At 43.0% G+C, this 72,089-nt stretch overlaps 2 long non-coding RNA genes across 3 annotated transcripts in view; both read left to right on the top strand.

Annotated features, from left to right (window-relative positions):
- LOC144304903 (uncharacterized) overlaps positions 1-13,311 on the top strand; it is a 14,977-nt gene extending 1,666 nt beyond the window's left edge. The window contains exons 2-6 of one of the 2 annotated variants that reach the window (XR_013371941.1): positions 35-721; positions 7,859-8,682; positions 10,021-10,131; positions 10,956-11,080; positions 13,031-13,311. This is a non-coding gene — a long non-coding RNA (uncharacterized LOC144304903). Of the gene's footprint in view, positions 1-34; positions 722-7,858; positions 8,683-10,020; positions 10,132-10,849; positions 11,081-13,030 lie in introns of both variants that reach the window. The other variant, XR_013371906.1, reaches the window with a different exon arrangement.
- A 5,548-nt stretch (positions 13,312-18,859) lies between these two features.
- On the top strand, positions 18,860-41,059 carry LOC144323782 (uncharacterized). Its single transcript, XR_013389135.1, has 6 exons — positions 18,860-22,273; positions 32,472-32,653; positions 32,959-33,080; positions 37,784-37,911; positions 39,325-39,393; positions 39,835-41,059. It is a non-coding gene; the product is annotated as an uncharacterized LOC144323782 (long non-coding RNA).
- Positions 41,060-72,089: the final 31,030 nt, after the last annotated feature.

Below are 72,089 nucleotides of genomic sequence, written 5' to 3'. Positions count from 1 at the left end.
GCCAGCAGTGACATTTTTCCTCATTCGCTTTTAGAGGAGTACAGCAACATTTCTTCTGGGGAACAAAGTGGCGGTGGCCGCCGTGGAAGCAGAAGGCAAGGGCTTACTGCATTATCAGAGGAACCTCTTTGCAGATATGCTCTGAGCTGTTTGGAGGCATCAGAGGGGACAACTGCGGTGAGTGATAAGGGGGATCACCTCCATAAACTGGTGGAGACTGTATATGCTGTTGTCCCATATTGAGGACAACACTTATGTTACTTGTGTTACAAAGTCTTCGAGAAGCTCTATCTCAGAGCTGTTGACTATGTACGTAGAGCCTGAACAGCTGGTTCCCTTCCACTAAGGATGCCCTTCCTGATTCACATTTCTGCATCACCTAAGAGACTGTGAAGCCCTCAAGTGTGATCATGTAGGCCTCTTCTTTTGGCATCTATGCACTTCCTAGAGGAGGGTTCAAAACATGGCAGGTGCTCAGCAAATGCTGGTTGAGTATGTCATTCATGGATCTACTGAAGTGTTCCTAGGTTTGGATGGAATGGTCGAGAAATTAACTTCTTAGTACTTAAAGCTACTAGAAACATGGATTCAGAAATGGTTTCACAGGTAAAAGATCCAATAATGGATGAGTGTTTTTGATTTATATGAGAAAAGGATTCAGATGTGGACCAAGTACTGAGAAATGGGACGGATTTTCTAAGGGAAAGCCACTTCTCATGGGGTAAGTACATATTTTATGGACTTTTGGTAACATTGCAACTGAATGATCTATGTACTGAGATAATGAAAATATATAATCCCATTTTCATTTAAAGACTGTTACTTAGGTTAATAATAACCTCAATTTAGGAGCCAGGACTAAGGCTATGGATTCGATATTGAGTAAATGTGATTAAGAAGAGTTGATGGTAGGTAGGAATAATCATGGGGATTATTCCATGAGGAATAATCATGAGATCAAATCATGATAAAGCCACTGTTAATTCTAATTCGAACAATCGATATATTAAGTCATCTTAATAAGTTTTCAACACTCATACAAATAGGGGCTGAATTCACAGATTTAGACCATTTCCTGAATTCTAATTTGGAGTTTCACATACATGCTTGTGGCCTGAGATAGGCAGATTGAGGAAATATTTTACCATCTTTAGAGCCTTTATCTTGTCTGAAAGCCAAAGTGGAACTCTCTTGCCTTTGGCCATTTAGTTCCTGAATTATAAGAGAAGCTGCTAATTTTCACTGCTGCTTTTTGTTTTTTTAACTTTTTTTTTTTAACTGACAGATGAAATACTCAACATGATGCACTTACTTAATTCTGGAAATACTGTGAGGAAGTCAACACTGTTCTCTGATTTTCAGATGAGGAAGTGCAAGTGCAGGAGCCTGGTCACACTGCTACCACCCGGCAGCCAGGGCACCCCAGGCAGGCTGACTCCATGTCTGCACTTGACCCCTGAGCTCTGCAGCCTGCAAGGCACCTTGGGTCCCTGGTTAGAGTTCACATCTGGCCTATCCAAATTCTGAAAACCAGTGTTAGACGACATTCAAATATTGATAGGATATCAGCCATGAACACAAAATTGGGGCATGCTGTGTTTACTGCATTCTTTGAATGGTCAAAATGCAGGGTGACTTCCAAAACAAAACCCCTAAAACCAGAGGAACAGGATTCATCACAGCTCAGGACAAACAAACCTTGGTGATACGGAGGGTTGGGGACCCAGACTTGTCCTCGATCCCTGGCTGCAGCCAGATTTTCTCCCTCCCCTGACTTACAGTAGAATACTTGCCTCTAGTTGGGATATAACCATTTCTGGGTCTTTTGGTATTTGTTCAAATTCATCCAGGCATTATTGACATTTTCCTGGAAATCACACAATATTCTTTCATTTGTTTTAACATTGAGATGTGTTTCATATGAGGAGACACACTGTGTTTTGTTTTTTGATTTTTGTTTTTTTACATTTCTCTATCTGCCTCCGCCCTACCCTCCAATTTTGGATAAGTAAATGTGAAGAGAAAGAGGTACAAAAATATAAAATCTACAAAAATGACATGGATGTGTTCGCCATGCCTGAATGAACTAATGAAGCATCTTGAAGATTCTTTCTTTGTGTCAGTTACACTGGTCAGTGTCATATTTGTGCAGTGTAGCTCCCTGCATAGGAATTGTTTAGTTTTCTGAAATGTATGTAAGAACGGTAAACAAGGGGATCCCTGGGTGGCTCAGCAGTTTGGCTCCTGCCTTTGGCCCAGGGTGTGATCCTGGAGTCCCCGGATCAAGTCCCATGTCAGGCTCCCTGTATGGAGCCTGCTTCTCCCTCTGCCTGTGTCTCTGCCTCTCTCTGTGTGTTTCTCATGAATAAATAAATAAAATCTTAAAAAAAAGAATAGTAAACAAAGGACACTAAATATTAATGATTAATATAAGAAAGCATAAGAACAGCTCCTAAAATAAGGTTTGGTTATAACATGCTGGATGAGAGTTGCAGCAAATCTAGACATCAGGCAGCAGGAATTCTCTACAGTTTAGAAATACAGCCCTAACTGCTCATTGTACCAACACACTAGTGAAAGACCTAAGGAGGCAAAGTTCACATGAAGAAGGAGGAAGAGTCATCTTGAGAGGGTTTGCATTCAGCGTTGATTGGCTTGGAGCCCAGGCACTCGGCACCCATCTTGCCACTTGGTGTTAAATGACTCACTGCATCAGTGACAGAGGGCCTGGGAATTGTGTCGTACCCGGAGAGGACAAGTGGAGCTTTCTTGGATGCAGCAATGCAGGAGCAATGCGGGCGCTTTAATAACATCATAAGTCTAGGGATTTCAGTAAAAACGAAGGTACCTCCCACAAAGTCTCATTGTCAAAGTTGCTGACATGATTACAGACTTAACAAGAGTTCACCATTGATTGGCACGCACTGCACAAATGAAGAACCTGGGGTGGCCAACATAAGTCTGAAAACATATTCAATCTCAATAGAATCCAAAAAAAAAAAAACAGATAAAAGTGGAAAGTAATTTTCCATTTGGCAGAGATTGAAAAGGAATGCTAATGGTCAGTGTCTGTGAGGGCATTGGGAAAGAGCAGCTCACACCCGCGTGGTGGAAGCGTAAACTGATAAGAAACTCAACCACTGCCTTCTCAGAAATACTAATGTATAAATATATATAGCAGTCTTATTTAAAACTATAACTTCTATTTTTTTATTGTCCAGGAACTGCGAACAATAGCAACTTATATATCTTCATTGTAGGAAAATGATACAATGGTTTGTGGTATATCCATACAATAAAACGCGCCATAGGGATTACAAATGATGGAACAGAGGAATATTTAAGGCCCACGAGGATACTCAGAATGTATATGCAGTGGGAAGAATAATGTTTCTCCCCAAAAGCATCCATTTCTGTTCCTGGAACCTGTGCATCTGTTCTGTCGTGTGGTAAAGGGCAGTTAAGGTTTCAGATAGAACTAAGGCTGCTCATTAGTTGAACAGGAGTTGGGAAGATTATTCTGAATTATCTGAGTGGGGCCCCTGTAATACAAGAGTCTTTATAAGGGAAAGAGGGAGGCAGGAAAGTCCAAATCAGAGTGAGGCAGTGTGAGAGAGGCTCCGGTGACGGTCGCTGGCTTGGAAGACGGAAGGGAACACAAGCTGAGGACCATGGCAGCTTAGAGAAGCTGGAAAATGCAAGAAAGTAGATTTTCTCCTAGAGCCTCCAGAAGGGAACACGGACGGCTCTGCTGACACCTTGATTTCAGGCCAGCAGATCCATTTCTGACTTTTGACCTCCAGAACTGTTAGCATAATAAATTTGTGTTGTGTCATCAGGTCTATGGTAATTTGTTACAGCCACTATAGGACATTAATGCTACATTGTTAAGTGAATAACCTCTAGTTTTGTAACATGTGCCCTGGAGGATGAGTTAAAAATACACACACACACACACACACACACACACACAGAGCAGACCAGACTGACATGTTATACAAAATAGCTAAATTAATTGTGGTTCTATCCAGCATGTGGTAATGTTATAATTGACTTATTATTTTTGTATATTTCATTGTCTGTGTTTTCTAGGTATAGAGGTTATTACCTTGTTACAAGAAAAAAATGTTATTTTAAAATGTTGTAGAGATCATTCAGTTCACGTGGCTGCAAGCTCTATTGTAAATTTGCAGTAGGAATCCTTTAGAGAGAGGCTTCTGTTTGTCATTCATTTGAGATGGTGGTGCTTGGGGGCTCTTCTTTCCCAAATTATAGACAACTAGTTATTGCTGGTCACATAGAAGCCCAAATAAATATCTTTCACTAAAAGGGTAAGCACTTTAGATTTTTCAGTACATTATAGGGAAATCCTTTGTTTTTTTTTAAGATTTTATTTATTTATTTGAGAAAGAGAGAGCGAGCGAGCATGAGTCGGGGAAGGGGCCGAGGGAGAGAGGGGAGCAGACTCCCCCCTCCAGCAGGGAGCCCGACGGTGGGACTCGATCCCAGGACCCGGGGATCATTACCAGAGCAGAAGGCAGCCGCTTAACCGACTGAGCCACCCAGGCGCCCCGAGGAGAATACCTTTGACTATTTCAAGTGTATTTATTTGGCTAATGTTCCAACTCAGTCTTTCAATGTTTACTGGATTCTTCTTGTGTACTGAGCAGAGTCTGCTTGTTAAAGTATTGCACAGCCACATGACAGTGGTCATTAAAACAACTTTGTAGCAGGACTGAAAACAATGATTATCCTTTGGTCCATGAAAAAGCAGACCAGAAAAATCCACCTCTAATTACAGCTTTATAAAAAGAAACATCACAACATTCTTTTTATTTTGACTACACCTGTCAATATAATTTCCAATGTAGTGCCGGCCACAGCATAGGGACCATGGTTTTCTCTGGAAGGCCAATAAAAACAATAAATATGCATAAGAACAATACCGGTGGTTGATGTTGAGGGTCTAACAGTAATATCAGCTAAGATACATGGAATGATTCGTTATTACTTTTAAGAGCTATATTAAATTCATGGTAGGTGGGGATCCCTGGGTGGCTCAGCAGTTTGGCGCCTGCCTTCAGCCCGGGTTGTGATCCTGGAGCCCTGGGATTGAGTCCCACATCAGGCTCCTTGCATGGAGCCTGCTTTTCCTTCTGCCTGTCTCTCTCTCTCTCTCTGTCTCTCATGAATAAATAAATAAATAATCTTTGGGAAAAAATAAATAAGTTCATGGTAGATGCCATTATTATTCCAATATTTTAAACTGAGGCCTATGGAAGTAACTTGTTCAACGTCACCCAGTTGATGACTGAAGAAGCAAATTAAACCAAATTAAAGTCATCTGATTCTAAAGCCTATACTATTAATCATGATTTTTCTCAAAGATGATTTTTATTTATATATTTTTTTAAGATTTTATTGATTTATTCATGAGAGACACACAGAGAGAGGCAGAGACATAGGCAGTCCTGCGGGACTCGATCCCAGGACCCCCAGATCATGACCTGAGCCAACGGCAGATGCCCAACCACTGAGCCACCCAGGTGCCCCAACCTTTATTTTTTTTAAAGATTACATTATTTCTATAATTGGACCATATAAGTAAGTCTACAACTCTCTGCATGGAGAATTTATGGCAAAATGATTTCAGGCACCTACTAAACTGGGGTTCTCCTGCTACCTATATAACGTGGTGCATGACTTTTAAAAACTTGCTAGTTACTCATTCATAATTTTAGCAACTTAATAAGTGAGCACTGTACCCAGAAACAATGGTAGACAGTGCTCACAAGCATGGAGAGAGGGAAGTGAAATGGAGATGTCAACCCAACCAGATAGCTTCCCCGGAAACTGTGCAGTCTGTAGCTTGACCAATGCACTGAAGGCTGGCAAGTCCCAGCTCCTTGCTTCTGTCTACACTTAACAGACTGGCACCCTGAAGAAATATTGAATTTGAAAAAGTCCTCCCAGTACTATCTTATACTCTTTACCTTAAATGGGTGAGTCTACCTTATTAAAAAAAAAAAAAAATCAGAAAGCACTTTGTGGAGAAAAGAAGGCTTACTAACCACTGTGTCCAGGGCAGAAGCTGTTTCCTGCCTCAGGGTGTGAATTATCTGTTCCAGCTCTCCGGCTTGCTGCAGTGCCCTTTGGGCAGACTCAGACTCCTGAGAAGCTGTTTCCTCTGTTCATGGGAACCTAATTTGGCTGTTTTGCCAAGTCACAGTGTAGGACCGTACAGCCACCGGCTTTCCCCTCTGTCTAGATTGCATTTTCATTTTGTTGTTGTAAGGATTTTGTTTTTTAAGTAATCTCCACACCTAACATGGGGCTTGAACCCACGACCCGCAGATCAAGAGTCACACGCTCCACTGACTGAGCCATCCAGGTGCCCCTGGACCGTGCTTTTCAAATTTGCTCTCAAAGTCCTATCTGTCCTGCAGCCTGTGCTCCAGTGGAAGACTCCCTGCCCTCCACCAACTCACTGTCTCCCTCCCTGTTGCTCCACATGATCTGTTCCCACCGCTTACTTTCCGGGAGGCCAGCACAGCTTTGGAGGCAGGTTCAGGTTACGGCTCTGTGTCTCACTGAGTGGAGGCCCTGGGCAGGTTTATTTTATGAGCCTCAATTTCCTCATCTATGAAACAGGAAACATAAAGCCAGTCTCACCATGTGTGTAAAAATTAAATGAGGTATGTATAAAAATCATTTGATATGGCATCCACCAAACAGTAGGAACTCAATAATCTGTTGTCTCTCTCCTTCCCCCACCCCTTTTTTTAGCACTATTCAAACTTAGCTGCTGTCATTTTGATTCACAGGGGTGTTGAGACTGTATTCTATTTAACCTTGTATCTCCCTGCCCCAAAGATGGTGCCTTGGGTGTACCAGGCATCAGGAAGGTGTTGTCACGATCAATTACATTTGTCAAAGGAGACACAGAGAAGAAATAGAAGGCACATAATCAACATTCTCTGTGTCTGTTTCTTACTCTGCAATTGAGTATGCTGATCCAGGGACACCCGGGTGGCTCAGTCGGTTAAGCATCCAACTCTTGATTTTGGTTCAGGTCATGATCTCAGAGACCTGAGATCAGGTTCTGTACTGGGCGTGGAGCCTGCTTGAGATTCTCTCCTGCCTCCTCTGTCACTTTGCACCAAACCCTGTTCTCTCTGTCTCTCTCTCTCTGTCAAAAAAAAAAAAAAAAAAAAAAAAAGAATGTTGATTCAGCAGGGGGTCCAAGGCCTAAATACCAAGAGATGTTTTAAACCAGGACTATGGTATTCTGAGTCCTAATAGTTCTTATCTACCCTGTTACTGGGAAGAATCTCAGAGCTGTGGTGGCTCTACCCGAAGCCTTAAACTTCCGTTTCCTTTTCTTTTGCTGCATAGGACATTAGTGTGACAATTGGCAAAGCTGTTATAAGATCCCTAGAATAGATAATAGTGTTGTATCAATGCTCCTTCCCTGCTTTTGAAAATTGTAGTGTGGTTAGTAAGACTGAAGTATTTAGGAGTAGGGGTGGTCATTATGTCTACAGCTTACTTTCCAAATATTCAGAAAAAAAAATGTACTGTTCATATTAAGACAGAGAGAATGATAGGGCAAATGTGATAAGATGTCCATATTTGGGATTCCACTTGAAGGCTATCTGGGTATTCTTTGTACTATTATTGCCACTTTTCTGTAAGTCCTAAATTGTTTCAAAAGAAAGATTTCTTTTTTTAAAGCTGTTTGAGATGATGTGTTTGCATCTTCCTTGACTTATAGCCACATGAGGGAGTTACTGGACCAAAATATAGCTCTCTTTCTCTTCTCCCTAAATGAAAATGTATACTTGTGTGAATCTCACAGCCTAGGAAATGATGCTAATTGTGACATCGCATAAGCCTGGTTCAGAACTATCGTGACAGTGAGATCTGCCAGGTAACAGGCATTTCTGATGCTTATCTGGAACCGGAGCTCCACCCTCCCCTATTCCACACAAGTGGATGCCATCTGAGAGTTTGTTCTTCTACATCAATCAGGGGTAAGTACCAAGGCTTTGCCTGACCAGTGGTGTCTGACGTGGGTGCATTCACAGGACGTACAGTCACCTTGGGAAGGACCAGCTTTGACAAAGAAGCCTTTAACGACAGGTTTGCTTAATGGACCAACATAGGGCTGGGTCATTTTCCAGAGCAGTGGTCCGGCTGTTCTTGGATGGAGGAAGGAGGGTGAGGACTAACACCATAGATTGAGCACACTTCCATGGAGAATAGAAGATAAACATCGGAACAGCTCTTTCTAAATGTATTCTAAACACATTTGTGTTTAATTGTCAATAAAACTAGCCTTTTCATGGTTTTCCTTGTGCTATTTCTGGCCTGTTAGATTTTTCTCCCACAGCAAACCAAGGACTCTGGGACCGACGGTGATAGCTCACGGCCTGAACCTAACCTGTAGTCAAGCTAGATGACAAGCATTTCTGCGGACCCCTTGGAAAAGCTTTCTCTAGTGTGCAGCTCCAGAAACTAAGGAAGAAGAGAGTTGAGCCAAACCTGATATGATAGAAATGCCCTGGATTGTAGATTCATGGAGAAAGAATTTTGACTCCGGCCTGTCACTCGGCCTCCAGTTCCACCCTCATCCTGTTACTCTCAGATGCTCTCCTGCCTTTCCACACATCTGCTTTCCAGGTGAGGGCCTCACATCTGGGGACTGAACCTAGACAGCACTAGTTGTACAAATCTGGGAGTGCCACTGGAAGCAGAAAGAAGCAATTTTGGGGAACCATTCCAGAAGCGTGACCTAGGTGTGTGTGCTGGGGTGGGTATGTGAGTGCATGGAGTGTGAGTGTAGGTGTGTGTGTAAGTGTGCATGTAAGAGCGCATGCTCACCACAGCATTGGCGGGTACACTAAGATCTCAGCCATGCTTGACTGGCTCAGGGGAGATGCCAGCACACTGGGCACTGGCCTCTGGGTCCCCAGCTGACCTCCCTGGACAGGGCACCACTGGCAACAAAGAGTCTTTATACAGCACCTGAGCTTTGGAGAGGAGCCAGAGATGAGGACAGCTTGGGATATATGTCCTTGATTATCTGTGAGACAGATGCCTTCTGGAGAAGTCCAGGTTTCTGGGGGACAGAGACACTGAAGTAAATGAGTGGCCAGAGAAGCAAAGAAATGGTCTCTATATTACTGCTTTTAAAAAATATGTACTATAAAGGTATGGATTCATTCATGGGCAGATTATTTGCATTTTCTTACCTTGCTAATTTATAAAGGTTGTTGTATTTTTAAAATCTCAATTTAAAATGAATCATATTTATTTGACTACTACAGTCGCACTCTTACCTGCATTCATCAAAGCAGTGCAGATGGGCAGCTTGGGTGGCTCAGTGGTTTAGCACCACCTTTGGCCCAGGGCTTGACCCTAGAGACCCTGCATGGAGCCTGCTTCTCCCTCTGCCTGTGTCTCTGTGTCTCTCATGAATAAATAAATAAAATCATCTAGGGAGTTGTAAAAACACACACGCCATGATCCCATCCTTCAAAAGCTGGATTTCAGGGTTTGGGATGAAATCAAAATAGCTATAGTCTAAAAAAATCTTTAAAGGCAATTTTTAGCATTTGTTTCTTTGATGACGACTAAAAATAAGCAACGTAATACTACTACTATATAATATGAAATTTGTTATCATTGTAGGATATTTGTGCTTAAAGTTTATAGTTATAACAAATTGCAACAAGTGACTCATAAAAGAAAATCATAAGTAATTACAACATTATCTTGTTTTTGCATTGTGCTTTTAAATATTTGTTCAAAGCCGTTTACAACCATTATCCTGATTTGTTCCTACAACAATCACGAACGAGAGAAGTCAAAAATCCTCGGGCTTTTCCTTAGAATAGAGACATCATGGGGCTCTCTGTCAAACTATTTTATGGGAAAGTTATAGCCATTATAGTTAACTGCCTTTTTATCACTGTGTTCTATAATTTAACCGTGTTTCTCAAACCTCCACACCTGTAGTCTCCTGTAATCTCCACCTGGCACCTGACACCTTTTGAAATCAATTCACTCAAGATTCTACCCACAAGAGTTGATCATCCGGTTCTTCCAGATGGAAACCAGCTTGCCCAGGTACACTCTGCGTTCATTGGAAAGTCCAGAACCAGCTGAGGAGAGCAGCTCTGCCCATCTAGGGCATTTTAGACCTCGGATGTTTATTAAGACTTAGAAGTATCCGCAGATCCATCATTCCTCCCGTGGGTTGCCTGGCTGAGGCAGATACTCTTATCGCAGTCTGCATGTTGTTGAAAATGCTCCCATAGAATGGAAATGAAATTGGAGATGACTATTTTTGGATTCTATTTGTTCATTTCCCATGAATACTCCCAGGAGAAAAAAAAAAAGCAACAGAGACTTTGAACAATAGATATACAATCAGAATTGTAAGGGAATAATCACCTGTTAATCTCTTCTTTATTAAAATTTAAAAGCATTGGGCTGGATATAGTTTCGCTTCCATGACCAGTAAAGTCACAACACTCGATGGGTGTTATTTTATGTACGTGACCCGACACAGTCAGTGATACATTACTTGGTACTTCACTGTGTCATCCAGTACAAATTTAGAAAATGCCAATTGGGTCATGATTCCTTCCATTCTTTGGTTTCCCCACTGCTGTTGGGCCAGCAGACCCATGAATTTCTTCCCTTCACACTCACCATGCGGCATCCATGACCCGAAACACCGACACACAGCTCGCGGTCCCCACGGTCTGCAGACCTCAGATCTCCACTGGAATGTCCCCTCCTCTGGGAGGTCTTGTCTGGTCACTCTGCTCTTTGCTTTCAGAGACTCTATCAGGATGGGAGATCGCATATTCCCGAGCCCGGTTACTCATTTAACACAGCTTCGCAAGAGCTGGAATCCTTCTGGTTGTGTCCATTTCTTTGTCCAGAGCAACGCATGAATGATTATCCGGATGTTTCAGGGGAGAGTGGAACTGGGGCAATGAGGACGAATCAAGATGTCACCACACGTCTGAAAACTGGCCTCCAACCTTCTGTGGGATTTTCTCAACAGGTTAGTTGTGATTTTTGCCCTACGTTCAAGCTGGTCTAGCTCTCCTTCCCTCCTTCACACCTCTGCGAACTCTACTCTTCAAATGGAAATTTAGCCAATACTAATCTCTGCTTCATTGTCTACAGTACATCTTCTCTTTTATTTTTCTTTTTGTGAGTTTTTATTGAAATTCCAGTTAAGTGTAATATTAGTTTCAGGTGTACAATATAGTGACTCAACACTTGGATACATCACCTGGTGCTCATCATAGGTGCCCCCCTTCATCCCCATCACCTGGTTCACCCACCCACCCCCCAATCCTCTCCCCTCTGGTGACCCTCAGTTTGTTCTCTAGAGTTGAGAGTCTGCTTCTAGGTTCAACTCTATTTTTTTTTTTTGACCTTTGCTCATTTATTTCTTAACTTTGACACATGAGTGAAATCACATGGTATTTGACTTTCTCTAACTGGCTTACCCCACTTAGCATTCTACCCTCTAGGTATATCTGTGTCATTGCAAATGGCAAGATTTCATTCCTTTTTTAAAATTTCTGAGTAATATCCCATTGCATATATATACTAAATACTCTTTTCTTTTTTTTTTTCCCCATATGTAGGGTCAATAGAGCTTTTTTCTTTTTGTATCTTTACCAAGTGGTAAATGTGCTAATGCGTGGCAGGAGAGGCAGAGAAATAATCTGTATACTACTGCTTTAAAACAATCCACATAAAGGTTGACTTGATGGGATGGTTATTTGCATCTCTTACCTTGCCAACTTACAAGGATTGCTTTAATTTTAAAATCTCACTTTAAATATGTACATGAGCGTGCGTCTGACCTCTTCAGTCAGAGAGTAAAGACACGGTTTTATTTTTCCTTGGCACTGAGCTCTGGGCTAAATTGCACACTCATATTGAACACGTAGAAGTATCAGAGAGGATGCATGTGTTGTTTTACATATATATATATATTTCTCCCCTCTCTTAATTTCTCTTAACGCTTTTGAATGGTGAGGATCCAAGTTCATTTTTGCATGAAATATATATTTTTAACAAGTTTGTTTTTTTAACAAGTTGAAATTTTCTAACATGCTGTAACCATCTGTCATTCAGTAAGTCTAAAAATCAGATGTATCAAAACATGTTGTTTTTGAAGAAAATGGAATAATTCATCTTTAAGACCTTTCTACCCCCTTTTTTTTTTTGCTTCGAAGCAACACTGACCCCCTGTGGCCAGGAGATTCTTAGGAAAAAAAATTTGTTTTTCTTTTTACTAAGTTTTCCTTGTAGTAATTTCTCTCTCATGGTAGCGTTTGTGTGCAGTCCACACAATTTATTTTATTTATTTTTAAAAAGATTTTATTTATTTATTCATGAGAGACAGAGAGAGAGAGAGAGAGAGAAAGGCAAAGACACAGGCAGAAGCAGGCTCCATGCAGGGAGCCTGACATAGGATTTGATCCTGGGTCTCCAGGATCAGGCCCTGGGCTGAAGGCGGCGCTAAACCACTGAGCCACCCGGGCTGTTCCACACAATTTATTTTAACTCCACAGTGTTGATACGGTCGATCAATAATTCTCGCTCATCAAGGCAATACTTAGGAAAGGGCCTCGTTTGTTGCCACTGTAAGTGCAGAAGGCAGAGTGGTGAGAGTGTGCTCACCCCGAGTTTGTGGTTACTCACAACCTTTGCCTCCCTTTTCTCCTGTTCCTTCCAATTCTATAAACGAGTCAGTTTTATTTATCTCAGGAAGGTGCTGGAGTCAGAGGATCCTCATTTCTTTCTAGCTCATTGTTCTCACTCCATCAATTCACTTTTCAAAATACCTGTGTCTGATTCTCCTTATTTCCATTCTCACCACGTTTGTCTTCAGCTTCCCTTAACGATGACAGGAGCTCTCTGGGCACCTGCTTTGATTTTGCTCCTTTTGTGAAAAAAAATAAGATATGATTGTCATACAGCATTCTATCAGTTTCAGATGTACTGCATAATGATTCGATATCTGTACATCCTGTAAAGTGATCACCGCAATAAGTCCAGTTAACATCCTCATCATCCATAGTTCCGGAACTTTCTTCTTGTGATGAGAACTGGTAAGATCTACTCTCTGGGGGCACCTGGGTGGCTCAGTTGGTTAAGTGTCTGCCTTCAGCCCGGATTGTGATCCTGGAGTCCTAGGATCAAGCCTCACATCAGGATCCCTGCTCCGTGGGGAGCCTGCTTCTTCGTCTCCCTTTGCCTATTTGTGTTCTCTCTCTGTCAAATAAATAAAAATATTTTTTTTAAAAAATCTACTCTCTTAGCAATTTTCAGATATACAGTATAGTATCACCAACTCTAGTCACCATGCTGCTTACTACATCCCATGACTAATTTTATACCTGCACATTTGGAGCTCTTGAACCCTTTCTGCCTCCGCCTCCCCTCTCTCCACCGTCTGTTCTCCTCAGCCTCCTTTGCTCCCCCTTCTGGTGCCCCCTCCAGTCCCTGCAAACCTGTGCCAGTTGCTGAAGACCTGCTGTCCCTCCAGGATCTGTGATCAGATAAGCCAGACGCCCAGAGTTTAAAACTGTCTATGACAATTTGACAGAGTAATGTTTGAATCTGATATAAAAAAAAGGTGGGTCTTGGGTAATCAATGTCTTTTTTTTTTTAAGACTTTATTTATTCATGAGACAGAGAGAGAGAGAGAGAGAGAGAGAGAGAGAGGCAGAGACACAGGCCGAGGGAGAAGCAGGCTCCATGAAGCAGGAGCCTGATGTGGGACTTGATCCCAGGTCTCCAGGATCACGCCCTGGGCCAAAGGGAGGCGCTAAACCGCTGAGCCACCCAGGGATCCCTCAATGTCTTTTTCTATTCGCATTCTGGAAATCTGTTTTTGTTGTCTGCTGGTGTCTTTTACAGCGGTGCTGCTCAGCTTGGAAGTGCATAGGCCTTGGCCGCGGCAGGGGTCAGGAGCTCTGCTCTGCTTTTTCCCACTGGACACATCTGCCTTAAACATTCTTTTTTTGGGGCATGATTTCCTTAGGCAAAGGTGTCTTGCATCACTGTGTATCAGATCTAAGCTGTCTGTGGGGTTTCTAGTGAATTCTAACTTCAGTCTTGCTGTCCAATGTGAGCTTGATCTCACCTGACCGGTTCTCACACATTCCTTTTTTATTTATTATTTTTTTTTAGGATTTTATTTATTTGGGTGGGTGGCGGGGGGGGGGAGAGAGAGAGAGAGAGAGAGAGAGAGAGAGATCCCAGGACCCTGGGATCATGACCTGAGCCGAAGGCAGATGCTTCACTGACTGAGCCACCCAGCCTCCTGCACACACTCCTTCAACCCCATTCTCTCTGCTTATATTCCTGAGCTGACCCCCCTGAAAGCTAGCCTAGAGTTCCTTCTCTGACCCATCCAGATGCGACCATCACTTCAAGGTCTACCTCATATTCACTCTTCAGTTAGAATTTTCTGGTTATTGCAGACACTACTGGCCTTCCTCCTGCTCAGCGCCTGTGGCTCCCACCTGCCAAGAGCTTTGTCTTTGGGGACAGGGCTCTCTGCACCTGCGATTTCTGTGTACTGCCCCCACCCTGACAGAAACTCTCACCCCAGCCTTACCAGCTAGTTTCTGTTTTCACTCCCATTTTATAGATGAGGAAACTGAGACCTAACATGTTAAGTGTAATACCCGTGGCTGCATAGGTTGGAGAGTGGCTGATACGCAGTCTGCATTGGGTCAGATAGAACCCATGAACTCTAGTTTAGATGAAGGTAATGATGTTTGGTGGGGAACTGAGGTGAACCCATGTGGTTGTATTAATTTCCTTGGGCTGCTGTAAGAAATTATTTCAACTTGGCCGGCTCAGAACAGGAGATTTATGTATCTCACGGTGTTGGAGCCTACGAGCCTGAAATTGAGGTGTTGGCAGGTGTGATGGTTTCTGGAGGCTGAAGGAGAGTCTAGTCTCTTCTCTCTCTTCTAGCTTCTGGTAGTTGCCAGCTCTGCTTGGTGTTCCTTGGCTTGTAACCACATCACTCCGCTATCTGCCCCATTACACGGGGCCTTCTCCTCTGGCCTCTCCCTGTTAACCCCCCCCTTTCTTTTCTCTCATAAGGACACCAGTCAGTGGACATAGAGCCAACACTAAATCCAGGATGACCTCCTCTCAGGATATTTAATTAATGATATCTGCAGGGGATCCCTGGGTGGCTCAGTGGGTTAGTGCCTGCCTTCGGCTCAAGTCGTGATCCCAGAGTCCCGGGATCGAGTCCCACGGCGGGCTCCCTGCATGGAGCCTGCTTCTCCCTCTGCCTGTGTCTCTGCCTCTCTCTCTCTCTCTCTCTCTGTGTGTGTCTCATGAATAAATAAATAAAATCTTTAAAAAAATGATATCTGCAAGGCACTATTTCCAAATAAGGTTACATTTACAGGTACCTGGGGTTAGGACAGGAACCAACCTTTCTGGAGGACACTATTCAACCCACTGCGGGGAAGGGGGATGGATTGTCTATATAATCCACATTCTTTTCATGCCTTGCTGCCTCTTGCCCATCACTATGCAATTCAGGATTTGAGGACATACCCTGCAGACTTGAAGCCCAGCGTTTTACAGGGTTTAGTTTCATTCCAGCTGTTGGTACTTGCACACTATGCTTTACACATCACCTGCAGCCCCTCGGTGGCTCTCACAGCCTTAGTCACGGGGGAATGGCAGGTGTCAGTATGGTGACACCTCCTTGGATGGGAGAGCTTGCCTGAGAATTCAAGGTCGCAGCACACAGAAAGTTGGTTGACACCTGTGGATGCAGCCACCCTTGTGCATAAGCAAAGGGGATGGTGTCCCCTCCCTCACACAAAAAAAGCCATTTGGAAGCACTGGGGAAGGAAATAATAATTAGTAAAGCTTCTGCTGGGTGCTTGGCCCTGCCGCCCATCTTACTTTATTATCATTCATGCTTTGCCCACTGAAATTCAGAGCAAGCAGGGGGGAAAAAGGATCTAAAATAGCTAAATTGCAGTTGATGTGGGGATATGGGTTAGGCTAACAAGGCTGAAGAAAAGCACTTTTGTGATTCGTTTTGAAAACAATTCTTGAAAAATAATCGAACCTCAAGGTATCCCGGATCTTATCAATCAAATAAATGCTTTTATGAAAAAGAGAACAACCCAGCACTGTGAGAGCCGCTTCGTTTTTGTATTGTCACTCATGGGAAAGCTTTGAAAGCTAAATAATAAAACTGCTTATAAGTTTTAGTCCTCAGGTTTCCATCATACTTTCTTCAGTGACTTCACTTTTAGGAAGTTAAAAATAGCAGAATTAATTCTGAGCACAACAGAGCCGGACTCAGAATTTCAGACCTTGATTTGCATTTTAAACCTTCAGGAGTAAGGGTTTTTGTTTGTTTGCTTTTGTTTTGTTACTTAGCCCTAGAGGATGTGATGGTAACAGACAGCACTTTGAGCCAAATTGACGGGTGGTGTAATTGGAGGCTGGCTGGTGGTGGTGGGGGGTCCCCTCCAGGAAACTGAGCCTTTGAGATGCTTTTCTTTGTTTGTTTGTTTCTTTTTTTTTTTTTTAAGTGGATTGTTTCCTAAAGAAAATGATGAGTAAATGTATCTCAAGTTTAGTGCTCTGTTGAAAAGAGACAAAAACTGCTTGTCTAAAATGACTAAATCTGTAAATGAGAAAATAAGATAAGAGAAAATAAGCCTGCTAGCCTCTTCTGTTTGTCTTTTGATACCTATTTTCATGTTGATGCTCTATTTCTCTGTATATGTTCTTGATATATTCCTATTTTATAACGTCTCCTCTGCTTTTGTGCACGTCTGACTTTATCTCGAAATTTCACGAGAGTGAAAACTTGGAAGATGATTTCACAGTTATCCGCGAGGCCAAGGAAGGACTCTTGTTGGTTTATCCGCAGCACCCCCTTGTGGCAATTCTATGCATTTCATAATTCTCGATAGTTTAAATTTTTCAAGGGCAAGGACAGGCTACCTTTGATTTATACTTTTTCTTAAAGATTTTATTTATTTATTTATTCATGAGAGACACAGAGAGAGAGAGAGAGGCAGAGACACAAGGAGAGGGAGAAGCAGGCTCCCCACGGGGACCCCGATGTGGGACTTGATCCCCAGACTCCGGGATCACGACCTGAGCCGAAGACAGGTGCCCAACTGCTGAGCCACCCAAGTGTCCCATATTCTTTATTTTTTTTCAAGTTGTTAATATAATTAGTTGTCTCTATTACTGAATCTGTTAGTTCAGCTCAAAAGCCATTCTTAGGGCATGGAGAGGAAGTCTACCATTATTAAATTTAGGGATGAAGCTTGGAGTGGACCAGCCTAAGGTAATGTTTGAAGACATTTTACTAGCAGTGAAACTAAATCCGTGCTGAAAATGTGTACTTAATCCTTGCAACTGACTTGCTTTTAAATACTTGAATATCTTAATTCTAAAATACATATTTCTCAAGACTAAAGTGTTTTTAAATGGGGATTGCTGTGTCATAGTATAGTATTCCCTTTTTAAAAATATTTGAATTCAGGATATACATTCTCGAGACTTTTACATTAACTACTAAAATGTATATCTCGGGCAACAGCTTCTGAGCTCATACTCAAATTTGTGTGAAATTATTTGGAAATTAAATTGTATGAAAATTGTATGAATTAAATTGTATGAAAATTTCATATGTGAGAGGTATAGACTCAGGGCAAATCAGAGCTACCCTTTACATTTCTAAAAAACAAAACAACAAAAAAACCCCAAAAAATCACAACAAAAACCCCTCCAACCTCCTCCATGTTTTAAATCAAAGAATTAAAACTCAGAATTAATCCATTTCAGTGAGCAGAATATCTGGTTTTGAGTTTTGCTATAAATCAAGATATTTTGGCATGCAAATGCAAGTAATGTCAAAAATGCTTGATGACTTCTTTCTTTGGTTATCATAGTTTTCTATCACTGTATCTACTTTTCAATCTGTCTTTCAAGTTTTGTTTTGTTTGAACAATTTAGGCAGTCATTAGGAGATCATGTAACATGCAATTTTGCTCAGACTCTATTACATGTTATGTTTGAGGGTACTAAATAAATGCTTGGTTGTAGAAATAACCAGATCTAGGGCAATTAGTTTAGGGACTCAGGCCTCATTCATGTCTGTGTGTGTGTGTGTGTGTGTGTGTGTGTGTGTGAATCAGCATATTTATGCATATTTAAAAATCATGTTGGGTTTACATGTGTTTTGCATGTATATACTTGGGGAAAAATATAATTCCTTCTAGAAGCAGTTGGTGTTAGGTTCCTTTCCTTAAATGTCTGTCCTTGGTTTTCTAAGGGACACTTCACCTTGGATTATCTAACCAGTTGCTCTTGGATTTGCCCATGAAATTTGTTTTGGTGCAATAAACTACAACTCCTGCAGCCACCTTTAGCTCCAATAGAATATCTAGTCTACTATCTGTGAGCTGCTGACTTGAACTATAAGATTATGCCTCCCTAATTGGTAGTCTGTGGTGACTCTCTTAAGAAGAAAAATCTTTTAAGGAGATTTCTAGGACTTTCTGAAAACTTTCAGGTCTCCCAATGAAGGTTTCCTTTGCTTGCTTATATATTTACTTATTTAAACTGTGTTAACATTCACCTAATACAAAACTTACCTTCTAAGCCATTTTTAAGTATACAGTTCAGTGGTGTTAATATATTCACATTTTTGTCCAACAGGTGATAAGGACCTTTTCATCTTGCAAAACTGAAACTCTATCTCTCTGCCCCATCAAGGCCTGGCTCTTTATGAACCTCAGATACTGTGAGGACCAGGGATGGAGGAGTAGGGTACAGCTACTAGGAGGAAGGAAGGGATTCAAGTGGTGCTAAAAAAAAAAAAAAAGTGAATTTACATTCTTTGTGTGTGTGTGTGTGTGTGTGTGTGTGTGAATTTACATTCTAGTCAGTCTATTACATCAATTATTCTCTATGCAAAGCAAATTAATCTCATCCCACTGATTAATATATCAACTGTTTTTTAAGAACTTTCCTTATTTTCCTTCCAGGCCAACGTTGTTGGTTTTTAAAAATCGAATTTCATATATGGGGGAAAGATCCACAGTGTGATCTGTGCTAGACAGCTTTGATTTTTTTAAAGCTTAAATCCTATATTTAAAAGGCCTTCTAAGAAATGTTAAAAAAAATATGAAATCTTGGTGCCTGATAAAGTCGAGTATTTTTAACTACATAGGAGAGAATGGTGTCAGGGGATGTGTGTGTGTTTATCCATGCACGTTTGTGAAGCAGGGGTGGGAGGCATATTCCTTTATTAGTAGGATCACTCCGGAGGTCAGAGTCTGGATGGCAGGTGTAACATGCAGTCTCTTCCCTCCAGAGTTCTATCTTAATTTTGGGACTTTGTGAAGGCAGTAGAGGGACCAATTGAGGATGATGCCACTCCATAATCCTGTACAGATCCTAACAGCCCCTTCTCCATATCCTTTTTAAGTAGACTCTGACAACAACATGTCTGAATTTTACCTCCATCTCTGCCGTTTACCACCTGTATTAGTTACAATGCCGTGTGATAAGTAACCCTTAGGCTTGGCAGCTAAAAAAATTCATTTATTTTATGGCAACTTCTGGGGGTCAGGAATGCCAGCTAAAAAATATTCATTTATTTTATCGCAACTTCTGGGGGTCAGGAATGCCAACACAGTGTAGATGGGTCCTCTACAATGAAGAGTCAGCGTGGGTTGTGGTCTAATCTGGAGGCTCAGCTGGAGAGAATCCACTTCTGCAGTTGGCAGGCCTCAAGTCCTTCACAGCCACTGTCTAGAGACATCAGTCCCTAGCCATGTGGGGTTCCCAGTGGGCAGCTCACAGCCAGTAGTTGGCTTTCTCAGTATGAGTGAAAAAGATAGGAAGAACAAGAGAGGGCTAGTAGGGTAGAAGCCAGAGTCTTTTTGTAACCCAGTCTTGGAAGTGACATCCTATCACTTTTCCATATTTCATTTGTTAGAAGTGTGTTATTAGATCCAGCTTGTCAGCAGGAGGCATGAACAGCAGAAGGCTGGGGTCACTAGGAGCTGTCTCAGAGGCTCATGGGGTCAGTGGGCAGGTACTCTCTTCTCTCCATCACTAACATCTTTCGGATCAGCATTCTCTTGCATCAAATGATTAAAATAATGACTCTTACTTAGAAGGCTGTTGTGTGGATTCAAAAAGGTAGTAAGACACTTCGAGCTATACCTGGCATGTGATTAGGGCCCAATGAGGTTTTAACAGAATCTCCATTTGTAAAAGCAGAAGCCAATATCCCCTGAATTTAAGGGACTCCTCCAAAGTCCTACAACTCAGAAAGGATGGGGCTGCTGGGATATGAACCCAGGGCTGACTACTGGTTTACCCTGATCACAATGGAGGCTTTGATGTGGTTCCATTTCCAGATGTGTAACAGGTATTCAGTGATGTCTTCCTCCTTGACAATTGCCCATCAATGACTTCTGTGTTGATAAACCCATTGGCCGACTCTCACTGTTCGTTTAGTTTGGTTTTATTAGTATCATTTGATGCAATTGATCATCCTCTATGTAGGGAAATGCTGGGGATCTTTTCCTAAATTGGCGTTCCTACTATTTTCTCTCATCTGTTTGCCCTGTAACTATTGCAGTGCCTTTGTATCAGTTCTGGACTTTTTCCCTTTCTTCTCTGTACTCCTTCTTGCTATTATCAGCCGGTCTCACGGCTTTAAATATCTTTATAGAAGTGACTTCCAAGTTTGTATTTCTTGTCCGTTTCTGTCTCCTGATTTTTAGACTTACTTATCCAACTGTGCACTTGCAACTCTGTGTAGGTGACCTCTGCTTGTCTAACACATGTCTAAATCTTGTCATGTTCTAAATGAACTCTTGATCTTCCTTCTAGAAGCTTTCTGTGAATTCCAAGTTCAGATCCTTTTTTTCCTTCACAGCTCTTGGCACCTTCTCATGTTTTATGAATTTTACTTATTTCCCCTTATTTTTGTATTTTGTTTGGTTTTGCTACTGTCTGTGTCTGTCTTGTAGAATATAAGCTCCATGAGGGCAGGCATTTTTTTTCCTGCCTTGAACAATATTGAATCTTATTAAAGTAACTGAATATGGATGAACATATAACATAAGTCAATAAATATTTGTTAAGTGATGGAAATAAATTGAAAGGATGAGCTATAACGTTAGGAAAGTGGGATGGAGAAAGAAATGGATTCTTGTTCTAACTTTTGGCACATAATTGGGACCAGAAACTCCATGTCTCGTTTGTCACTCCACTTTCAAACAGTAACTCTGAACAGTATATGCTAATAGGCCAATGCAGACACGACAGTAGGCAGATGAGGAATAGAGTGTAGGGTGCATTTGTAGGGGAGTAACTCTGAGATCCAGGGTGGCGGAAAGAGCAACAAGGGAAAGGTAAGTCACACTGATAACTTCCATGAACAGTGGGGTGGGGAGGAAGTTGGGATTGGAGCAAGAAGTTATAAGAAAATGAGAAACAGATTGGTTTTTATTGATTTGAGAACTAGAATTATTGAATAAATGCACAGAACAACATGAAAAACAGGCTGCTTGGTATTGCTACTTTAAAAAGAAGAGTAAATTACTTCATTCAAAAAAAATGCTTTAAATATTGAAAAAAAATTCCAGCAAATTGAATAGAGCTTTTTTTCTTATTATTGTGAAAGGTCACAGCAGTTCTAATTCCAATGTCCAATTACCAGGCACCATCAGCAAGCAAAGTAGAATCAACTCAATTTCAATCTCAGGCATTTGCCTCACCTTTAACTAGCTTTGGTATGACTCACTGCAATTTTCTCATCAAAAAGCTAATTTTAGGAGCAAAATGTCAAGAAAAGATGAGAAAGAAGAGCCTGGTTTTGTGGAGGCTGGAAGGATTTTGAATTTGGGCTGCACTTGTAAGCTACCTGTCAAATCAGTCACCCACAGAAGCCTCTCTGATGTTTCTGCTGTGCTCTGAGGGAAAATAAAACCAGACAGAGGGACAAACATGTCTGTCCCAAACCCTAATCTCAAATGTAGAATGACATTCTGTTCCAGCTGGCTCCTAACTTGTGACTTGACCTGATGAAAAAAAAATTTTTTTTCAATTTTCACTATTAGGAGCAGACATGACATAATGAACATGTTGTATGTTAGCTCCTTAACCGGCTGCAACTGTCCTGTAAGAAATACTCTTGGTAAGTGAAACCTATGTAAAGGGGGAAAAACAGATTTTCATCCTCTAGGCTGGTATTTTGGCTTTTCACTACAAAAGAAGAACCATTTGTTTATTTCTCTGAGTGATTATAATGAAACCATCAGCAAATTCTGTGACTAGTCCCCTCCAGCTCTGCATACAGGGGATCTCCCAAAGGCAATCCGTGTAAGCATTCTGGTGTCTCAGTGACATTCACACCCCGAACACACTCTGTGGGTGTGATCTCAGTCCCTCCTGCTGCAATTCTGGAAAGGCTCATCTTGTTGAACCAACTCAGAAATTACAGAAGAGTTATCCAATTACCTTGTGTAGTCTTGAAAAGTCAGGCTCCTAACGTTGGAAGCCACAGGCCTCAGTCTCTTGGTCTTCAGATCTTTAACCATGTTTGCTCTCATGTTTGATCCTATGTTTACAGGCTGCCCTTGCCTGTGTGGAAAGATATGAGCTGGTATCACAGTTATTTATTTTGCTATACTATTGCAAGAAATTATTTTTTTTACTATTAGTCTATGGATGTACCAAAGGATGGCAATGAAATAAAATCCAAAAGTTTGATATTTCCCCTCCGCCAGTGTACAAACTTTATGGACTGTACAAAAGAGCAACAAATCCAGAGGTATGGAAAAGGCGACTCCTCTACCCTAAGTGAGGGCTCTGCAAGCAGGCCAGTCTGGCCAGGACACTTGACGGTGGCCACTGTGGGCCCAGCACCCTCTGAAGAATGAGCCCCCAGGCAGGAGGGCTCCTTATGACATGAGAGAGGGAGGAAAATCCTAGAAGAAGCATGGGCTGTGTTTCACTTCAGGTGGGTTAGCTGCTGTCTACCTGCATACCTTCACAGCTCAGGGTAGGGGTACCAGGGACCTGGGCTAAAGCTATACCCCTCAGATACCTCACCCAGGTATCTGCCTCATGCCTTCTGTAGCCCCTAACAGTGAGTTAGCCAGGTTGGACCACCAGGCCCTTTCAGTCAGTGACCCTGCCTGACCCAAAGTGAGTAGCTCCCCCAACACTGTATTTTAGCCATTGTGGGGGCTGCAGGCCCTCAGAACCCGCTGGGATCACTGTGGCTGGTCCTGGCCACATCAGAACAAAACCAAACCAGCACAAAATCAAACCCGAAACTTTTCTAGGTCTCAGAAATCAACCCCAAATGGTGGACATTGATGTTTCCAACCGAGCATGGTTTGTCTCCTGAACTCAATTGTCCACCAAGGCAAACAGCCCCTGCACCCACAGTCATGGTGTTCCAGTCAGTGCAACAGTCCACCTGCCAGGACCCCATCCTGGCCTTAAACCCACACGGCCTCACTGGGGGATGCAGGGGGGCGGTGGCGGTAGTGGTGTCTGCTCAGTGGCAGGCCTAACCCTGCAGCCTGCTCGGCCACCGGGCACAGACTGCCTGTCCCTGGTCATGAGCTCCACACCCCCATGGCCCTGGAGGCCCCAACCCATCCAGGGCGCATTCCCCACTAACAGGGGTCCCAGTCAGTTACCCCGCAGCCAGGCCAGCTGGTGGGGTGGCCCGGCCCGTGGAGGCCGCACAGCAACCGGCAGTGGTGGGTGCAACCCCATGGGGCCCCGGAGGGCTGTGGGGGCCTGCTCAGCCCGCCACCGAGCGCCAGGGAAGCCACCAGGGGCAGCGCCGGGCGGGGCTCGGGGCCTGAGGCTCCTGGTGCCCCGCAGACCACCTGGCCGGGGTGCTGGGCTGGCTGGGCTACACTCGCAGCCCCGCGTCCGGAGCCCCGCACCCGCAGAAGCAGCCCTGCGCCCGCAGCCCCACACCCGAGCCCCGCACCCGAGCCCCGCACCTGGAGCCCCGAACCCGAGCCCTGCACCTGCACCCGGAGCCCTGTGCCCGCAGCCCCGCACCCGGAGCCCCACACCCGAGCTCCGCACCTGGAGCCCCGCACCTGCAGCCCCGCACCCGCACCCAGAGCCCCGCACCCGAGCCCTGCACCTGCAGTCCTGCACCCAGAGCCCCGCACCCCAGCCCCGCGCGGAGGCCCCGAGGAGGCCCCGAGGAGGCCCCGGCCCGGATTCATCCCCGGCTGCGCGCGGCACCCACCAGGACCCCGGGGCTCAGGCGCTGTGGCCCGGCCCGGCCCTGCCTCCCGTCCCGCAGGGTGCGAGGCCTCGGCGTGGCGCCCGGGGCTGGGGTCGGGACCTGGCCGAGTCCCCGCCGGCCGCGCCTGCACTACCTCGAGCTCCGCGTCTCGCGCTCGGGCCGCCCCGCCGAGACCAGGCCCCGCGTGGGTGTCCGTGCGCGGCCCCCCCCCCCCCCCCCCGTGAGTTCTAGAGACTTCTCTGGCCGAGTCCTCCCGCCACGAAGGCCGCCCCAGCCCGGGGATCCCCCTTCTTGGGCCCAGGTGGCCGGTCCAAGTTGAAGGTCATGAACTTTCTTTTTTGCTCCTTTGAGGACAACAGAAGCAGCCCCGTCCCGGACACCTGCTGTTATTCTGGAGGACGTTCGCCCCTGCAAAAAAGCTAACACGCAAAGAATATAGCTTTTTACCAAGACATCAAATTTATAACCTCTCTCTCTCTCTCTTTTTTAACTTTGCCAGCTTCCTATTGTGATTGATCATTTTCTTTCTTTATTAAAGATATTTTAATTATTTATTCACGAGAGACACAGGCAGAGGGAGAAGCAGGCCCCCCCATCGGGAGCCTGAGCGCGACGTGATCCTAGAACCCGGGGATCACCGCCTGGGCCACAGGCAGAGGCTCAACCACTGAGCCACGCAGGTGCCCATTTTCTTAAAGGGTTTGGGCGGTTTCATTTTGGAATGAAAGTTACATTGCCCAGTGTTTTCCCGATTTCATCATAACATTCTGTTTCTGATGTGGCTTATGGCTGAGATACAAATGCCATGGTCCTGTTTCAAGGAGTTCTGGGTAAAGGAGTTCAGGATGAAGTGTCCAGAACAGATCTATCCCTGGTGGAAGAAAGTCTGTAAGAATATCAAGTGATTTAGTTAGTTTCTCTCCCTGAATTCATTTGTTTTTCATAAATGCAAGGACAATTTGAATTAGAAATAAAGTAAAAAATGAGGAATATACGAGATGAATTAAAGATCAAAGAATTGGGGAAGTATTTGACAGAATTTAAGAGCTCAAGTGTGGATTTGCTCAGTGTGAAGGACTCACAGACATTGGCTGAAATTCTGCTTTGGTCGTACTTTTAGTTCTTTGTGAAGCAGAAGTCACAAAATCGCATCCGGTAGTCCTTCCTGCCCGCCCCCCCGGAATTAGATGTTTTCATAGATAAGTATCCTCCGGTAAACTAAGACCTGGGAGCTTTACTTACTGTCACCAGGTTAGTGAGTGACCATTTAGGGTGACCCCAGGCATGTGGCTACATGGCGTCCTTGCCGTCGGAACATCGACCTCTCCCTGCAGCTGACTGTAGTCATTATTTTATGTGTCTACCTGACTGGGCTATGGGATGCTCAGATAGCAGGTAAAGCACTGTTCCTGGGTGATGTTGTGAGAGATTAGCATTTGAATTAGTTGCCTGAGTAACGCAGGTGGGCATGGTTCAGGGGTTCAATCCTCATACAGAAGGTGGATCAAGGGGGAGATTCAGGCTCTTGACCTGAGCTGGGACATCCATCTTCCCCTGGACATCATCCTTCTTGCTTCTCAGGCCTTAGGACTAAGGCTAAATCACACCACTGCTTTCTTAGGTCTTCAGCTTGCAGAAAGCAGCTTGCAGAAAGACTTCTCAGCTTCCTTTCCCCCATGACTAATTTCTCTAACTCTATTTTTATTTTTTTTAAGATTTTATTTATTTATTCATGAGAGATACAGAGAGAAAGAAAGAGAGGCAGAGACAGAGGCAGAGGCAGAGGGAGAAGCAGACTCCATGCAAAGAGCCCAATGTGGGACTCGATCCAGGGACCTCGGGATCATGACCTGAGCTGATGCTCAACCACTGAGCCACCAGGCGTCCCTCTCTAACTCTACTTTTTATATATATCTGTGTAGATCGATTGGTTCTGTTTCTCGGGAGAACCCTAACACATGGGCAGTCTTCTGCTCGTGACAGAGGTGCTCTTGTCATCATTCTTCATGCTAATTAGGGCTCTCACATTGCCTCTTCTTTTAAAACACAGCAACTGGGAGGCCCAACAGCATTTCCAGGGCGATTGGGTGAATGAGCTTATGAGACCAAGCTGGCAAGAAAAGGCCAGCCATAGCCGTGAGTTGTGGCTAGATAGGCAAAAGGGGGAGGACAGTTTTAAAAATTGAGAATACAGAAACTCGATGCTACAATTGATAGTTTTGCCCATACATAGGTCTTGCACTATTGATCTATGTGACAAGTCATGTTTAAAGTGTCCAAATTTCTCATGATGGAAAAAGCTAGAGATAATTATTTTGTTGTTGTTGTCCTCAGGAAAGTTAAAAATGTGATTGAATGAGGCAGATTAATTTCATTTTTTTTCAATCTGCTCTTAATTGAAAATGACAGCTCCTTGCTATGGTGTGAGATATCCATTTAATAAATTGAAGGATTAGGGCAGCTTGTTTTTAGTATATTGTTCCTAGTTAACAAATTGGGAGATCCTGAGCATATTAACACGTGAACTTTATCCTGATGAATTTTCAGATAGTTGCCAAATGGTACTGAGAACGTATAAAGGAATAACGAATTCTCAGCTTGTTGTTTTGGGAAATTTTGTTTAAATGAATAGACACAGCTCAGGATGTCTATTATTAGCATACAAACACTGCCAGATTCTTCTCTGAAAATGCCATCATTTGTAAAAGTTTAATGTTTTGATATGAAAATTCCACATTAAGTCTTCATCAGCATTAATAAATCACCAGGTATATGCATACTGGGGAAAGTATTGAAGAAATGCAGCAAATCAGAGTTCCAAGAGTTTGCTTCTTTTCATCCTTCTGGAAAACTCTTATGAAAAATATATTCAATGTAAAATGTTGCACACCGTGTGGTGCTTTTCAGTAACCCAGTATTTGTATCCTGTTACTTCATGTAATCCTTATGACAACACTGTATGTTTGGGAGGAAGAGAGTTTATAACATTTTACAGGTGAGGAAATGCAGATACACCAGCTTAAGTAGCTGGATCCATAGCACATGGGCAGGAGGTGAAAATTCAGGATTTGCATCCGGGTTTTTACAGACCCTGGGTGAGCGTCCTCTCTGTAACAGTAGGGGTCATGCTTTTCCACTTTTAATTATAAACTACTTACTTATTTATTTACTTACTTATTTATATAAAATATTCATAGTGTTGGGATGCCCATCGCTGCTGGGGATGTATGTTGCTGCTTATGTTATGACCATGACCCTGTGAAATGATGAACAGGAGATCCCGTGCACTGTTCTCTTGTCCCTCTGTCTCTGCTCAGGCTGTAGTAAATCATTGCGGGTTAGTAGCGATGCTCATCTTACCTTGGATGGTTTCTCAGTATTGAGTCTATGAAGAAAGGGAAATGGTAAAAACAATGGTACAGGCTGGTAAAGTTTCATTTCAGCGATGAGGCTCCTGCAAAAATGAGAACGTTGCACTGTTTTCTTTTTCTTTCTCTCTTTTTAAGATTTTATTTGTTTAAGAGAGAGAGGGAGCACAAGTGGGCAGAGGGAGAGGGAGAAGCGATGGCAGACGCTTCACTGAGCCACCCAGGTGGCTCCTGCACGTTGCTTTCTGGTGCTCCCATTCCCCAGGAATGAGCACTTTTGTGTGCATTCAGTCTTCATGGAGATGATTCTTTCCCTTTGAAAACAGCCCAGGTCTGTTATTTGAGCACTGGATTTGGGGACTGGCCTTCAGTTCTTTTGCTAGAAGCGTGGAGGCTCCTTTGGATCTGGCCAAGCCTCACACCAGGCAAGGGTAATTTGCCTTCCAATCACACCATAAACTCCAATAAGATCAGCCAAAGGAACAACGATCTCCCAAGGCACTAAAATTGTTACTTGGCTTGATGTACAGTCTGGGTCTTTGACGTTCTGCTCTGGTGATAATTTCTTTAGCTAATGAAGTTAGAGGTGTTAGCAGCATGCACGCACTTCTGTGACTTGGCCCCGTGACAGGACCAGGACTGGGACCCCGAAGAATGTCAGCATAAAAGATGGACCAGGGATCCCTGGGTGGTGCAGCGGTTTGGCGCCTGCCTTTGGCCCAGGGCGTGATCCTGGAGACCCGGGATCGAGTCCCACGTCGGGCTCCCGGGGCCTGGAGCCTGCTTCTCCCTCTGCCTGTGTCTCTGCCTCTCTCTCTCTCTCTGTGTATCTTGTGAATAAATAAATAAAACCTTTATAAAAAAAAATAAAAAAGAGGGATCCCTGGGTGGCGCAGCGGTTTGGCGCCTGCCTTTGGCCCAGGGCGCGATCCTGGAGACCCGGGATCGAATCCCACGTCGGGCTCCCGGGGCATGGAGCCTGCTTCTCCCTCTGCCTGTGTCTCTGCCTCTCTCTCTCTCTCTCTGTGTGACTATCATGAATAAATTAAAAAAAAATTAAAGATGGACCAGTGCACTTGCCTGTGCTAGAGGGCGAAGTGCCGAGCGGCAGGAGGCTGTGCTTGTCTCTTAGTCTCTGATATGGCTCCTGTGGGGGAGGAAGCGCTTTCCCTCTCCCCTTCTAGGTTTGCTAGCTGGGTCTGTGAAATAAACTAAGGAAGGCAAATTAACACGAGAAAGGGTATAAAGATTTATTAATTTTTAATATTAAATACATGGGAAGTCACAGGAGAAAAAGTGGATACCCAAAAAAAGCATTGAGACTCGAGAGCTTATATGCCCTCTAATGAGGGAAGGGAGGGGGATGTAGTTAACTTAGGGGAAAGAAAATGATTTTTAGGGAAGGTGAATGGGCTCATCCTGCTGGGGAGGGGGGTTTTGATAACTGGGTTCCTTTGGGGAAATCTGTCTTTAGGCAGAGAAAGAGTCCCCAGAACATCTATGCTGCCCTCCATCCACTGTTCCTCGGGTGCCTGCAGCTCCAAGGAATCGCTGTCCCAGAGTGGGGTGTTGTAAGGAGGCGCGTCCTAAGCTCCTTCATTCACGTGAGAAATTAGCACACTCTTTGCCTGGGTTGGCCTCCCTCCACGCCGGCGGGGAGAGTCCAGTCTCAGGCCCAGGGCCCTGTGGCGGGAGGGGAGGAGGCTGGGACTGCAGGGGGTGAGAGCTGGGCAGGGGCAGCAGCGGTGGGGACAGCTCTGCCTCATCGTCTCGCCCTATCGTCCCCCGCAGCCCGTGGCCTCCAGACCCCCTTCCCTCAACGGCTGGGTGACCTGCTGTTAGCCGCAGGCTGCCGGGCTGCCCAGGTCTGTGTTCAGCTCTTCGCTCTCCGAAGGGGTGGCCAAGGGAAAACGGTAAAGTTCCTCTTTGCTTCTTTGAGCAAATCCAGAGGGATCTGTGTGGAAGTGACCCATGGGACGAACTCCCAGGGCAGGGGAAGGGGGCCGGATCCGGTGGTGGCAAGAGCAGAGTTATGAGGGCAGGCTGCATGGGGGTGGCAGGTGCTGCGTGTGTGGACTGTATTTCGTAGTGAGGGTAAGAGGCACTATTGGCAAGTTGATTCGTAATATATTTTTAGGAACTGATACCGCACCAACATGTAGGATTAATGACTAAAATCAGTGTTATGACATATTAGAACATATTTTAAAAGAAGTTGTTATGGTCCCATTTCTTGATACTACTTTTTAGTGGTGGTCATATTTTCCATAAAAAGAAACTTCTGTCTTTTCTTTTCTTTTCTTTCTTTTCTTTTTTCTTTTCTTTTCTTTTCTTTTCTTTTCTTTTCTTTCTTTTCTTTCTTTTCTTTTCTTTTTTCTCTTTTCTTTCTTTTTTTTCTTTTCTTTCTTTCTTTCTTTCTTTCTTTCTTTCTTTCTTTCCTTCTCTCTCTTTTTTAAAAAATATTTTATTTATTTATTTGAGAGAGTGAGGGAGAGCACAAGCAGCAGGGAGAAGCAGAGGGAGAGGGAGAAGCAGACTCCCCCCTAAGCAGGGAGCCTGACTAGGATTCCATCCCAGGACCTTGGGATCATGACCAGAGCCTAAGGAAGATGCTTAACCAACTGAATATCCCTATTTTTGTGATTATAAAAGGAGTATATGCTTTTTATCAAGTACTTGAAAAATACAAATAAGTATAACACAGAAAACAACAATCACCCATAATTCCACAGAAAGGAGGTAACCATCATTAATACTTTGGAAATACTGTCTTTTGTTGTTTTTGAAACACACATTCATATGCGATATAATATTTGTGATGTGCCACATAGAGAGATTTTAGATTTTGTTTTTCATTAAGCAACTTCATTGAGATATAACTTGTATACCATAATCACCCTTTGCAAATATACAATTAAATTATTTTTAGTCAATGTAAATCTTATGCAACTTCTATTGTGAACTGTTTAAATCTTTTGCCCATTTGAAAAGTTGAATTGGGGATGCCTGGGTGGCTCAGTGGTTGAACATCTGTCTTTGGCTCAGGTCATGATCCTGGGGTCCTGGGATCGAGTCCCACATCGGGCTCCCCACGGGGAGCCTGCTTCTCCCTCTGCCTGTGTCTCTGCCTCTCTCTCTCTCTCTCATGAATAAATAAATAAAATCTTAAAAGAAAATAAAAAAAAGTTGAATTGTCTTCTTACTATTGAATTATGAGTTCTTTACCTGTTTTAGATGCAGTTCCTTTGTCAGGCATATGATTTGCAAGTTTGTGGCTTGCCTTTCATTTTCTTAGCACTATCGATTCAAGTGCAAGAGTTTTTAATTTTGATAAAGCACAGTTTCTTAATTTTTTTCCTTTATGATCATGCTTTTGGTGTTGTAGTTGAAAACTTTTTGCTCAGCCCAGGATCACTACAATTTTTCCTTATGTTTCCTTGTAGAGGTTTTATAGTTTTCTCCCTCACAATTATATGTATCCATTTTGAATTTTTATGAATGATGTATGATAAAGGTTTCAGGGATTGTTTTGTTTTGTTTGTTCATTTGCATGTGGATATTCAGTTGTCCCAGCACCAGCTGACCACTAATGTAAAATTTTATTTTTGGATTCTTGGTTCTCTTCCACTGATCCGTGGGCCTGTCCTTATGCTGGTACCACTTGTTTTGTTTACAATGACTTTATAAAATCATTGTGAAATTAGGTAGCATAAATCTTCCAGCTGTGTTCTTCTTTTTCAGAATTGCTTTGGCTGTTTTATTAGGTCCTTTGCATTATAAAAACATACATTTTAGGATCAGCTTGTGAATTTCTACGAAAAAGCATGCTTTGATTTAGATAGGGGTTTCACTAAATTTACTTTTTATTTTATCAGATCACTTCCCATGCTTTTATAATTCTGATGCTTTTAGCCAAAAATAGTTTTGGAAGGATTTCTGGTGGAAAGAAGGGAGTTGGGCTAGATTACTTTTCCGTTTTCCTTTTCATCTTGGAATTTACTAAATGTCTGCCCTACACTACACGTATATGCAGAGGGCTTTACTGTTGTGAAATCGGGGCCTATGAATCGGTCAGTTGCCAGAATCTGACTGAATTCTCCGTGGTGGGTCCTGGGGTCACAGGGGGAGGATGAGTAGCTGGGCAGTCCTGGAGCTGGCGGTCACATCGAGAGGCCAGTCAGTGCTGGGGCAGTCACTCCTTGCGCCTCCAAGAGTGAAGGCTGCCAAAGATAACTCAAGATGACATGCGTGTGCCACATTACGTGGCGGGCTGGCCAGGCAGCAGTTGCCGTCAGGAAGGCACCTGCCAGACTCCAGGTGTGAAAGAGCATCCCTGCCACTTCTGACAACAAGGTCTGTGGGTGGCAGTGCCCAGCCAGGTGCCCATGGGATGCTGTGCACACAGCTTAGGAATCGACTTTCCAGCGTCTTGTGGATCAAATGGTACACGGTGGGGTTTACAGCCCTCACTGCTGATGTTATAAGGTTAGAGGCAGTGACCTTGGGAGAGTTTACACTCAATTTAATTTTTATTGTTTCATGAAATGGGAATTGTTTTCTGCCAGTCAATAAAGCAGCGGGCATCCTGCTGTATAATGGATGTGGATAGGCTATTACTGTTTGTTATAGCTGTTTAACTGCAGGGCAGTCTTATTAGTGGGGATTTCGGAACTACAGGACTTTTGCCAGCCTCAGGGCTAATTCTTTATCCATGTCAGCATTAATGCTGTTACATATAACAGGTTATGGCCACTTCAGAAGGAGAGGAAAGTTCAAAGTCTCTGAAGTTTAAAAGGTACCAGAAAAGGGAAGAAGCTTGGAGAATCAGGGATCTGAGCAATCAGCAAGTTCAAGGGAGACATGTCTGAAATGTAAGCCAAGCAATCAAGTGTTCTGGGAAATGATGATGCAGCCAACCTAGCAGGTAAAAGAAGCATTATTGAGGAAATCAGCTAAATCACATAGGAGAAACTCAATGCTTAAGACGAAAATCACCATTAGTTTAGGGATGGAAAATGGTCATTTTCCCTCCATGTTATGAAAAAAAAAAAAACACCCCACCAAACTATCTCAAATATTGCCAGGTCCCAATTACCCATCTAGACTGAGAAGAAGTCCTACTGAAGCTTATATGAAAGAGCAGATTATAAAAGGGAGCATCACTTGGCTTTGGGGGGCTGTAAAGCTTCCCCATTATACAGTGTGGTATAATCTGATTTTGCATTCTAGATCATGGGCCTCTCGCCACAGAGATGTTGGCCTCAGAAGCAATGGGGAGAAGGTGAGAGTTCCAGGCCATGTTGAATACGGGAAACAGAACACTCAGAGAACTGCTTTGACAGAAGTGACGTGTGGGTAAAGCCTGGTAATGGGAATGGACTGGAGGGGTGTATGTGTGTGTGTGTGTGTGTGTGTGTGTGTGTGTATGTGAGAGAGAGAGAGAGAGAGAGAGAGAGAGAGAGAGAGAGAGGTATCTCCAGTTATTCTTTGTATATTTAAGTTGGGTCATGATAGTTGCTACAATGGATATTTTCATTTTTATAATGCTTTATAGTTTAAAAAACATGCTAACATATAACATCTGCAACTAGTTTGGGTGGGCCAGACTGATGACTTCTTGATGGGACCACAGGAAGACCTAGGTGAGTAGGTCACACCCGTGGTCAAGTCCCACCCCTTTCTCACGCAACCAGCTCCCTCCCTGCACCCTCAATCCCTCTTGCCTTGTTCCATCTTTCCTTCCTCTGTAGCGCTCACCTTCTAGTATGCTACTTAATTTACTTATTTATTATGTTTGTTGTCTGTCTCTCCCCTACTACATGGGGAGGGCAAAAGTCTTCCTTTGTTTTATTCACTGATGTGTCTGAAGCAGTGTCTGGTACGTGGCCGTCAATTCATCATTGGTTGACTAAAAAAGCCAAATGGGAAAGGAAAGAAAGATTCTTAGCCAGAAAGGGAGGAAAAAAGAGCTCTCACGTCTTACTACTGAAGCAAGATGGTGGCACAGAGGGCAAGTGTTCCGGTGGCCCCAGATCTCTGATAAACCTGGGTCCTTCCCCGCCTGGTCCAGAGAGGTGTTTCTCTGAGCAGTGAGTCTTCTAGTTCATGTGTTACATCACATGCTAGGAACAAGTCCTGAGCTACTCCATCATTTGGTGAGCAACCCTGAGTGTTTACTTTTTTAAGAGCATGCAGCCATGAGGAACCCAAAGAGCGGGATCCAAGCAGAAGTAATCCGTCCATTCCTTTAAAGTGAGTTGCTAAAACCCAGTCACAACATTGATTTTAAACATGGCATTTGTCCTTATTTTCAAACCACTGTGCTATAATGAAGGACAGTTGGCCAAGTCTATATTTAAAATCTGTGGGCTTTAACTAATCTAAGGAAAGGTCCCCAAAAGGGGCAAGTGCAAAGTAGTCCTCCATACCAAATGGGGGTGCTTCTAGCAAGCTCTAACCATACAAGTGTGTTGGTTAATAAAAGACTCCATTTACTGTGAGAATAAGCATCCAAGCCACATAAATGCTAACTGCTTTCACTAAGACATTGAACTTTCAGCTCAGTGTTTTCTCCAAAGACGTTTGAATCACAGGAGCAGCCAGTGTTCAAATCCCACTGAATATGCAAAGGAAAGGGATCTTGAAGAACAACAGATGATGATTTCCTCATTTTAGAGATTAGGACACAGACTTAGTTTATTAGCTGCAGTCCCCAGAGAAACAAAGCAACAGGATATTTATATATGTATATACAAAATACACCTATATTTATAATAATGAATTATTATTTATCATGATATAATATCATAATGTATTTATTATAATATATAATTTTATTCTAAGGAATTGTTAAGCTGGAGACTGAGGAGAATGGACAGGATAGTCCCAGGCTGAGTCTGAGTCCTAGGGCAGGAGATGACCAATGTTCCAGCTCAAAAACAGGCCAGGGAGAGTAAATTCTCCATCACTCAGCCTTTCTGTTCTGTGCAGGCCCTCAATGGACAGGATTAGCGCCGCCCCCCCACCCATGGGAAAAGGAGAGCAATCTGCTTTACTGAGTCTACAGATTCAAATGCTAATCTCATCCCAAAATACCCTTCCAGGCATATGCAGAAATAATGTTTAACTGGATACCTGGGTAACCCCATGGCCCAGGTGAGATGACACGCCAAATTAATCATCAGACTCAGGAAGGTGATTGTGCGCAGTCCGCAGTGAGCCTGGTCAGAGCCTTGAGGCCCCGGACACCAAATTTTCAGTTCCCTGTGCTTCCCCTCTGCACCCTCACACCCTCAGAGCAATGCGTGGAGAAGACGTACATCTCCTACATCTTATTATAATCCTCATGCATCTAATTAGTTCTAGCTTATGCACATTCAAATAATTAATTTCTAACAAATTTCTGCTGTGTCCTATAATTTTCCTCAAATGTGTAGAAAGAAGCTATATAATCTACATATTTAGAAGAATACTTTAACTACAAATTAGATTTTTCTCCCCGATAAAGGTAAATGGTTTATTACTGAAATTAAGATTTCTAATCAGTGCACTGTTAATCTGTGACTATGATGTAGAAGATGGTAGAGGTGTCATTGAAGGTCTCAAGTATCACTCAGTTTAGAAAGAAATAAGGAACTATTTCCTGGATTGAGATGGGGCAGAAAATAGGGTGTTTTCTGTTGCTTTCATCTTATCCCTTATTAGAAAAATCTTTGTTGGTTCTTTACACTAGCAGAATTATTTAACTCATGCATGTGTACATATCTATAATATAAATCACAAAGATATTAAAAGGCCATTTGAGTTTTTAGAATGTTCTAGAAATCGAAGAATTGGAGTATAGAATTATATCGAAGTAGGCAGGAGGGGCGCCTGGGTGGCACAGTCGGTTGAATGTGTGACTCGTGGTTTTGGCTCAGGTCATGATCTTAGGGTCATGGGACTGAGCTCCTCCATTAGGCTCTGTGCTCAGTGGGGGAGTCTGCTTGAGATTTTTCCTCTCCCTCTGCCCCTCCTCCAGCTCTCTCTCTCTCTCTCTCAAGTAAACAAATTTTTAAAAAAGTAGGAAAAAATAGGTGCAGCGTGTGCCCTGGGCTGGCCCCTGGTACTTTGGCTCACTGTGACAAATAGAGTTTATTCACCATTTTCTGAGGACGGCTCTATGCCAGCAGCTATAATGAAGGCATTAGGCCTGAGACCGGGGGATGTTAGGTGACTTGCCTGAGTCACACGAGCAGCAAGAGGCTGAGGCATGTCTCAGGTTTATCTGACGCCAGCTCTTTTGAGCCACCACCGTTTCAGCCATGCTCATGAAGGGTGATCATGCCACCTAGATTCTGGGAACCATTCAGGTTCTTGGCCCTACTTCCTTGACATTCTGGTCCAGCAGGATTGTAAAGAAGCCCAGCAATTGGTGTTTTTAATGGATACCCCAGGTGTTACTGAGGCAGGTGGACAGTGCACGCCCCTTTGAGGAACACTGCCCTGTCATATTGCCCCACATCTTGGGCTTCAGCGCCCCCAAGCTTCCAGGAGGAGGAGCTGGGTCCAGTAGTGCGGCTCACCCCTGTCTAGACTTCCATCGTCCTGAGCTTCATAAAGTAAGAAATACACCAGTGATTTCTGCCTTGGCGTTTGGAAAGCTGGGAAATGTTAGATCACACTCAGGGTTTGAACACCCACCATGATGGTTTGCTTCCTTGCTTTGTTCCTTGAGTCTCCTTTCTGGCAGTCAGGCCCAGGCCTCTTGGGGTGGTTACAAGGTCCTGTGATCCTCCTGTTTTGTAGCCCAACCTTCACCGTGAGAGCTTCTGGCTTCTCTGTTCCCCCAAATCCTGCCTAATTGTACTATGAGTATCCCAGGTCTTTCAAGCCCTCCTCCACACCCTAGTTGAGAAGAGTGAGTACTTATTCATCCTGCTTCTCTGCAACTTTGTACCTGCTGACTGGCATCTTCCCATTTCCCTCACCTCCCTGCCCCTGGTAATCACAGTTCCACTCTCTCCAACTATGAATTCAACTTTTGAAGATTCTCCATACAAGTGAGATCATGCAGCACTTGTCTTTCTGTGTCTGGCTTATTTCACTTAGCATCATGTCTTTAAAAAAAAAAAAAGATTTGGTGTATTTATTCATGAGAGAGAGAGAGAGAGAGAGAGAGAGAGAGAGGCAGAGACACAGGTAGAGGAAGAAGCAGGCTCCATGCAGGGAGCCCGATGTTGGACTTGATCCTGGGTCTCCAGGATCACGCCCTGGGCCGAAGGCAGACACTGAGACCGCTGAGGCACCCAGGTGTCCCAGCATCATGTCTTAAGGTTCATGCATGTTGTCACGAATGTCCAGCATGGGACCATAGGTAATGATACCGTATTGTGTGCTGGATGTTTGCTAAGAGAGTAGATTTCGAGCGCTATCCACATACACACACCCATCCACCTACCCACCCACCCACCCACACTCACTCAAAAATAGGTAACTATGTGAGGAGATGGGTATATTAATCCGCTTGCCTATCGTAATCATTTCCCCATGTGAATGTTTATCAAAACATCATGTTGTATTCCTTAGGTAAATACAATTTTTATTACAAAGTGCGATAAGATTAAAAAGAGAAGGGAAACTTGATTCTTTTCATGCTTCTTCTCTGGGCATCCCGGCTTGTCCCATAGCAGGGGTCCCGTGTCCAGAGGAGAGCTGCCCATGACCCCACCTCCCCGGTGTTGGCCCTAAGGAGACTTTTGACACTTTGCCGTCTCGCATCCGATGAATGCTAAGTGCGGGTGAGAATCTTGCTCTCCGCACCTTCCTCACAACTTCGGGGTCAGGACAGAGACCTCCAGGGTCTTTGGACTTCCCGCCAGCTGTGCAACCAGGTTGAATTCTTGCATCTCTTTGCTGTCTGGTCTCTTCCCCAGTCCACTTGTTTTCTTTCCTTCCCTGTCGCCTTTCTGCCACAGTCAAAGTCTCTTACAAATTTAATATTCAGACTCTTGACTTCAGTTAGGTCCCCCTGTACAACCCTAAATAATTACTCTTGCTTTTTCTCAATTGGTAGACATGGCAGCCGTTGCAAAGGGGTTTGTGTGTCGTCCAGGGACAGTAGTGTGCCAGAACCTGGCTCTTCCAAGCCATCAGGTGGCTGGTTACCAGTGACCACTCTCACTGTCCGTGCTTTGTTACTGGGTAAGCCTTAGTTTGCCAACTCTGAGTCCTAACTTCCAGCTCAAAGTCCTGCATCCCAAAGAAATTCTCCTTCCTGATTTTCAAATTTCAAAACACATCTTCCTTGTAATAATTTTAAAGGTGAAGAAGATCTGAAAATAAATGGAAGACCATTCTTTTTATCTCATTCCACACACCAGATGAGATCATTGTTAGAAGTTTGATGTTTATCCTTTTCCAAGCATCTCCCATGCACATTGAAATATGTCAGTTTATAGATATTTACAAACGTGAAATCCCATCAGTTTTCCTAATGCATGTATTTGACTTCATTTTGATTGAAATAGTCATCTTTAACTTTTATCAAAATGCCTCCATCAGAGCAAACGCTTAATAAGGGGCACTAGTTATTACCATTATTACACTTTTTACGTGAAGAGACTGTATTGCAGCACATGTAAAACTGCTAAAAATCAAAAGAGTTAAAAGCTAGTTAAGGGAGGTTCTTCAAACTAGTGGTTCTTAACCCTGGCCACATACTGAGATCACCTGGGAGCTCTAAAAACGCTTCATGCCTGCGTCTCACCTTCAATGATTCTGACTTAATTGATCTGACATGTGGCCAGGGGATTAGGAGTTTTAAACAGTTTCCAGGTGATTCTGTTGTACAGCCAAGACTGAGAACCTCCGTTCTAAACAAACATTAAGGATCATCAGTGTTAAAAAGCAAAATATAATTAGGAGCATCCCCTTGGAGAAGGACACCCATTCTTAATTAAAGACTTGAGAGTCACATGACTTCCATTCCTATGAGGTTTTCTTAGAACACAAACCAGCAACCAACCCAAAGGAAACACCCTGGTGCTCTGAGAGTTTTTCCAGAGGCATCATGTCAGTTGGCGATGGAGCAGGAACTCACCTGCAGCTCTGACACTAGTCCCTGCCTTTTCTGCTTCTCTGGCCATGTCAGGGTGGTGTGGGCCCTACCCCCTTTCCACGTGAGGGAGGGTGCTGAGCCTGGGCGGTGAGGAGCAGGGGGAGGCAGCGAGTGACTCAATCTGTTGTTAAGGTCAAATGGCGCACGGTGTGGTAGTAGATAAGGAAAAGGAAGAATTAGGATGGGGATGGGAGGAGGTTGCTGGGGTGGCTGTTCTGCCTCTCTAGGCACACAGTCACGAATGATGCCGATCCCAGATTCCAAGTTAAGGTCTTGCAGAGGCCATCTCTGCTCTAGCTGGCCCCATTACAGTGTGCACCACCTCCTCTCCCAAACCTGAGTGGCCTGAGCTGGTTGCCAGGCAGGCAGGCTCCCCTGGCATGACTCCCTGCAGGCTCCAGCAGTGGGGGTGGGTAGACAAAGGAGGGACCTCCAGGTTCCCTGGGTAGGGCAGCCCTTGGAGGGGCTCAGGTGGTTCAGTTCAGTTTTTTCCTCAGGTGCAGCTCAAAAGCAACTAAATACATTCAGCCAAAACTTGTAAAGACACTGAGTTGTACCCTCAGCAGGTAAGAGGCAGAACTTTCTGCGAATGATCAAGCACCTCGTTGTACATTTACTGCTGCTAATTGGGGGTTTGGACGGCAGGGGGCGGGGGACGCACTGCTTTCCGAATGCAGTGTGCACAAAATGCCGTTGATCTGACTTTGCTCCTGGACACTCTGTGGAAGCGCCAGCTTCCCTGAAAGCTCTCAAACTGGGAAGAAGCCTTTCATCATGAGCCACTCCCTAGTAGTTCAAAGGATGACTATGCTTTACAAGAGTCAGAATAAAGTAAAATGTTGGACATTGACAACCGTGATTTGGCGTGCATACCATGTGCATGGATAATTCATTTGTAAAATCTGTTTTACAGATTGAGACATTTTCTCCAGTTTTCCTTAAGAATTTTTATTGAAGTGTCGTCTAAATGATGTAAAATGAAACAGTGATTTGCCTTTTGTCTCCAGAGGGTTCTTGTGGAGGTGTCTGCATGTGCATTTCTGACTGAGAAGTCCCCTGAGACTCATGGAAGGTGTGCTGAACTTTGGTCTTTGGGAAATTGCACACCACCGACCGCTCTACATAGAAAAGGTTCTCTGAAGTAGTTTGTTATTGATGATAATTATAATATCATAAGCGTTGGTGACAGCGAAGCACTGGCCAGTCGGTGAGAGGTCCTGCCGATGAAAAGGAATCCACTCCCCGGTTGTAAGACTCAGATGGGGTTTGGCCAGACTCCAGGTGTGATTACAGGAGTCGATTCAGCTGGGGACCTGAATGAATGAGCCGGTCAAGCTTCCTGCAGTCGAGTCAAAGTAGGGAATTCCCACATGCTCAGATTCGATTATGGAGGGGAGGCCTCCGCCAGCGCTGGGCCCGTTAGTACACTTTTGAGACTCCTTACCGACCGCAAATGCCTGCTGGCAGTTACAGTTGACAAACCAAGTAGGAGTTTCCTGCTCTGGAGAGAGCAGAGGCTTCTGCTGAGACCCGTCATTGGCAGAAGCCACTGGCAGTTGGGACTCCCCAGCTCCTGCACGATGCCAGAGGTTATCTGGCAGCAACTTAACGACCGTCAGGGCTGGGAGCCACTCTGCAATCCAATTTTCTCTCTTTTTGGACTGATTCAGGGATCCTGGGAAGTGTGATCTTAAGATGGTAGGAGTCCTTTGGAAAATCTCTTTGGCATATGATGCACCGACAAGTAGAAGAGAGGATGATTGTTTCAGTGCTACTCACACTGCACTGATAAGGATTTGAAAATAAAGACAGGATTACTGCTCTCAGGATTAATACAGGATTAATCTAGTTCTTTCTTCAATATCAAAGACACAAATGTCCTGAAGGAGAAGTTGATGTTCTCTTAAAAAAAATACACCTACTAATTCTATAGAATTCTAAATCTCATAAGGAGATCATCTTTTGTGAGCAGGATGATTTAGGAGAAATTCATTCCCTGATCAGCTTATGTTCCAGAATCATGTAAAGGGTTTTTTTGTTTGTTTGTTTATTTATTTTTTTGTTTTCTCTATTGCCGTTCATGGCAATGAGGCAGCACTCATTTAAGGAGTGCTGGATTCTGGTTGATGAACTGAATCAGAGTTTGGGAAGTAAGTTTCATGTTTACAACTTAGAGGCACCAGTGAAATACCAGCTTGGAAGTGTTATTAACACTGGTTATTAACCTTTGGAGAAAGAGAGCACATCAACATTTTATTAAACCTATTTTCTTTAATGTGGCTTTCTTATTTACTAATCATCACTCATCTTGTGCGTTTCACCTCAGGCAGAAGTTTTGGGGCACTTTGTGTCCATTCTCATCTTTCTCTCCCAATATGCAATCACCATTGATATTTAAGATGTTAATCTCGAGAGAGAAAGAGGAAAGAATGCCATTGTCCATAAACTCTATTAGTTTCGAAACAAACCTCTGGATGAAAAAGGGGATATTATCACATCAGGGCCATTCTTGATGAAGATGCTACCTAGAAATATGTAGGACCCCAGAGCCTGACATGCAGGGTCGGTAATAACGGAAGGCAGTAAGGAAGACAATGCATATACATGGGAGCAAACCAAGGAAAGCACTTCTGAGTGGAGTCATATGGGGTCACTGACAATATAAATGAACATGTAGGATTTCAAACTCTGGAACCAGATAGATCTGGCTTCAAATTCTGGTGCTGAGGTGTGCTGGGTGTAAGACTTGGGTGAATTTTTAAAAATTAATTAATTAATTAATTAATTAATTAATTAATGAGAGACACACAGAGAGAGGCAGAGATGCAGAGAAGCAGGTTCCCTGTGGGGAGCCTGATGGGGGCCTTTGTCCCAGGAACCTGGGATCACAACCTGAGCCAAAGGCAGACACTCAACCACTGAGCCACCCAGGTCTCCCCACACTCATTTTAAAGCAAAAAAATTGTACCCTCCACCCCAAAAAATTCATTTTCCCTAAGAAACTGAAGCTTTTTTTTTTCTAAATGAGTGTGAATTGTGCACAAAGAGAACTTTGATCCTTATAACTGATAAAGGTTTTTTTTTTTTTTTTTTTTTTTTTAAGTTGACAGAAGCCGGACCTTCTTCTTCAACACAATATTTCCAATATTTCTTAGACTGGGGTCTGCATGTTCTACTAGAATTAAGACTCAGGTGAATTAATCCTACTTCACTAAGGGTCAGTTTCCTATTCCCTAAAATGGGGACAATGAAAATGCCCAGGTTATAGGGCGACTCTGAGGATTAACTTATAACGCTCCCGGCACATCGTGCATCCTCAGTACATGTATGCAATGGCTCTGGCTATTGTGGGGGGTCAAAGTGATGCATCAAATGAAGGGAGACCAGGTAGAAGGAGAACATCTATTTTTGGCCTCAGTACCTCCAAGACCGTTTTAAAGAGGATTCAGGAGGAACCTGTCCCGGAGATGCACCATGTGGTGCTACAGAGGAAATGTTTTATTGTCTAAGAACAACAAGGTGTAAGTTCTGGATTGAATCAGATTTGGTTGCTGGTAAATGCTACAACACATCCTACATCCTATACCTGCGCAATGCTCATGGAAATTTCTTTCTTGGGTTTTTGACACTGACTCTCCCTTGAGTTTCAGCTGTTTTCCTTTAGGTTTTGTCTAGGCCGATTAGAGGATTGTGCTAAGAGTTGATGGTGTAGGGGTGGTGTGAGCGTTCCTGGCAGAGAGAACAGTACGAGCCAGAAATCAGCATGGTCTACGCAAGCTCACAACCAGTAAGCGGTGGGTCTGGAGCCGAGGTGCTCAGGTGTGTCTTCTGTCAGGACTGGCTGAACGAATACATAAATCTTAATTGTGTGCACGCTGCCTTCTTTCACCCTGGGATACCTGGTGTTCAGCCCTTCCTTTCACTTTTCTCAATACTAACAATAATGTTATGCAATCTCTAATTTGCGATCATAACCAATCAGTGTATTGGTTCAATGAATATTTATTGAGATCTGCCAGTTACACGGTATTGTGATAAATCTTTATGTGTTACCAAGATAAGGAAGATGACAATTTTATCTAATAAATATGACAAGACATATGTAAACAACAGTGGTGGCATCACCCATCAAAGCTTTGAGTCATTTTAACACAAAGGACCATCACCTTTTCTGTAAACTGATTGAAGATTTTTGGCATAACTACAAATTTAAAAATTTCAATTTTAGAAATTGACTTTTTTTTTTTTTTTTTGGAATGATGGAGAAGTGACCAATGATCCCCCATGACAGAGAGATCATGGAAAGGTGAGTTCCTTAAAGAAAAATAGATACAATTTATACATTTGATCACCAAGATGCTTGTAAAACTTATTGTAAAAATTGACACACTTTGTCTATAGAAAAAGAAAATCAAGCTATTGGCAAGATTCCATCATCAAACATTTAAAGCATTGTTGGAGCTTCGTAACACCAGGGGTCAGCCCTGTAGAAAGTGAAGACCTTTCTGTGTGTGTGTGTGTGTGTGTGTAGATACGTGCTTTATGTCTGCATAGAACTTGTGACATGAAGTGCCACGTATGGAACAGCTCTGGACGTATGTGTTGCATTGATGGAGATGAAGGGAGGACACTGAATATTTTTTGTTCTTTTACTTTTCCTGAAAATACATAATACAAGAGTTTTTGCTTGTTTAGTTCACAATCACTTTGTGAGCAGGAGTAGTATTTTTAAGGCAGCAGACACATGTTCAGTGAATAAGCCTTCTGATAGAGAGAGAGAAAGTGAGAGAGAAAGACTATACCCATTAGGCAGTCTTTATTCAAAGAGAAAAGTTAATGGTCAACAACATGACTGTCGTATTGGGTTTATTGAAGGGAATAGTGAAAATTGTGAATAAGATGAACTCATAGCCATTGACTGTTTTCTCTTGTGTGAAGCAACAGGCTACAAAGCTGATTTTTTAAACACCAGAATATGTTGTCTGCTGACCAGAGAGTTACTCACATACATTTTCACTGAGGCGAAAACTTTTCTCCATGTTCCTGATGAAGCCAGTAAAAGATGATTCTGTGATATCAGGTAGTTTAAAGATATATTAATTTCTGGGCTAGCCTGAATCTATCACCTTCAACTGATTGATCACAGTTTTTACTGTTGAGAATATAATACTAGGATTTATTACAGAGACCAAACTCTGGCACACAAATAACTTGGCCACTGAGAGCTTGACTCCATCCCAATCCTTGATGCTTTTCCCCACTTCTCAGAGAAAGAAATCAATGAGGTCTTATTGGGAATATTTATAAACCACATCCTAATGCTGCCACAGAACATGAAGAAATACTTTCCAGAGCCAGATCAATCAGAGAGGATTAGGAATCTATTTTCTGTGATTTCATATATTTATGTAATTCAGACTTCCAGTTTTTGAGTCTGAGGCCTTCAATTTAGCATCTTTCCAGCCCTATAAGCAATTTGTAGTAAGAATTTCTTTACAATTTCTGAATTCATGATCAAACTAAAATGTATAGACCTGATAGTGACCAAACAATTGCTGTCTTTCCAGAGGATCTTGAATGTTCTTTTTACTAGAAGTAGACAAACCTATTCTGTGAATCAGGCAACCTACTGAGCTGGATATCATCCTTCTTAATGACAGGAAAAAATAAATTATTTCACATTTAACATTGATTTTATTTTTTAAAAAATTGTTATCTTCTCTTAAAAATTTCACTAAATTTGGTGGTCTCTGTATACACCCCAAACCCATTATTGGTATATGGATGGCAAAAGTATGGGAAGCATTGTTTATAGCTTTTGTATATGGTTTCCCAACGTGCAGCATGAAAATAGTGGAACTGCTACTTATCTTTATAGTTCATCTTCAACTTTAAAAGTTTGTTTTGCATCTGTTGTATAATATGTGTGATATTGAGTACAGTGATACCTATGTATACTTCTGTGAATTTACATAGAATGCAGGTATATACTCAAACTTTTTTTTATGGGTAGGGATCCACAATCAAAAAGTTTGAAGATAGTTGAAAAACTCTTTAGAAATCATGCATATTTATTCCAATAATGTCAGCACTATTTGCTTCTAAGTCATTTAAAAGGCATGTTTAAATCACTTAAACTTTGCAGCCCATCAGATTTGTGTTTTGCCCAGCTAGAGGCACTCTAAGAAGAAAATCACACGCTGATGGTCAAAGGCATGCATCATCTTGAGACTGCTTCTTGACATCCCGCCAAGGCCATGCAGGGCCACCTCAGCCTCTGTGCCACGTTCCCTTCTCTGTGCTGGAGCCACACGGTCCCCTTCCTCCAGGAGAACCAAGGAGTTTCTGGAGAGTGGTAATGCAGGCAGTCAGGCAGTGTGACAGTCAATGACCCTCTCTATGCCACTGGGCCCCCTGCTTCCTGGGAGGGCACTTCTCCCAGGGGTGTCACTTGTAGGGGCTGAGAAGGACCCAGCAAGCTGCTTGGGTTCCTACCTGCCTTTTCAGTCTCAGAGGAGCACCAGGCCCTTCCCCAGAGGCTGTGTGCTAGTCTTCCCCATCTCACCCCTCCGCCCCCTGTTGCCTGCGTATCACCACTGACTGGAAGTTAGGGCAGAGTGACTTCATTGTTACAGTGTGCAGGCAATTCACCTGAACATCATGGAATTGCTGGAGATGGTCTTTAGAAAAGTCTTTAAAATATTGTTTTAAAACTTAGGTTTTTTTTTTTTTTTTATTTACAAATTTCTAAGTTTGTTTGTTTTGAGAGAGAGAGAGTGCTGGGGAGGGGAAAGAGAATCTTAAGAAGGCTCCACGCCCAGTGCAGAGCCTGACACAGAGCCCCACGCAGGGCTTGATCTCATGATCCTGAGATCATGAACTGAGCTGAAATCAAGAATTGGATGCTTGACTGACTGAGTCACCCAGATGCCTCTAAAATTTAGTTTTTGAAAGAGTAATATAAGAACATAGTAAAAAATACCTAGGCGGTACCCCCAGTATTTGTACTATACTTTGGAACCTAAGTACCCCCCCTCATTGTTCCCCAGCCCGGCGGTCCAGAGGTCATTCCATACTTTTCCAGAGCTATGCTTTCGATAAACCCATGTATGCATCTGTTTTTTAAACACAAAATGGGAGTGTATGGTATTCTTTATTGTGTACATTTTCCCAGTGAACCATGTCTCAGAAGTCTGTCCATATTGGTATAACTAATTCTGCTCCCACTCCAAATATCAGCATTCTATTGTATGGATGTACCAAGATTTATTTATCCAGCCTCCTCTGATGGACATTTAGGTTTCAGTTTTTTTTTTTTTTTATGCTATTACAACTCATGATGCCATGAATATCTTTGTACCAGCATGAGCTAGATGTATAGGATAAATGCCTAGGTAAGTGTGGATATATTTGTAAGTTTGAGTGTGATAAATATTGCGAAACTATCTTCCATAAGAGTTGTATCTTACTTTCTTGCCAACAATGTATTTAGAAAGTTGTTTGCCTATACCTGCTTTAATACACAAAGATTATGAAATATTTTTATTTTTATCAATTTGGTAGTTATTAGATTAAAAGTGTATCTTATTTGCATGTCATTAGTCATTAAGTTGAGCATATTTACAAAAGCTTAAAGACAATCTGCATTTCCTTTCTGTCTGAAAATTGCCCATGTGTGTCTAATTAGGTGGCTGGTATTTTTCTTACTGATTTGCATAAACACTTTTTAAATAGTAAGGACTTTAGCCTCTTTATATATGTTGTAAAAACATTCTCAGGTTGTCAGTTGTGTTTTGACATTTAGGTAATATTGTTTTGCACAGTGAAAAGTTGCTATTTTGTGAAACATCACACAGTTTTATCTTTCTGGTGTCTAAGTTTTGTTTCTTCCTTGAAAGACCTCCTGGCATATTGTTGGAATTGTTACCAACCAAGATTTGGCTTGTCTTTGTGTTTTCCCAGGGCTCCTCTAGCACCTCGTGGAGTGTGAATCTCAAGGATTTATTTATTTTTATATTTTAAAATAATATTTATTTTTAAGGTTTTCTCTCTCAAGAATTATTCCTTTTCAACTAACAATTTTTTAAAAATTTGCCAAGGTCAAATGATTGTTCTTATTTATTTTTGTTGCAGTATCATTGACACAGTATTATATTAGTTTCAGGTGTACAGTGTCCTGAGTTGATATGTGTACCTACTGGAAATGGTGGCCATAGGCAGCCTAGTTAGGGTCCATCCCTCACAAAGTTACACTGTTCCAATGGAGAAGAATACAAGCTGGTTAGTGCAACAGCAGAGAGGCCCTGAGAACGCTGAGGGAGCACAAATAAAATGAGTTGGAGATCGGAGATGGGGTAACTTTTGACCTGCGACTTGAAGCCGGTGTGAGAAGTCTTAATTCTTTAAATGGATTCTGTCTTTTACAACAGGTATTTCTTTGTGCAAGGTGGCTTTCCATTTGTTTGGTTTGGTAAAGGCAAATGTCTGTTCCATAAGGGCATAATAGCAGTGAATAGTGACTGTCTGGAATTCTATCTCTAGCTCAAAAAAGAAAATAAAATCCTAGTATCTTTTTCTGTTCGCACGGCCAGTAGCATCACCGCCACCCAGAACTTCATCGCGGTGTGGAGCAAAGTGGCCAGCAGAGGGCACTGCGTACTGACAGCGTCTCCACCCGCGCTCCAGCTCCCAGCTTCCAGAGGTATTGCCGCCTAGCCCAGGTGTGTTTGCAAGTGATTTGCTACTGTTTCGGATGAAAATACATGTCGGAAATTAAAAGAAGACTATGGAGAAGGAAAGTAAGTGCATCATCTCTAGGAAACAAAAAAAAAGTATGTGTGTCCATGTCTACCTGGTGATGAATGCAGCTGTATGGATTGTCGAGGTAATGAGATAGCATTCATTTCCTGCATAAATCAGCATCCCTTACTAAATTCTCCTTCAGAATGTTTTCCGTTTCCTTATGTGGTTTGAGTCTCAATCTTAAACTAAGGGTGAAAAGCCAATTCCTAATGTGCCACATGCTTTTAAACGTTGAGATAGATATTACTGTTCGAATAGTGTCAGAGTGCTCTTGCTCTGCACACGTTTTTTTCATGTCTGTTTACAAAGGTATTTTTATTTATTTTTTACCCCCGTGAGTTTGAGGATTCAAAAACATTTTTTAAAAAAGATTTTATTTGTTTATTCATGAGAGACACACAGAGAGAGGCAGAGACACAGGCAGAGGGAGAGGGAGAAGCAGGCTCCATGCAGGGAGCCCGACTCAAGACTCGATCCCAGGTCCCCAGGATCACACCCTGAGCCAAAGGCAGACACTTAACCGCTGAGCCACCCAGGCATCCCCCAAAACATTTTTTAAGAATGCAATTCTCTCCCTTCCACCTTCCTATTAAAATGTTTTAAAGATTTGGCACAGTTAGCATGGCTGGTGCTTTAAGCCAATGCGCAGCATTTGTGATTTTCATTCAAGCAGTGAACTGAACTGGCCCCATGAAATAACACTGCCTTGACTTGCAGTAGCTCATCCATTTGATATAAATATGGATTCTATCACATTTGCAGAGTGAAGACAGCCTCCTGGGACCAAGGCCCAAATCATATAAACACTGTTGAGAACCTACGTAAAATTTTTCAGGGCAGGAAAACATTTGAGAAGGCTTTTGTTGACAGTATCCTATATCCCAAAAGCTGCAAGCTCTGTGTTCTGAGGATTTCCTACTAATTTATCAGATATGCTTAATGACAGTTTGTAGCAAGTTCCTACTTTGATAGGTGTTGAGTGGTATAAAGAAGACATTCTCTGATGCTTTAATCCATGCTCACCTAGTAATTTTGATTAGGTTTATTGCCAGGCTTAATATAAGTTTAGTTATATAAATAAGGTATGGCCTAAATCAGGCTATTAAACGTTGCTGGGGAAATTTTAAGGAAAATGATTCTAATTTTGAATATCGAATAGTAGTCACAAAGTGTGTTGAGGCTAGGTATAGGTTAAATTACTACTTTAGATTAAATCGTGATTTGTCTTTTAGAATCAGAAAGCAGGGGCGCCTGGGTGGCTCAGTGGTTGAGCATCTGCCTTTGGCTCAGGACATGATCTCAGGATCGAGTCCCGCATTGGGCTCCCCGCAGGGAGCCTGCTTCTCCCTCTGCCTGTGCCTCTGCCTCTCTGTGTGTCTCTCATGAATAAATAAATAAAATCTTAAAAATCGGAAAGCAAAGTAACTTTAGCCCCTTTGTTGTGAGTGACCTCTGGAGTACCCATGGGCCGCCTTGGGCCATGCACCTTTGTATGGATGGAATCTGCCCCACAGAAGGTGGTGTCTAGTGTCTTACATTTAATTAGGATTGGCAGGTCTACCAGGATAGGGATTACTTGGGGCTGCTTTGTTATGTACAAGTGGGATATGGTACAGACTACGGTGGGAAGAGTGATGACAACTTTGAGGGCGTCATGGCTTTATGGTCTAAAGATTAGCTTTGAGTCATTAAGTTTGTGCAGTCATTTATTTAAAGTGGTTATTGCTTATAAACTATTATCTTAGGAATGCCTTTTTCTCTTTGCCCAGATCAACAATGAGTGTAATGGATTCAGTATCAAAGACTCATTGCTCTATAATTACTTGTAAATGTTTAGCTCAGGCCTGATCTGTTTTATCCCGGGGTATGGTGGCTGTGGACTCTAGTTGTCTAGCTAGCAATCCAGGCCTCCGTTGTCTAAATAATATTAGTGTCTCTAACACAGTAGGAGCTCAGGACTTTTATCCCTCACTGGCTGGCTCCCATCCCACCCGAGGAAGGGCTAATTGTTCCCTGCTTTCACAAGCACTTGTGTGGCATCCTCCAGGGAAAAGGCAATGCCAAGATTGCTGTGGGGGAAGATCTAAGGGGTGGAGTCAAACAGATGTGGGCCAGCCAATAAGAAACTTTGTAAATTTAAACAATTCAAGTTTATTGCTTCAGTTTTTCAACACTGAATGGTTACTATTGTTAAATGTGAAATTGGTGCCACAACTGGCTGCTAAAACTGGCCTTTCCTATCCAATTTTTTAAATCCTAAACTAACACTATTATTTTTTTTAGAATAGCTTTAGGTTTACAGAAAAATTGAGCAAATAATACAGAGATTTCCCAGGTGCTCTTCTGCCCTGCACATCTTCCACTAGTGGGGTCCATTTGTTACAACCAATGACCCAATATCAATACATTATTGTGAACTAGAGTCAGTCCTTCACATTGAGGTTCAGTCTGTGTTGTGCATTCTGTGGGTTTTGGTGGGTGTGTAAAAGTCACGTATTTACTGCTTCAGCATCACAGGAAACAGTCTCACAGCCTCAAAAATCTGTGCATCTTTTATTTATTCCTCTTCAACTTCCCTCAAACCCCCAGCAACCATTTATCTTTTTGCTTTAGCCATAGTTTTGCCTTTTCTGGACTGTCCTATAGTTGGAATCACACAGTGATTTTCAGACTGGCTTTTCAGACTGGCTTCTTTCACTGCATTTAGGGTCCTCCCCACCCCACATCCTCCTCTATCTTTTTATGGCTTGATAGCTTGTTACTTTTTAGTGCTAAATCATATTCCTTTGTCTGGGAGGACCCCAGTTGATCCATTCTCCTGGTTTCCTATACTCTTTTCACTGCTTCTTTCCCTGTGAGCCAATGGGGGAGGGAAGCTGAAACTCATGTTGCTGTAGCATCAGAACCTAGGATAATACTCACTGACTGGTAGGTCTACGATAATTGTTTGTTTATTTATTTTATTTTAAGGATTTTATTTATTCATGAGAGACTCAGAGAGAGAGGCAGAGACATAGGCAGAGAGAAGCAGGCTCCCTGCAGGGAGCCTGATGTGGGACTCAATCCTGGAACTCCAGGATCACGCCCTAAGCCGAAGGCAAATGCTCAACTGCTGAGCCACCCACGTGTCCCCAAATGTTTGTTTAAAGAAGAGCAGTAGGAAGAACACAACATTCAAACTGGCTACAAGAGCATTCATATTGATAGGTAACAGCTAAGTGGCAGTTATTTATAAAGGGCTGTTGTAAATGATTTCAATCATTACCTCATGGTGGTCTTGGGACCCTGGAGAGTTTGGTAGTCTTGGGAGTGGAATCCCAGCTGCTGAGCCTGCAGGACAGCATCATCCTCCTGAGGGCCTGTGCTTTCCCCCAGACATGGGCCAGGGGCATCTCTGCTGGACACACAGACTTTCAGCCACACTAGTGAATACTGCTGTTGGGAGGGCCTCTGTGCTCCCGAGGAGATGGCTTGGTGGGACCATCACACATCTGCTCTGAGAAGAGTGAGTGTGGTCAGGAGGTCTGGAAATGAGCTGACATGTGATGTGATACGTTGTACTTCCCTGGGGATCCCTGTAAACATACCTTTAAACCACGGAGCATCTATGGCTAAAAGGAGAGCTGTAATGTATTGATTATTTATTGGATGCTGCAGGAGTTGTTTTAGGATTTTGATAGGCAAGGTAAAGAGGACATAATTCATGCTGTAGGTGGGAAGTTATTCTTAAAATCAACATTATAAGCATGAAAGAAGAGGAAGGAAGCATAAATTATGGCTTGATAGCTCATTACTTTTAGTGCTAAATAATTTTCCCTTGTCTTGGTGGACCCAAGTTGATCCATTCTCCTGGTTTCTATAGAACTCACCTGAAAGAAACCTTTGCCTGTAACTTTTTTAACCAAGGAACCATATTTTTTTTCTGTGAACTTGTACCTGTAGAGAAATTGTTATTCAAGAAGAGGAAACAATTCGATATATAATCATTCTTATTATTGTTGTTTTACTGACATACTGAGTATCAGAGACTCATCTTGTAGTATCCTGTAGCCTGGCATGAGGGGAGGCCTCCTATGAACTACCCCTGACCCCTCTGAGGGGCTCCAACAGCTCAGATTCCACATGGCGAGAGCTTGAGGGAATTTTGGGGAATTAGCCAACTCTGGAATGTGTTGATTAATCATCTCCTACTCCCCCTGTTGGTGAGGGAGAGAGTCCCATCCCAGGGAATCCAGATGGCCAGACGCAGAGTACTGGACACTGGACAGATGGAACAATCTACAGCTTCTTAGTCACGGCCTGGAGGGGGAAAGCACATGCTGTGCTGGACCACAGGAGGCTGCACTCAGGTGCAGGAGGAACCAGCAGGGGCTGCGAGAGGCAGGTTTGTAGTAGCAAGAGGGTGCGGTGCCCCTACTTCCCCTGTAGCATTTGGGTCTCGTTTGAATAATTCATGGACTGGCTGGGAATGGAACCCACAGTTCAGGAATAAGTGGCAGCTGTGCCTTCTCCTCATGATAAGGGCCATTTGACTGGGGCATCTTTCCTGCAGGAGCCAAGCGTGGGGTCAGGGAGCTTGAGCTTAGCTTATGCAAAGTCCTCTTGGCTTCACCAGATGCGAAGACAGCACGTAACATTGAATCTTAATTTTAGGTCTTACACTGCATGTGTGTCAGTTAGGGGTGACAAAGGGAGAGTGACAGGCTGATGGTAATGAGTTAAAAATAATGAAATCAGCAGCCAGCATAACCAGCTTACCTTTTTTCCCCAAGACCTGGCAGCCTGTGTTTCAGGGACAGTTTCATCCTGAGTCACTTTCTCTCTGAGCTTCATCACAGAGAATTCATAAAAGGCACACACCTCACTTACTAGAGCAAATGAAAGTCCCAAAGAGACACTTCACACCCACTGCAGATGATTCACGAGCAGTGAGCATTCAGTGAACCAGACGTGAAATCTGAAGTTCAGCTTTATGCAAGGGTCCTGGACACCTGCCTGTAGAAGCAGGTGTGTGACGTGTGCCTCAAAGCACACAATGATTTCTTTCTGCAGAGGGGGTAATTTTCATTTATATTTAATAACCTCTGTTAGGATTTTTCTCATATATCAGGTGTTCTCCAAAGGCATATGCATAGGACAACATTTACATCATTGCACAAGAGGAGAGGGTGACTTCGCTGATTGTGGCAGGGCTGATCTGGTCCATCCTGTCAAAGGGCACCGTTTAGGAGGAGCGTCATTTATTGCGCTTGAACGTGTTTTAGACCAGCACAGGATTGCCATCGTGTATATCTTGATGTCAACTCTGAATTTTCTTCTTAGGAATTGCTATACGTTATTTCAGGGATGCACCTGATGAGATTTGGGTGACATCACCAGGTCAGAATTCTCAGATTTTGCAAAAGAGCGTTACTTATTTTCTAGATTTTTCTTTACAGAAGCACTTATGGCCAAAACCCTGGTTCCTAATTGGGTTACTTGCTCTTAATGTTCTATAGCTCATTTACACCCATAAGGGCTGCTCTGTTCGCTGAGTATAAATAATAAAGCCCCTAATTTGTCTCTTTCTTGCTTGGGGGCGGTTAGTGAGCAGTGAGGTTCAGGACAGGACTTGGGAGGTGCAGGGGAGGCTGGCTTCACCAGGCCCCTACTGCTCCTGCCTTTCCCATTTCCCCTCAGCTTCTAGGAATTCTGTAGCTCTCCGCACCTGGCTGCCTTGGCGTTGTGAGCCTGCTGAGGATTGTCACCCAGTGTGGGCAAAGGCAAGATTTAGGCCAGTTGTTAAAATCCTGATGAGAGTTAATGTACACTGAACACGGATTTACATTTTAGCCTGAGAGTCATTAAAAATGAATGTTATGCCGAGCTAGTCTATCTTGGCTTTGGATTTGGGAAAAGCCTCTGAGAAAATCTATGAATAGCTCGGAAGTCCCTTCATATAGGTTTTTTTTTTTTTTTTTTTTTTTTAGCAAAGAGTTTCTAATGTCTGGTCATCATCAGTGACCTGTCATCAGCTCCCTGCGGTGGGAATTATTACTCTCTGTGACCTCTCAGGCATATGCCTAACCTGGGAAAGCAGAAAATGAGAATGCTTTATGTCAGTAAATTAAATCTGTCTTAGACAGATCAGCCGATTATGGTTGATGACAAGCCTTAGTTGGCGCTTACCGTCAATAATAATATTGTGAGTATATAGTTGGACGGCGGGGGTGTGATGTGTGTCAGTATCTCTATAATAGACTTCTCTCCAAGATGCAAGTATCCAGAGATGTGTTTGGCAGATAATAGGTTCAGTTTTATGAGCTTTATTGTTATCTTGGTGATGTGCTGATACCCGAAATCTCAGCCGAGGCATAGCTGTAGCAACTGGAATTGCCTGAGGTTATAGATTGCTAAATGTAATTATTCAACCACAGTTGTGTCGACAGGTGACTTCAGAAATATAGAGATTCTAATCCTGGCTCTGCAAAGTTTGGTGGGGATGGCTGCCTGAATAAATAAAATATTAAATTTACACTGATGTAATGTAAATGATCTTGTGAAAAATAGCCCCATTAATGGAAAGAAAGCTTGCTCCATTAAAGGTCAGATGTATTACTTTTAAAATATCTAAGACAAGAGAAGAATAATTTAGCTGGCATTTACTGAAAGCATTTTTTGGATGTCACACTAGATTTCTGGTGAGCATGAAGTCACTGAAATCCCAGTTTCTGATTTCATAGACTTTAATGAAATTACCAAAATAGCACACATATAAACCAAAAAACCTGTGATCAAATGTAAACCTGATGTAAACAGAGTGTTTGTTTAGAACACTATAAATAAATATAAAATTTACATTTGAATATAAAAAAATCTGGCTTGATGTTGGCTCGAGTCATGATGATCTCAGGGTGGTAAGCTCAAGCCCCACGTTGGGCTCTGCACTGGATGTGGAGTCTGCTTAAGATTCTCTCTCTCTCTCTGTCCCTCACCTCCCCCAAAAAACTCTATAAAATCCTGGGGTTCATTATAGGGAGTGCCAAATTGTGGCAAATTAACTAATCTAGTATTGGGAGTATCCAGCCCATCTAAACCTCTGCCTCTACTCAACTGGGGCCTGTCAGCTTGAGAGAAAGGAGGGAACACCTGCCAAGGGGTAGAGAGAAGGAGGCTCAAAATATGCCCAATATATTAAAAGGTTCATCATGTTTATAACTTGAAATTTCCATGTTCTTCCACAGAATTGTTAGGCTTAGCAAATGAGAATATAGGATATTCAGTTAAAACTGAATTTCTGTTAAAAATGAATGCCTTTTTTCACTTTATTAGCGTAATATTTAAAAAGCAGTTTTTAGAAAACATCCTACTAAAGAATGAATGGGTTAACCAGGAAACTAAATAAGAAATAAGAAAAATACATGGAAGCAAATGAAAACACAACAGTCCAAAACCTTTTGGGATACAGCAAAGGCAGTCCCATATTGCAATACAGGCCTACCTCAAGAAGGAAGAAAAGTCTCAAATATGCAACCTAACCTTATGCCAAAGGAGCTAGAAAAGAAACAGCAAAAAAAGCCTAAAGCCAGCAGAAGAAAGGAAATAATAAAGATTAGAGCAGAAATTAATGAGATAAAAACAAACAAAAAAACCCTCCTGATAGAACAGATCAACCAAACTAAGAGTTGGTTCTTTAAAAGAATTAATAAAATTGACAAACCCCTGGCCAGACTTATCAAAAAGGAAAGTGAAGGGACCTAAATAGATAAAATTACAAACGAAAGAGGAGAAACCACAACCAATGGCACAGAAATACAAACAATTAAAAGAGAATATTATGAAAAATTACATGCCAACAAACTGGGCAATCTGGAAAAAATGTACAATTCCTAGAAGTTTACAAACTACCAAAACTGAAACAGGAAGAAATAGAAAATTTGAGCAGACCCATAACTAGCAAAGAAACTGAATCAATAATCAAAAATCTCCCAACAAACAAGTCCTGGGACAGATGACTTCCCAGGAGAATTCAACCAGAAATTTACAGAGGAGTTAAAACCTATTCTTTTCAAGCTATTCCAAAAAACAGAAATGGAAGGAAAACTTTCAAACTCATTCTATGAAGCCAGCATTACCTTGATTCCAAAACCAGACAAAGACCCCACTAAAAAGGAGAATTAGAGGCCAATATCCCTGATGAACATGAATGCCAAAATTCTCAATAAAATATTAGCAAATTGAATTCCACAATACTTTAAAAGAATTATTCACCATGATTAAGTGGGATTTACTCTGGGGCTGCAGATGTGGTTCCATATTTGCAAATCAATGAGATACACCACATTAATAAAAGAAAGGATAAGAAGCATATCATCCTCTAAGTAGATGAGGAAAAAGCATATGACAAAATACAGGATCCGTTCTTTATAAAAACCCTCAACAAAGCAGGCATAGAGGGAACATACGTCACCTTATAAAGGCCATAAACAGAAGGCCCATAGGTAATATCCTCAATGGGGAAAAACTGAGAGCCTTTCCCCCATGGCCAGAAGGAAGACAAGGTTGTCCATTCTCACCATCACTATTTAACATAGTACTGGAAGTCTTAGCCTCAGCAATCGGACAGCAAAAAGAAATAAAAGGCATCCAAATTGGGAGGAAGAAGTCAAACTTTCACTATTTGCAGATGACATGATACTCTATGTAGAAAACCTGAAGACTCCACTAAAAAATTACTAGAACTAAGACATGATTTCAGCAAAGTTGCAGGATACAAAATCAATGTACAGAAATCTGTTGCACCAGAAACAATAAGATACTTAGGAATACACCTAACTAAAGAGGTCAAAGATCCATATTCTGAAAATGATGGAACACTTATGAAAGAAATTGAAGAGGACATAAAGAAATGGAAAAGCATTATATGCTCATGGATGGGAAGAACAAACATTGTTAAAATGTAAAGCGATCCACACATTTAATGCTGTCCCTGTCAAAATATCACCATCTTTTTTCACAGAGCTGGAACAATTAATCCTAAAATTTGTATGGAACCCCAGAAGACCTCAAATAGCCGAAGCAGCTTTGAAAAAGAAAAACAAAACTGGAGGCATCACAATTCCGGATTTCAAGCTGTATTACAAAGCTGTCGTGATCAAGACAGTGTGGTACTGGCACAAAAACAGACACACAGATCAATGGAACAGAAGAGAGAACCCAGAAATGGGCCCTCAGCTCTATAGTCAACGAATCTTTTGACAAAGCAGGAAAGAATGTCCAATGGAAAAAAAAGACTGCCTCTTCAACAAATGGTATTGAGAAAATTGGATCACTTTCTTATACCATACATAAAAATAAATTCAAAAAGGATGAAAGATCTAAATGTGAGACAGGAATCCATCAAAATCTTAGAGGAGAACACAGGCAAGAAACCTCTTTGACTTCGGCTGTAGCAGCTTCTTGCTAGACACGTCTCCGGAAGCAAGGGAAACAAAAGCAAAAATGAACTATTGGGCTTCATTAAGATAAAAAGCTTCTGCTCAGTAAAGGAAACAATCAACAAAACTAAAAGGCAACCTAGGGAATGGGAGAAGATATTTGCAAATGACATATCTGATAAAAAGTTTGTATCTGCAGTCTATAAACAACTTAATCAAACTCAACACCCAAAAAACAAATAATCCAGTTAAGAAATGGGCAGAAGACATGAATAGACACTTTTCCAAAGAAGACGTCCAGATGGCTAACAGACCCATTAAGAGGTGCTCAGTGTCACTCAGCATCAGGAAAGTACAAGTGAAAACCATGATGAGGTACACACACCTGTCAGAATGGCTAAAATTAACAACAGAAATAACAGGTGTTGGTGAAGATGTGGAGAAGGGGGAACCCTCTTATACTGTTGGTGGCAATGCAAACTGGTGCAGCCACTGTGAAACAGTATGGAAGTTCCTTAAAAAGTTAAAAGGAGAGCCACCAGGGTGCCTGAGTGGCTCAGTCAGTTGAGCATCAGGCTCTTGATTTCAGCTCAGGTCATGATCTCTGGGTCATGGGATCAAGCCCCACCTTGGGCTCCATGCTCAGCCTGGAGTCTGCTTGGGATTCTCTCCCTCCCTCTCCCTCCCCCCATCCCCACTTGTGTGCACTTGCTCTCTCAAATAAAGAAAAAAGGAAAGAAAGAAAGTCTTAAAAAATAAAATAAAAATAGAGCCATCTTATGATCCAGCAATTGCACTCTTAAGTATTTATCCAAAGGATACAAAAATACAGATTCAAAGGGTTACATGCACCTCAATATTTATAGAAGCATTATCAACAATAACTAAACATAGAGAAAACCTAAATGACCATTGATTGATGAATGGATACAGAAGATATGGGGTGCACACACAGACACACACACAGACACACACACACTGGAATATTACTCAACCATCAAAAATAATGGAATCTTGCCATTTGCCATGACATGGATGGAGCTAAAGGGTATTATGTCAAGTGAAATAAGTCAGTCAGAGAAAGACATATACCATGTGATCTCACTCAGATGTGGAATTTAACAAAGAAAATAGATGAACATACGGGGAGGGGGAAAATAAAAGACAAACAAACCATGAGAGGCTCTTAACCATAGAGAACAAACTGAGGGTAGCTGGAGGGAAGTGGGTGGGGATGGGCTAAATGGAAGATGGGGATGAAGGATGGCACTTGTGATGAGCACTGGGTGTTGTGTGTAAGGGATGAACCACTAAATCCTACTCCAGAAACCAATATTGCACTGTATGTTAACTAAAATTAACTAAATTAACTAAAATTAAAATAAATAAAAAAATAAATACATAAAAAATAAATAAATAAAAAAATAAATACATAAAAAAATTTAAAATAAATAAAAAAATAAAAAAATAAATAAATAAATACAGGCTCATGGCAAAATTGACCAAACAGTATAGAGATTTCCCAGGTAGTGCTGTCCCCACTCATGCACAGCATCTCCCATGATCAACGTTGCCCAGCGTGATTGATTTTATAATCATCGTGCCTACACTGACACACCATATTCACCAAAGTCCAGAGTTTTCATAAGGGCCCACTCATGGTGTTACACATTTTGTAAGTTTTGACACATGTATAGTGACGCGCGTCTACAATGTTAGTACCATCCAGAGTACTTTCACGGCCCTAAAAATCCTCTGTGCTTCATCTGTTCCTCCCTCTTCCCCCACAGCCTCTGGATACCACTGATCTTTTTACTGTCTCCATAGTTCTATCCTTTTCAGAATGTCACACAGTTAGGATCACACAGGACATAGTCTTTCCGATTGGCTGTTTTCACATAGGTCTGTGCATTTAAGGTTCTTTCATGTCTTTCCATGGCCTGATGGCTCATTTCTTTTTAGCACTGACTAATATTCCGCTGTCTGGGTGGACAAGGGTTTATTTATCCATTCACCCCCTGGAGGACATCATGGTTGCTTACAGGTTTTGTCAATTGTGAATAAAGCTCCTCTAAACATCCAAGTTTTCGTGTGGGCATGTGTTTTCAACTCCCGTGGGCAATTACCAAGGAGCGTGACTACTGGATGGTGTGCAGAAGTGTGTTTAGTTTTGTAAAAATAGTATTTATTTTTTTGGTATAAGTACATCCCCAATATTACAGAGCGACTCTGCCTGCTAAAGATCGAGGGCTTCCTGCAGGGCAATGGACCTGGAGTAGCAATATCTCTACGTACAATTATGAAAAATAGGTCAAACTTGACATCTCTTTCTGCCCTTCCAGGTGAGGTGACCCATCCTAACTCCCTCTGGTTTCCATGGCAGCCAGTGGTGCTGGAAGGAGTCCGAGATCCCCGATAAAGGAGGGCTGGATCATGAGGCTGTGCCTGCCCCCACACAGCACCCCCATTGGACATGGAACTGTGGGCTCTAGGTGCCCCAAGTGCCATAATGACCTTTATGGGGGATCCCTGGGTGGCTCAGTGGTTTGGCGCATGCCTTTGACCCAGGGTGCGATCCTGGAGTTCCGGGATCGAGTCCCACGTGGGGCTCCTGGCATGGAGCCTGCTTCTCCCTCTGCCTGTGTCTCTGCCTCTCTCTCTCTCTCTCTATGTCTATCATAAATAAATAAATAAATAAATATTTAAAAAAATAAAATAAAATTTAAAAAATGACCTTTATGGTTCCCTATTAAATGCTTCTTATGGCTCTCAGCTTTCTGGTTGTTGAGGCTTTGTATCTGCTGCCCCTAACTGATCTTACTGCCCTGGGTGCTTGCTGCCCCCAATCTCCACAAAGATTTCTCAGGGTGGGTGGCAGACTTTCATAATTGAGACCTGAGGCCTGGAGGGCATCAGGCCTTCTCCTACAGAGCTGTTTTAGATTAAAGGAACAACAGCTGGCCAAGTGTGGAGACGATCTGTAAATAGCATTTGGTGTTGCAGAGATTTGGGCTCAAGGGAGCCAGGTAAGCTTTACTGCCTAAGCCGTTGTGTGGGCCGGTTTATGCCCAGTTACGAACCAAGGTCCAGAGCCATGGTCTCCAGCTCTGGCTGTGCAACAGCCACCTGGGGAGCTGTTGGGCCTGTGGCCAGGCCTCACTCCAGATCTACAGAATCAGGGTGGGGGTGGATGTGGCAAAGTGTCCTGTGTGGCGGCTTCTGGCTGGGAGGGAATTGTGGAAGAGGTTCTGTAAGGTGGAGGGTTTTCTTGCTCTGGGATTTGTCAGGGCCCACAAGGTGCAGCAGAGAGGACAGGACTGCAGTGGTGTCAGAATGCCAGGACACAGAAGCAAGTCCCTCTCAAGTGCATCTCACCCGCGGGCCACCCCATGACTGCATGCCTCCTTTCCCGGCTGTCCAAGACACCACTCTGACCTTCCGTTCCATATGGCACACCCTAGAGACATTCCTGGCCACTGAGGGACCCCAAACACGTAGGAGGGAGCAGCATATCTGCACTGCCTGCCACCGATGGGCAGTGAGTATTCAGAGCTGGGCTCTGGTCTCCGTGGCCCGAGGCACAGCAGAGTGGACGTTGCTAGCAAGCTGATAGGAGGCTTTTACAAAACGAGGAATGTGTTAGCATAGTTGCTGATGACTAAACACCTGTGGATCACATAAAATCAACTAAATCTTAGTCATTGAGTCTGTCCAGGCTGCTATAAAAAAATGTAGAGTGATGGCTTAAACAACAAACATTTCCTTCTCACAGTTTTGGAGCAGGCAGGTGCAAGATCTAGGTCCTGGCAGGTTCAGCGTCAGGTGAGGTTCCTCTTACTGGATCTGGGTCCATGGCCGTCTTCTTGCTCTGTCCTCAGGGATGCAAATATCAGTCCATAACAATACATAGGTACATTATAGAAAAACTAAGAAAACAGTTTCCATGGGTCTGGGTTCAGTTTGGTACAGGAGCCAGTTGTTGGAGTCCTGCTGTGTGTCAAGCACAGAGACTTGTCCTTGGATTGACTTGAGTGAATAGAATGTCCTTGTCAGTGGGGCAGTTAGAAGGAAGATGGACAAATTACAGATAATTAAGTGATCAGAGGCAATTTGAGTTTTATATAATGTTCGCCTATAATTTTTTAAAGTAAAATATTCATTTAAAAAGAGAGAGAGAGAGAGAGGCAGAGACATAGGCAGAGGGAGAAGCAGGCTCCCTACAGAGAGCCTGATGCGGGACTGGATCCCAGGACCCTGGGATCATGTCCTGAGTCAAAGAGGCTCAACCACTGAGCCACCCAGGTGCTTCTAAATAAAATATTCATTTATATTTTAAGGCTTATTTTAAATGGTAATAGATATAAGTGTTGGATTGACATTTCAATACTGAGGACAATCACAAGAACAGTCTTTCTAGTAAGGACCAGAAATCTCATAATACGTCTAACACATTATGTTAGCATCAACCTCTTGTAATACCTTAGAATAGACTGCCTATTAGTGTTTTAGGATTTTATTTCATTTATAAACAAAAAAGTACATTGTGTAGTGACTTGCACTTCTGTGAACACACCTAGATTTTTAATTACTAAATTGTTCTCCCTTCACGACCTAAAAAGGGGGGTGATCTAAAAAAGACATTTAATATGCCGCAGGCTGGCATTGAAGATTTAAGGGGGATTTGCTTTAATGAATGTTTTTTTTATTTTTGTTATTAAATCCCAGAACTTTCTGCTCTTCCAAAAGAGGAGAAACTTTTTTTTTTTTTTAAACGAGCTAGGGAAATATTTATACTTGCACTCACCTTTGTGATGGAATTTTAACCATATGACACTGTTGCAAATAAATCTTCTAAAAAGAGAACAGCTTAAAAAAATTGCAACTAAATGTGCACCTAATGTTTCTCTAACAGGCCTTTAAGCTGGATTCTATAAATCAACTATAATGATGGTTTTTAAATCTCCATTTTCTCCAGGTCCATTTCATTTTATGATTCTATCATCAGCTTCCTTTGGTGGCACCTGGGCTCTGTCTTTTCTCTGCGTTTTTTTCGTTCTATGTCTGCTTTATTCTGTAATTTGAACTTGAATCACAGTAAGTCACACTCATCTGTTCTCTGCTCTTTCCCCTTTTTGATTTGCATTAGTTCTTTCCATGCCACGTCTTCTGTATCCTTCTTAAAATATTTTATACACAGAGAACTTTTATGTCAAGTACTGAGAACTTCTCTGACTTGAAGGCTTTCTTGATTTTAGAGTAGGATCCAAAAAGGATTGAGCTGGATGGAATCTCTGGAGTAAAAAGTCTATGATTACAGATGTTATGTTAAACTTTGATTTGTGAAAATCAAAGATGATTAGCCATGTGGGGAAGATATTTGAAAAATAATTTGGGCTCTATTGCCAGAGCTAGGGTAATATATGTGAGGAAGAAATTTAATCTGCTTTGGTTAATTAACACTTTTCTTGCTGGCACATTTTGCATGGTCATGGCATTTAGGAGCATCAGAGACACAAATATTGTTAAGCTAGAGAGGCTGTGAACACTTCAGTTGCTGTGTATGTGCTTATGTAGATTTTAATTTAACTTTTGGTATGTTTCTTGTATCTGTACATATGTTCAACTCTGCCTCAGGTTTTTTTTTTTTTTTTTTTGTCTTAATTTTATCTAGAGAGTACATCTATCTAAAATTTCACCTATATTTTTCTGGGGAAGTAAGCATAGTTTAATGAGTATTTTTTTAATATAAAAATTTATTTATTTATGGGGGGATAGAGGAAGAGAATCTCCAAGCAGACTACCCATGGAGCTCAAACCCCAGTGTGGGGCTGAATCTCATGACCTCATGATCATGAGATCATGATCTCATGATCTCTCATGAGATCATGACCTGAGCAGAAACCAAGAGCCAGTTGCTTAACTGACTGAGCCACCCAGGTGCCCCCAGTTTAATGAGTATTTTGGTGATTCTGGAAAATTTCTGTATTTTCCTATTCAAGCACATGCACTTTTACTGCTTATATACATTTACCACTATTTCAACAATAGTAACACTTGCCAGCGAAAAACCGGGAATGTAGAAGTCCTTCTTTCCCACGCTTTGGTTATAGATGACTAGGTGTCTGTTCTTCCCAACTTTTTCTTCGTCCCTAACAGTGGTTCTTAGACTTTAGTGGGCGTCAGAATCTCCTGGGGGGCTTATTAATCTCCAGACTGCTGGAGCCCACCCTCATGCTGATTCAGTATGTCTTGGGTGGGCCTGCTTGATTTTTATGCACATGCATATGGTACTTTTATCAGGTTTCTCATAAGTTTCCAGGTGTTGCTGTTACTACCTGCCTGGGAATCAGATTTTGAGGCCACTAGTCTGTAAAATGTCATATTAGTTTTTTCCCCTAATTTTCTTTCAGCAAATATATCTTAGTGGAGGCATCTAATTAATTTTGTAGTTGAGAATGTAGCTTCCGAAGACAAATTGCCTTACCTTGAAATCTTGACTCTGTCAACAGTGAAAATAATAGTATTTCTATAATTATAGAGTAATGCAGATTTGATTTAAGAATTGTATGCATGTACTTAAAAAATCATATGGTACATAGGCATTTATAATGAAAAGCAACATTCTCCCCTTTTCTAACTCCCATTCTTAGAGGGAACACTCTTTAACTTTATTAACCTGTTTTCTGATACTCGCCTCTACACTGTTAAGTAATACGTTTAATTCATTGATTTCAGACATGTTTTGTGAAGAGTCCTTGAATCAAACATCTTTGCCTCTATCCCATAACAATTTTATTACCATTTTTAGTTTTTTGATTGTTTGTAGACTCTAATATTTTACCTCTTTATTTCTTGCTTCATTGCAAGTATTTCTTGATGCCTTACCTTGTGTATGTGGATACTAATATGTTATTCTTTCAGCTCTATTCTTTCAACTTTTGTTTTCTGTAACCTTTCATTTTATTTTATCACCATAATTGTCTTCTTTTCTTTGTCAAGATTTTTTAATAAAAAGATTTTATTTATTTACTCATGAGAGACACAGACAGAGGCAGAGACAGAAGCAGAGGGAGAAGCAGGCTCCCTGTGGGAACCCAATGTGGGACTCCATCCCAGGACCCCAGGATCATGCCCTGAGCTGAAGGCGGACACTCAACCACTGAGCCACCCAGGTGCCCCCTTTGTCAAGATTTTTTTTTAACAATTTATTTATTTGAGAGAGAGAGAGAGAGAGTTAGCATGCTCATGTGCTCAAGCAGGAAGAGGGAGAGGAAGAGAGAGAGAAGCAGACTCTCTGCTGAGCACGGAGCCCCAAGCAGGTCTCGATCTCCCTACCCAGAGGTCATGACCTGAGCTGAAATCAAGAGTCAGACATGCAACTGACTGAGCCATGCAGATGCCTCTCTTTGCTGAGATTTTGATAAGAGCTTGAAAATAAAATAGTTGACTGGGTTTATGCATTTGTTGCTCACTAGAGGACCATGTACAACGATCATGGTTTTTTTGTTTTCGAACTCTTTGTTTTACATGAAATTCTATTGCCTTTTTTTTTTTACTTGATTCTTTGCCTTTACTATAGTCTCATTTTCATGTAAATCAATATAATACCATTTATTTTATTAATTTCTCCTTTGCCCGAAGACCTCTCTCTGAGTCCTTTGTCATTTTTGCTCTGAGTGCAGGTGACTCCTCTTTGGGACCACTCCCCTTTGATGGGTCTCCTGAGCTGGACCCACCCTTTCCTGCATCCTGATTTCCTCTTTCTCATTCTCTTTCTTGGCTCAATCCTTTCTTTTGCTGAATTACATCTTTGATTCACTTTCTAAGAAGGAAGTTAATACTCTGAGTCCTAGCATATATGAAAATGCCTTCCTTTGGCACTTATGATCAACCAAGTGGTTTACATATATAGATATTTCTACTGAGAATGATTTTCCCATCAGAAATGTGAAAGTAGGGATCCCTGGGTGACGCAGTGGTTTAGCGCCTGCCTTTGGCCCAGGGCGCGATCCTGGAGGCCCGGGATCGAATCCCATGTCGGGCTCCCCGTGCATGGAGCCTGCTTCTCCCTCTGCCTATGTCTCTGCCTCTCTCTCTCTCTCTCTCTCTGTGTGACTATCATAAATAAATAAAAATTAAAAAAAAAGAAATGTGAAAGTGTTGCTATGTTTCATGTACCATCCAATATTAGTGATGAGAAATTTGATTACTTTCTAGTTGAGTTTTCCTTTATCTTCTGTGGAAGCCTTAATATCTGCTCTTTATTCACATTATCTCTGGGATCTGTTAATTTGATGGAAAACAAACTGGATTTCTTCTCTGATTTTATTTAGTGACTATCATCTCTTCCTTCTGTGTGATTTTCTTATGAGCTGTCGTTTATCTTCTTCCTACCTTCCTATTGAGGTTGTCAGCGATAATTTGATAATAATTAATAATATACTTAATTTCTTTTTTTAATATACTTAATTTCTAAGAGTGTTTTCTGATTCTCTGATTTTTCCTTTTTCTTTCTTTCTTTCTTTTTTTTTTTTGATTTTTCCTTTTTCATAGCAAATTGTTATTATTTGTGGATGGACCTCTCCTTAGAGGTCTCTGAATTAGATTCTCAAAAAGTTCTCTTTTCTGCATGATCTTTTTTGGTTGTTGTTGATTGATATTGTTGTTGTTCTTTTAATCCTGAGGTCTTTTCATTTTTTTTAAATCTTGGTTTTTATGATACAGGATTTCTTCAAATGTCTGGTGATGCTTGGTTGCCTATTTGTGTTTAAAAATGAGACTCTAACAAACTGCCCCAGACTGCATGGACCCGTTTTTGAAATATTGTGAAATACTAGGAAACATAACTCCCTTAGTGCTGTGCCCTTGTAATGGTTGTCCGGGTTCTTCCTGACATTGTGCCCAATTTGGGGGTGGGGAGTAGGGAAGAGCATCTTTTTGCGTGGCTTGTCTTATAACAACAGGCAGCCACGTGTTTCCCCACACAGGACTTAGAGGTGGGGTGAGGACCAACCTTTACAGGCTGTTTATTTCCACGACTCTTTCCCCTACTTTCCTGACACTTTGCAGTCTTGAGTTTCTCCAGATTGGCAGCTGGCTTGTCCAGGGTTCCCACCATACATCTTTTAAGTTGTGGTTTTCCTGCTGGGTCTCATCATTCACATCTCCCACATCTGTACAGTCTTGTAATCCTATGCAAAACTCTCTCATTTAAAAAATAAAAGAAAAAATTGTTAGGGTTCTTTTTTGTTCATCATTCTAATGACATGTCAGGAATGGAGGCAAAAAGTACATTCTCAACCTTGTGTCCAAAATGTAAAATGTCACATATGAATGTTTATATCTAAGGTATGTTATATCATATTTTGGTGAAATTTCATGATTTAGAAAGAATTGTGTGTGAACCAAATTTTAAATGTAATGGGAGACTTTTATTCATGAATTACCGTACAGAATGAGCTTTGTCATTAGATCTCTGATGAAATCCTTATTACACTGCTGTTAGTGGGAGGAAGATGGAAGGTGTTTTTACATGGGGACATGTGCTAGATCAGTGCCATCTAACAGAACCTTCGGTAATGAGAGACATGCTCTGTGTCCTTGCTGTCCAATACAGTATCCACCAGCCACAGAGGCACTGAGCACTTGAAATGTGGTTAATGCTACCAAATAACTACATTGTACATTTTATTTCATTTCAATTAATTTGAATTTAAATAGCCATATGTGGTTAGTGGGTACCAGGTTGGACAGGCTGTTCTAGATCATTGGGCTATCATTTGTCATGAAGCTTTACTTAAGTGGATAAATTTTTTTTAATAGCAGAAGTTTTAATTTTCTTACAATACTTATATACATGTTTCTTTTGAGCTCATCAGAGTATTAGTTCCTTAAAGGCAGGGACTTGGTCTGTATTGGTCCCTCTTGCATCTTGAGTGCTTACAGTGGCACCTGGCACACAGCAGGTGCTCAGAAATATTTGTTGCCTGACTGAACAGAGAATGGAGAAAGTGGGCAGGTTAGATATGAGTTGCATCAGGCTGGATCGAGGTGGAGATTCAAGATTAGTATTGAGTCGTCAAGTCACATCTATGTTCCACTCTAAAATGTCATTTAACATGAGTATGCAGCTCATAGAAACACTTCATGTGCAGCTTTCCTTTGATCTGGACGGCACATCTGCCCTTTTCTTTGTCCTCCTTTTTACCTAGCTAAACCTCTACATTCTTTAAGATTCAGCCCAGGTGTCACTGTACTCCAGGAAGTATTCTTTACTGTCTTGCCCGCCTCTCCCCACCACAGCCTCCTCTCCCTGGGTCTGGAGTCCAACTTCTGCTGGCTGCTGTGATATCAGCACACGGCTCAGCGCTCGCCTCACCTGCTGCTGCCACTTCTGGCACCTTCTCCGCACTCCTGCAAGCCACTCAAAGGCAGCACCGCATTGGATTCTGCTCTGCTTCCCAGTAGCATCCTACCTGAGAAGTGTGGGCAGATCTTATTCATATTAATTGCTGGACTCTACTGTTCAGATAGTACTAATGGCCCAGAAAGTAAATATTTAATATATCAGTGTGTTTGTGGTTGTGGTTACTATTCGCTTATTTTAAACGTAGTTAGCAGAGGTTGAAGAAAAGGGTCTTCCTTGTTTTCCTTCTTTTTTTTTTTTAATATGTATTTGGTGCAGTTAAAAAGGTGGACAAATGCCAAGAATTCATAGCTAATAAATTACATTAATCCTCATCCATGTATTTACCAAAAAAAGATCGAGCTTTTATTGAGACAGCATTACTTTGTCTAGGCATTTTCTCTTTTTTATTTGGAGGCAAGGGCAGAATGCTAAATGCATGCGGTGTCTGGGTAGAAGGCTGTGCTTGATAGCTGTGCAGCTGACATAAAAGGCTGCTGTAGTTCTGAGGGGCTGCTGTGTTTCAGAGTGTTAGGATGGATGCCGTCTCCTTACATGGCATTTGCATATCTCTGAAGCACATTTCAGCAAAGCAAGCAAAAGCTGATAAACCATCCCTTCCTGCTCCCTGTAAGAGCAGGAAAGAGGCAAATAACCTAATGTTTTCCTTAACATGAGACATGTAGAGAGACATGGTCCTGCTAACAACACAGCTGGGATGTTTTACGTCCTCTAAAAGAGAGGAGGGAAAGAAAGACACAGAAACTAGGGATTGTCATATGACATGCTATAAGGGGATTAAGTATCAGAGCCCGTGGAAGTGCTTCTAACCTTGATGTCCTGGAGCCACCAAGGCAATGTGAAGGGAAACAGCCTAGAGCCAGTAAGCAGAGTTTTAGGGGCAGATGCATGCCTGATGCTGGGACAGATGTGCAGAACTGAGTGTCTCTGTCTCTACCCCCACCCAGAAATCTGCAGGTGTCATCTGAACCCAGCAAGGTGGTCCTTCGTTTCTGACCTGGTGGCTGAGCTGGGGTGACTGTGTGTCCTGACCTTCTGCAAATGGCAACAGCATGCATGCCTCTTCTCCACTGGTCTTGGAAGAAGATAGGGTGAATCAGGCTATACTCTCTGGGGACCCTGATGACATACTGAGCTATATAGTTGAAAACACAGGTGAATTTGTGAAGGATTTCATGGTGTAGACAGGAGTCAGCATACTTTTTCTGTAAAGGGGTGTGTTTGAGTTTGCTAGAGCTGCAAATGTACCACAAACTGGGTGACTTGCACAGCAGGTATACTTTCTCACAGTTGTAGAGGCTGGAAGTCCAAGGTCAAAGTGTTATCCAATTCAGTTACTGAATTAAGACCTCTCTTCCTGGCTTACAGATGGTCACCCTCCTGCTGTGCCCTTATGGGCTTTCCTCTGCATATCCTCCCCCCCAATCTTTTTGAATAGGATACCGATTTCTCCAAATCCCCACTTATAAGGACACCAGTCCAATTAGATTGGGGCCCACCCCACAGCCTCATTTTAACGTGATCACTTCTTTAAAGGCCCAGTCTCCCAATACAGTTGCATTCTGAGGTATGGGGTATTAGGACTTCCAACATATGAATCTTTGGGGATACAATTCAGCCAATGACAAAATAGATGATAAATATTCCAAGCTTTTGCAGCTACACATCTCTGTCCTGGTAGTGTGAAAGCTGCCTCAGGCAGTATGAAAATGAATGAATGTGGCTGGGTTCCAATAAAACTTTATTTATGGACATTGAAATTTGAATTTCATACCATTTTCACACATCACAAAAATCTTCCTTTCATTTTTTTCAACCATTTAAAAATTTAAAAACCTTCCTTGGCTCATAGGCTGTCTAAGAATAGGCAACAGGCCTGATCTGACTCATGGGTTATAGTTTGCTGACCCCTGAAATGGGAGAAGTGTTTCTGTAACCCTGTCAAATGAAATGCTCCTTGTGGCAACCAGTGCTCAGTGTCTTTCTCTTGAGCTGAGTGGATTTATGTGGATATTTTCCTGACAGGTATCCTGTCAGGTATTTTCATAGAGGATTCAACCTGCTGTGGACTCGTTTTGCTTTTGGCTGGGATACCTTTGGACATGGCGAATAAAGCCATCTGTCACCGTGATAGTGTCGACAGAGCCCTCCCTGCCTGGTGCCAAGGACGGGGAAATACGCACACACACTCCAGCAGGTGCAGGGGTGAGTGGCCTCTAATAAGTTCCCTGTTTGGGAACTTCTGGATGGGAAGGCACAGCTTTTGCATTTGGTTTTAACATCCTCTGCCATGTGGGGCTTGAATGGATTCCAATAACACAGGGCCTGACCCAAAGGAAGATCTCAGTGGTTTCCGTAATCCTTTTGCAGGAGGGCATTGCAGTAACCGGTACCAGGCGTGGCTGGTGCGGGAGCAAGGAGTGCAGGCCTGTGATGGAAGCCCTGATGCCTCCCTAGGGCTGGGTCTGCTCAGGGAGCTTGCTGCCAGTTCTCTATGGAGAGAGAGAACCCGTCTTAAGGAGAAAGTTAAACGTTGGCCACCCCCCACCCTCCATCAGGGCCTCTCCAGCTCCCTGGGTGCCCTTTGCAGTGTCTGCCTGTATCCTGGGATGGTGGCATGAACTGGGGTGTGTAGGAGGCTCATGGTGGGACTGACTAATGCTGTTTCCATTGGTCTAATCCTGAGAGGCCACCTCCTCCAGAACTTCTTAGGAATAGCGTTCTAATCAGTCCCGAAAGTGGCTTTGGCTTTAGGAGGCTTCCCGTCCCCTTCACATCTAGTACCAGCCCCTCCCTCAGAGCAGACGTGTTAAGGAGAAGTACCTGGTGAAGGTCAGCAAAGGCCGGAATGCGGTGCCCGCATGCCCCGCCGCCTCCGCGTGTCCCTGCTCCGCGGGCAAGCACCGGTCCTGTCCCCGCAGTCCCTCCCACGGAGCGCCCTGCGATGGATCTGGCCGCCTCGGGTCAGGATCTTGAGCAGGGTTTGGCAGGATCGCAATGACTTTTGATTACCTCCTATAACACCGAGTGCAACTGCAAAATATATTTAGCTCTCTGAGGTTGGTGGAAATAGTCGGAGATATTTTTGGAGACATTGCCCCTTGCTGGGGGCCCTCAAAGCCCTGGGCAGGAGGGAGCCCTTGCAGCATGGGCGTAGGGCAGGGCACCGCCGGGGTGCACCTGCACCCAGCTGGCTGCAGGCCGCAGGGGACAGGGTCTGCAACCGAAGCTGGAACAGGAGCTAGGCCGAGGGGACGCCCGCGGTGGCTGAGGGGCGTCCAAGCGCAGCCCCTGGGCGGCGCAGAAACCCGCTCGTCTGAGCTCAGAGTTCCCCGCAAAGTGGTGGCCACGTGCAGTCTCCAAGGTGACTCAGTACAACTGGGTCAGTAGCAGAAAACACGAGAGAGCTCGCCGCTGCACCTGCCGTTGGGACCGGGTGCTGGGGGGCACCCGCTTCCTCTCCAGGCCCGGCTCATTTCCTCCATCGTCAGCCAACATTTTGGCTGCCCTGTGCGGCAGAGGTGGGGGTGATCCGGGGTTTATCCAGGCCCGCCCAGGGCAGCTCTGTTCTTTCCTTCCTCTTGCCGGGGTCGCCGGTAGCAAGGGACAGTGCACTGGGTTCAAAGCACCGAGGGCAGCCCAAGGGCCTTTGTGTCCTGACCCCCGGCCTGAGGAGACAGAATGGCCAGGTGGGAGTTGTAGATTGATTGGTTTGATTTGATATTTTTAATTCGTGAAAGATACAGAGAGAGGCAGAGGCAGAGGCAGAGGGAGAAGCAGGCCCCCTGCAGGGAGCTCGATGCAGGACTCGATCCCAGGACCCCAGCATCAGGACCTGAGCCCAAGGCAGACGCTCAAGGCTGAGCCACCAGGCGTCCTGGGAGTTGTAGCTTTAGATGTAGCCCAGCTGGTGTCCTCCAGTGGATGGGATCGTCATGCTAGGAAACAAGACGTCTAGTCAGGCGAACCTGGAGGGGATTAGAGGGCTTTGGAAAGAAAGCACAAATTCCCCCGGGGGTCTCGAGGACCCCTGGGTCGGTCAGTCTGGCTTCACCACTTGGCTCTCAGGTGTGTTTCGGCGACAGAGGACACAGCAGCATCTGCTGGTCTTTGGTTTAGTGCACATACTGCACTCTGGGGGATGAAGCCGGCGTGATAAGCCCCCAGCGGCAGGCTCCCTGGATCAGAACATGCTGAGTACTGCTCTGCCGACCCCCAAGTTCTTCTTGGAACTCCGGATCCCCCCAAGAAGCCATGAGCTCAATGCATTCCGCCCACCTGTGTGCTGCTGATGGTCACGGCACGGTGCTGTTCACAGGCAGGTGGGAAGGTGGTAGCTGCTTGTTCCCTGTTGTCCAGCACGGCACAGCTTTGCAAAACACACACAACCGTGGAATTCTGGAATTAAGGAGGCAGCTCCAGCCTGGGAGAAATGCTCACCCCTGCCAACCTGAGGGGTTCCACTGTGTGGAAAATAAAGGGGTAATGGCATCATTTCCTGATCAGATATTCTCCATCACTTTAAATGCTTTCTGTGACTTTGGCTGTCAGAATCACAGAATGTCTGCTAGAGTCGTAAGTTTAACACATTCACAAAGTGCTTACTAGACACCGGGTA

Source organism: Canis aureus, chromosome 1 (assembly GCF_053574225.1).
Source record: "Canis aureus isolate CA01 chromosome 1, VMU_Caureus_v.1.0, whole genome shotgun sequence".
Taxonomy (NCBI): domain Eukaryota; kingdom Metazoa; phylum Chordata; class Mammalia; order Carnivora; family Canidae; genus Canis; species Canis aureus.
This window is presented reverse-complemented; position numbering and strand designations above follow the sequence as displayed.